The sequence below is a fragment of the Streptopelia decaocto genome (assembly GCF_964273445.1).
Source record: "Streptopelia decaocto genome assembly, chromosome: 12".
Classification (NCBI taxonomy): Eukaryota; Metazoa; Chordata; class Aves; order Columbiformes; family Columbidae; genus Streptopelia; species Streptopelia decaocto.
Genome location: NC_138667.1, coordinates 9,502,749 through 9,574,837, shown reverse-complemented (window position 1 = coordinate 9,574,837; position 72,089 = coordinate 9,502,749). Strand labels below are relative to the sequence as shown.

General features: G+C 43.7%; 2 protein-coding genes and 1 long non-coding RNA gene across 3 annotated transcripts; 2 read left to right on the top strand and 1 right to left on the bottom strand.

Annotated features, from left to right (window-relative positions):
• Positions 1 to 33,439: 33,439 nt before the first annotated feature.
• On the top strand, positions 33,440 to 45,097 carry SLC25A48 (solute carrier family 25 member 48; the record flags this gene model as incomplete). Its single annotated transcript, XM_082063530.1, has 7 exons — positions 33,440 to 33,485; positions 34,738 to 34,781; positions 38,209 to 38,280; positions 38,842 to 39,094; positions 40,403 to 40,651; positions 41,864 to 41,997; positions 44,974 to 45,097. The coding sequence occupies 7 exons, from the start codon at positions 33,440 to 33,442 to the stop codon at positions 45,094 to 45,096; spliced, it is 921 nt and encodes a 306-aa protein (XP_081919656.1). The 3' UTR covers position 45,097.
• Positions 45,098 to 55,297: 10,200 nt separating this feature from the next.
• On the top strand, positions 55,298 to 57,557 carry LOC309445294 (uncharacterized protein; the record flags this gene model as incomplete). The annotated part of the gene is made up of 5 exons (XM_082063924.1): positions 55,298 to 55,405; positions 55,499 to 55,543; positions 55,648 to 55,674; positions 56,336 to 56,464; positions 57,450 to 57,557. 5 exons carry the CDS (start codon positions 55,298 to 55,300, stop codon positions 57,555 to 57,557), a joined length of 417 nt encoding a protein of 138 aa, XP_081920050.1.
• Positions 57,558 to 58,187: 630 nt separating this feature from the next.
• On the bottom strand, positions 58,188 to 61,909 carry LOC309445094. The gene is made up of 4 exons (XR_014185234.1): positions 61,846 to 61,909; positions 60,368 to 60,541; positions 58,779 to 58,835; positions 58,188 to 58,275 (listed from the first exon to the last, which is right to left on the bottom strand). It is a non-coding gene; the product is annotated as an uncharacterized lncRNA (long non-coding RNA).
• Positions 61,910 to 72,089: the final 10,180 nt, after the last annotated feature.

Below are 72,089 nucleotides of genomic sequence, written 5' to 3'. Positions count from 1 at the left end.
CCAGGGGCTTAGAAATGTAATGTTATTAACTTTCTGTCCATGTTCAGTGCAGGCTAAATGCCCATTTAAGAGCATTAGCAAGGCATTCCCTCAGAAGAGACATTTGCAGGACCTCACCCTTCCCAATCTTCTCACCAGCTGCTCATCTCACTTTGAAAGGGTGAAAGAATGAGCAGTGGGAAGGGCTTTGAAAGGATGGGAGTGGAGGCAACATGAACAATTCCTGTCAAGTCTTCACTTTGGCTCCTTTTGCAGAGTCTGCAGCAGCCGATGCTTGGAGCAGGAAGGGGAAGAGCAGTTGGAGGAAGGGGGGGTTGTGAAGTATCTCAGCAATGAGCAGGTACTCACTTGACATCTCAAATTGTTTGTTTTGAAAAGGAAGTTAATGTCTTCCTTGGACCGTCTGCTCCTGTGACGGCAGGAATCTTGTTTGTACATCAGGGATGCAGCATCCCACAAACAGGAGTGCATATTTTGGCACAGCATACACAGAGATGGCTCACACCTGCAGTAAAAAGAGCCAGGTGGGATCAAAAAATGGTTTTAAAAGACCCGTTTGTCCCCACACAGGGACCACAGAGCAGATGTAACCCCCTAAACTCCCTTCTGCCCTGGTAAAACACCCTACTTGTGAAATACTTTTCTGACGTTCACACCCCTTCATCTGTTTATTTTTAACAGCTAAGGTTTTCTGAACATAAATGTCATCTCAGCTGTATTCCCAGAGCTTAATTCGTTCTGGTCCCATAACCATTCTTTTATGCTTACAGCATATATTTTGAATTAGCTAAATTAGATTTCACTGTGTTATCAGTGACTGTCAGTCATGATGCTTTCATTTGCGAACAGTGTGCAGGTTCAAGAGGCAGCACAGTAAGCTGATGTTTGAAGCATGAATTAGACTTTTAACAGACAAAAAAAAAGCTAGGAAGATGGGATTTATAAATGACTTTAGACATGTGGCCTTAATTATTGCATGCATTTGATTTCTGTATACATACAGAGGGATTTTTAGAAGGCTGGTTGCTATGGTAACTTCTTTACTGCATGGTCCATATGTTGCTTCTGAAATCCTTTTTCCTTAATGGAAAATTACACCCATGGACATGGATGGCATTTGTAAATCTCCTAAAAAAGCTGCAATTTTCCTTTTCTTCCTAAATGTCATCAGATGTGCCTTTGAAGTTCAATTCTCTGCCTTGTCACTTCACCAAGCAAGAGACATGAACTGCATCCAAACCTTCCCTTTTCTGCTTCAAACCTTTACCTTGCCTTGCTGGAAGCCTACCTTATAGTAAATGCCCTGACTTTTTCATGGGACAAGGTCAGAAAAAGTTGTGTTAAAAAATAGCTAGCTCTGCAGGTGACAGCTGAAAGTGTAGGGATGTTAACAGGAGAGAGGAGCTTGGACATCCACTCCAATGTGAATTCATTTCTCCGGATGTGAATGCATTTGGATTTTCTGTCCCTAAATCAAACCAGATGACTAAATGTACTTGTTTTTCCCTTGCTCTTCCTAGGGAAAATAAATAAATAAATATATATATAAATATATATTTTGCGGGTTGTAAAAGGCCTTTCATGAGTACATACATCAACGCTGCAACTGTAGCACTGAAAGCCTATTGCTTTCAACAGCACTTTCACCAGGAGGTGAAGTCCCCCTCCTTTGGGACCAGGGCTTGCAAGCTCTGCTCCATCCCACAGCAGTACGGAGGAGCTCTGGTGAGTTCCTGACTGTGAACCATTCCTGGACCATCTCCATCCCCCAAAGCAAGTGACCCGTGATGCTGGCTCAGCTGTGTGCGCATTGTGCTGCGTGGTTCCTCGGAGCAGGAAGGTTGGCCGCAGCTCCACGGCGCGGTGGTTACATCATGGCCATTGATTCAGGAGGCCCAACTTTCCCATGTTCTGCTTGAAGAAAGGTGAAAGGAAAGCAATATTTCTGAACGCAGGATGGAAACTGGTTTGAAAAATTGCCACGGAGCAGAATTTTTGAATCCATGTAGCTCAGTGTTTCACTGTTGTACAAAAGTGAGTGAGAGGCTGGAAAGCAGCATCAGCTCAGGTCCAGGTGTGCGCAGAGCTGGCAATGCTGTGTGCTTCAGCTGCCGCACCTTGCTCTGCTCTCGGGGTGGACAGGGCAACAAATTAGACCCATCCATAGGCACAGTGGCACTTTTTGGTGTGTTTTTTTCTTGTTTTCGACCCTTCAAACAGTTCTTTTAAGGTAGAGGCATTTCTCTGTTCATTCTACTGAGGCTGAGAAAAACAAGGCAAACCCAGCTATCTGCACTGTTGCAATCGATTGCTTTGCCTGGAAGTGTAAGCCAAACAATCAAAAATCCACACTGGGAAACTCCAGCAGTGGGGCCAACGGAGCAATTCCCTGAGCCGAGAGCCAGGCTGGACTCTGGCGTGTCCACACTCATGTCGCGCCTCAGTTTTTCATTACTGCCATCAGCTATGAGCACAGGCACGTCTGTAAAATATGGATTTCAGTGAGTCTGGATTAGGGGTGGATTTAACTCTGGGTATCTGAAGTTTACCAAAAACCCAGAGCCATTTAAATTTATTTTTAACCTTATTTTTTCCCAGCAATTCTTATTAACAGCTGTGGCTTGGAAGTAACTGCCTTTATATAACTAAAGAGTCTGTGAATGTTGGCTTTTCAGAAACCTTTCTCAGCGCCTTACACAGCTGCACTTCTGTTTTACATTGGAAAGGTTTGACACCTTAGCAGTATAAAGTTATAGGTTTTATCCCTAAAACTTCCCAAATGCAGTTTCTATTATTAACACAACTGTGACAGCTATAGTTTGTTTATATTGCTTCACCTGGGGCACATAAATTTAAAGGGCTGAAAATACCTCCATGTAATAAAAGAATTTTATATAATTGCTACCTCTTGCTGTAAGGGACAGCTGGCCTTTGAAAGTTGGGAACTCATTTACGTCATTGAAGTAAAATGTAAGCCTGAGGTTTAAATGACTGTAATTTATGTTTCTGAAGCTCAGAACACAAATATGGCTGTCCAAAGGGCAAATACCTTTCCAAACAAACTAATACTCATAATTCATCTCAGAGAGTATATATGCCCCCTTATAGGAGGCTGTTCAGCATTGCAGGGTTTTTTTTATATTTATTTTCTTGTTTATTATCCCCAGTGTTGAAATTTCTACAGATAGCTTCCTAATTCAGCCATTTTCAATGTTTCCTCATCTACTGTGTGAGGCTGTGCCACATCCCTCCGCAGTCACCAGGGACATCCCAAAGCTGTCACCCATTGTCACCAAGGGCTCTGACCAGTCCCGTCCTCCAGGTAGATAGAGGTAGCACTGGCATTGCCATCAAAGCCTCTCTCATCACTGAGAATGGCCAATTTATTGTGGCTAGATAAAAATCAGCGGCCTGTGAGCAGAGTAGCTAGAAATCACCCTGCAGTTCTTGCCTTGAGCATTTTCTTGCCACTGTGTCTAAGCATTTGCCTGAACACCATTTATATACTTCAGGTTTAGGGCTTGGTTGCAAACAGCTGTTGCTTGTTTAGCTTTAAAAAAAAAATAAAATATTTTTTTAAAAAAATGGTTGTTGTTGTTTGTAATTTATAATGCTGAAAATCTCTCTGGAATGCGCTGACACCAAAAATGTTTTTCTAGTCCTTGGATGAAAGCACCCACCCCTGGCCCATGCTTTTATGATTTGTAAATTCACCAACACTTATTATGGCATTGCAAAACAATAGTGACAAAAAGAAACTCAACCACAGCTCCCTCAGAGCAAATTCCAGGCTCAGAGCTCTGCTGCAAGCTTGCAAGCCCATCAACACTGGGAAGCCTGCATCGATTTAGAAGGTATATTTCCAAATCTCTGTTCTGGCATGATTGTGCTCTGCCTTGGCTCCTTCCGATGGTACATGATTCTGTCATTTGCTTTTAATATGTACTCAGATTTATCTGTGACTTAAAAATAATTTATCTCATTTTCATAATTTTCAAGAGTTTGGTTGTGCTGCTCAGTATAATTCAGTGGAGAAGAACAAATGTTACATTTTGTTAGTCTTGGATTGTATAAGTGTGAATATTAAAATCAGATTTCTAGTGCAAAAAGACCATGGAAAGTGAATTCACATCTCATGTGAACATTGTGTGGGTGAACTAATTCCCTCCCTTAAAGCACCTTTTTGGGCAAAAGTGAGCACAACTTTGGACAGAGCATATCCAGCTAAAACAAGGCTGGATATTCAGGTCCTGCTGTACCTGCCATCCTTGCAATGATGACCATGGACAGGACAGAAGGTGAGGACACATCCCCTTTGGGTGTCCTGCTGACCCACGTTGTCTCCTTTCCATCTCGTGTGGGCTGGGAGCGTGGTGAGGCTGCAGCTGGGCATACCCTCCGTGCATGTTACTGTAGCTTTATAAATGTGTTAGGCTGTTGTCTGGGAATGCCATGACTCCCTGGGGTCCCCACGTTAGCTGCTCTGGGACTAAATGTCCTTTCTCCACAGAGGTTTTCCCCAAAGCATGGGGAGGTATGGGCACACACACAAGGAAGGAGTGAGGCTGGCGGGGATTCTCGCCATGTCATGAGCCCTTGGCACTTTGCAGGTTAACCCTTACTTATGGATTATTTTTTCCTTCTGAATTATAGAGTATTGAGGAGGGAATTTGGGAAAAACACAGAAGTGGCTTTAGAAAATGTGTTTGGAGTCGTGCTCCCGAGTGAGAAGGGGAGCCTGAAAGCAAGCCCAGTCCTTCCTTTCTTCCCAGCACAAGTGCAGCCCCGGGGATGTGCCGTCATGTCCCGGGAATGTGCTTCCTGGACATGCTGCATCCACCTCCCTCCACTCACCCGTCCTGCTGGGACGAGCCTCCTTCTCTCCTCTGGCCAAGCCTGCTCTGCGGGGAGGCACAGCCTCGCGCTGAGGACCAGCAGAGTCACAGGAGGACCAGGACCAAAAGGCAAGACCTTCTTTTCACCTATATATTTTTTTTTCTGAGGAGCACAGCTGTCTGCAGCTGCTGCTGCAGCAAAATAGTGTGTGTGGATCATACACCCGTGTTAAAAACCCACAGTATGAAACTATCTTGGACTACACCAAGGGCTGTTGAGGACCTGTCTTCCAGCTGCACCATTGAAATGTTGCCAGAGGCAAAGGAGCTGAAGCTTGAGGAAATGCAAAGCTAGAGAGCTGCTGCACCCAGGATTTTTTCCCTGATAGGAAACAGTTACAGATGCCAAATTAAGGATATCTTCCCTAAAATAAATTGAATGGTTAACCAGACCATCAAGTATGAACCACTGGCTGCTGCCATGTGTGCATGGAGGTGGCAGTGGGGCTGGCAACCCAAAGAACATTTTCCTTTCTTCCTCCCCTTTCAGGGCTGAATGTCACAGCATGCAATGGAAATGTAACATGTTTCGAAGAGGGCACTATGATGAGGAGATTTGCTGCCAAGCAGGGGCTTGTCCCTTTCCAGGGACTAACTGATGGAGATGACCGTCATGTTCAGGGACTGGTCTCAGGGTCCAGGTAACTCTGTGTCACCAGTACCTTTTCTTCTTCTCTACCTGCTCAGAAATGGCTGCAGATGCTGACAGTTTAAAGCCTAGTCTGTAAGATCTATTGTGGCCAAAACGCCTATAAACACCTTGAGTCCCTTTAGAGATCTCTGTGCTTGCCAAACTGCAGCTCACTAGTATGTCTCATTATATGTGGTGCTTTTCCCCCTCCTGAAGCCCATGATTATGTGAGAACTGCAGGAAAAGTTAAGTTTAAAGGCTTCAGTACCTAACTGAAGTTAGGCTCAATGCCTAACTGAGAAAGTAGATTAAGAATTTCTAATATAATTAAAAAGTTGAAATAGCATTCAAGATGACCTCAAGACTTGGAGCCTGTCTGTAGCTTCAGCATTTGCAGTTATCAATATTGAAATATTATAAAAAAAAGTTTTTCCTGTTTTTTTGAATATATTAGAAACCCAAGACCACATATTGCTCAGCTGAAATTTGCTGAACATTAATCACCAGATTCTGTGGTTTATGGCTGAAATAAATCTGATTAGAAAACACAAAAACAATCAGTAAAACTAGTGGCATGGTTCACCATAACCTCACTGACTGAAATAGGTTGCTTATAGGAGTCAAATTTTGTTTTCAAGTAGAAACATATATTGCACACCTGACTGGGGTGAGTCTGTCCACTAAGATGGATTGAGGCTATTAATCTTCTGTGTGTGTGTGTGTGTGTGTGTGTTTGTTCTAAGAGGATGACAAGATCCTTGATCTAGAAGAGCTCCAAGGACATACATGGGGCAATATTCCCTTGAATTTTGGCTATAACAGAAATCACAGTTTTTCTTCCTTTTCAGTGTTGGGTGTCATACTGTATGGTTGGGGGTTGGAAAGCTGCATGGCATCATCCATCACAAGAATGTTCTCCTAATCAATAGGTACTGTATCCAGGTATATCTATGTAAGGGTTGTCACTAGGATCAGGAATTTTCAAGCAAATATCCCAATCATCTCCACTTACAGCAATTTGGTTTGCACCATGTAGTGGTGCTGCAGCACATGAACTGGATGCTATTTGGAGGGCATGAGACCAGACAATGTGCTCCAGCTCACCAAAATGCGTGGGTCTCTAATAGTCACCCAGTATCAGGACTGATATCCCCTGAAAACATCTAGTATGGACATTTGCTTCTCAGATCTGTTTGCTCAAGCTAATGCAGTTGTAGCCACTAATACATGTTCATGCAGCAATAAACAAGCCCCAGCTCATGGTGATCCAGTTTGCTTTCCCCGAGAGAGATTGTTCCTGTCAATATCAAACAAGAAGAGACACTTATCTTTTTAGGGACTTTGCAAGATTTATCTTTCCATCCCATCTTCCCTCCCCACAGGTGTGCACTTGATACAGTCACTTTTCTCCAGGGAAAGAACCTGATTTTGTGGTGGACAGGAATGCTGACCCACTTGCCTTCTGCTGCAAGCATCCATCAAACCCAGCTTCTGTGTCCCCTGGAGTCTTAATTTTCCTCTTGACAGCAAAGATAAATTATTCCCCCAGGGCTGTTTGCTCATGTCTACTCAAGGTTTCTGTGATGTTGCTTGAAAATAACCTGTTTTTTAAACACACAATTTCCACTGCCACCTACCAGTGGGAAAGCAGTGATAGATTTGTTATAAGAAAATGTTATGGTACCAGTCCCTGACATGTCTCCTCTCTGCTCTAGGCTTCTTCTGGTTTCTAGATGTTGCCTCGATGTTGTAATAATTTTCCCCCATTTGAGGTTGTCCTGCACAGACATGGAGATATTTTATTTGAATCATCGAATCATAGAATAGTTTGGGTTGGAAGGGACCTTCAAATGTCATCTAATCCAATCCCCCAGATCCTTGCCTGTGCACAGGCAGTTTATTCTCTCCAAAACAGCACAATGAAAACAGTTTTCCTTCTCTCCAGCCACATCAAATGAACCTGAACTCCACATGCCACAGCTCCCTGATGACCTGGGAGGGCAGGCAGACAACACAAAGAAACTGGAGCCGGTGTTGTTATTGAAAGCTGCATGATGAGGCATGCAGAGAAACATGGACAAAGCAGATTCCCAGTTCCCCAGTTTTCTAATTTTGGAGAGCTTGTCTTTGCAATATAGCTTTTTAATGTCATCCTTAGCAAAAATGTCCTTCCTTTTATTTCCCTCCTTCCAGAAAACACAAAACTGCCTTGCAGTATCATACATGGAGCAGCCTGATTTTGCACCAGGAAATACCACTCTTCTTTGTAAAGAACACTGCCAGCCCTGGCTAGAATTAAACCCCCACAAAAATGAAGAGACTATCTTGCCAGATTCATCTGGGTGTTGAAAGAGTGGAGAATGTGGTTGCCACTTTCCAGTTTCAAGGATTTTCCAATCAGCCAGGACATCTCAAGGATGGGAAATGGTGCTGGACCACCTGCATGCTGGCTCTGCTCAGTGGCCGGCAAGTCCTTCCAAGCACCAGCATTTTCAAACACAACAGAGCAACCCTAAGGTCACAAAAAGTGGTTTTGACCCACCTCTGTGACCTCAGGGATACAAATGCTGCTGTGTGACCTTCTTCTAGGGTTGCTGGGCATTAGAACAGGTTGCCCTGGGATGCAGTGGACTCACCGTCCCTGGAGGCATTTATAAGACATGTAGTTGAGGTTCTTAGGGACATGGTTTAGTGCTAGAGTTAGGTTGTGGCTGGACTTGATGATCTTAAGGGTTTCTTCCAACTGAAATGATTCTATGATTCTATGATTCTGTACTGAAGAGCTCCTTGTTCATGTGAAAGCCATGCAGCCCAGGTACAGTACAATACAAACCCTCCTTAGTTATTCAACACAATAATCACATTGTGGATAGCTATGAGTTCCCGTGCAAAGGGAAAAGGCCCCTCTTAAACCCACTGCTTTGTCCTTCTACCATTCGTGTATGTGGCTGCTTAATATATATTGAATAACTTAAACAATCCCCATGCCATAACATGCCCCCAAATGTTTAGTTGAGTGTCCCCAAATTTGTTTTGCGTGTTTATCCTTCCATTCATTAGGAATGTAAATGTTCTTTGACTTCGCCCTGTGCCTTTCAGCATTATGTTATGGAAATTCCAATTTCCTGCCCTGAAAGAAACCCTGATGATAATGAGAGGCTTGAAGCTTTTCAAACAACAAAAAAAAGCAGTTTGAGTCAATTCTGCATTTTGTTCTTAATCAAAACTAGTTGTGTGCATTTGCATCAACAATGAGCTCAGCACACAATGCTCCATATGGGCTTGGCTGCTGGCATTCAGTGAATGGCAGGAGCCACTGAAAAAGCTCCCTGGTTTTCAAAGATTTAGAGATGACCTTGCAAAAATGTCATTTGTCACTGACTTGTCCAGAATTGCTAGTAAAGTCCCTGGAAACATACTGTGGAATCACAGACCCCAACTATTGCACTGCCAAAACAGCGCAGCAGCTCTTACCTACAGAGAGACAGTGAGAAATAAGAAACTTGAAGCTTTTCATGGAGCCCCAAAAGCTTTTTTCTTGATGCTTTATCTGGATATTGGTCTTCCACTTCAGATGTTACTCATTTTTCAGTCACACTATTTCAACTCAGTTTATACCGGGTCTGCAACAAATACGAATGCAAACAAGTTACGGTCCATTAATCAGGACACCTATTTGCAATTCTAAAGCATCTAAACCACTTGGAAACAGCCCACAAACTTTTACTGTTCTCCAGCTCGGACCTGATCGCACAGAACCCCTTTCCCACTAATTCCAGTCAAGTTACACCCAGGAGGGGATATCCATGTACGTGCAATTTTAAGACCATGTCCCCATTTTTGAACACATTAATAGCACCCAGAAGGGCCATGGCGCACAGACTTCGCAGGTCTGTTCTGCAGAGCATGAACAATTAGGAGAAATAGGGACGGCAAGTCACACAGGCATCCCTGGACTTGCTGTCGTGAGCGGCTGGACAAGTTATGCTCAGAAAGGATTTATTTCCACTCATTTTGGTCTTGTGGCTGTGAGAGGCTTGCAAACCCCTTCACCTTCTTTCCCTGGAGTCATATATATTTTATGAGAAATTTAAGAATTACCTCTTATTAAAATGGGGATAGTGTAATTACCAATAAAAAGCAGATGTTATGGCATGACTAATGCTTGAAAATGTGTATGTAGCAAGCACAACATACCAGCACATCCAGGCTTTTCAGTAAGATAATAAAAGTTGTCTTTGTTGAAACTAACTGGCCAAGTCGCAGAGGGCTGAAATCGCGGGGAAGTCATTATGGAAAATGCTGAAAGGCTCCACGAAAGGGCAGCTTTGCTCCCAACGATCTCAGCAGCAAAATGTAACTCCAGAGGGTTAAAATGAAAACCCCACAGCCCTTGCCCACATCAGGACATGTCTGAAAAGGTGTCCTGCGTGATCACCCTGACTTGATTTGCTGAGAGCATCCTTCCCCTACATGCCATAATGAGCCCTAATTAGTGAGCTCCCTGACACTTCCAGCTCCTCTCAGGGGGTCCATAACCCACCTGCAACAGTCAAGATCATTCCCTTGGATCAGTCCCAAGTATTTTGGCAAGGCGTATCTGGAGGGATCCGCGTAGGCTGACTTTTGAAACAGGAATGTGCAAACATTATGTAAATGGAGTTGTTCAGCAAATTTGCTCAAGCAAGTCCTGGGGTTCACAAACTTCATCTGCACTCGCGAATTTCTCTCCCTTCCTTCCTGGAAAATTGCATTTACTTTTTTTCACCAGAAATAGTGTCTTTAAAGCAACTCTCAGTTTGCAAAAGAGCATTTGCAACTTGGAAGGAGGGTCTGGTCTTGTGGCTGTGGGTGTGAATTTGGGGGCATACGGAGGATCTGCCCCTCGGCTGGTGCTTACCTCTGCCTTCTCCTGTCTTCAAACTCATCTAACTCCTCTGGCCCAAAGCCCAGGCCTTGCCCAAAGCCCAGTGATTTGGGCTGTGTAGGAGGAAGCAGAGACTTCTCCATATTTTCCTTAAGACCCTCCCATACTCAATCATTATTACCTCTGCAAGTAAATGCCATCTTTCAATTTAAAAAAACCTACCCAAACCATCAGACTATTCTTGGCTTTGCAGGAATGTCAGCTCCCTGGAGAAACCTCCTGCAATGTGCTGGGATGTGTTGCAAGCCAGAGGGTTTTTTTACGTTGGTTTGTATCAGCATTAGCTCTGTCATTTTGTGAAATGAAACCAAGACATATGCATAAGCAGCTTTGACAGCAATTAATTCTGGCAGAATCTTTGTGGTAATGAATTTCAATGAAGCTGGGGTTTTGGGTGTCTGAACACTTCATTAGCTGCCGGTATACCATAGTGATGCAGTTGAGAAATCACATTATAATAAACCACTTTATACTGCAGGCAGCAACTAGGTTAATAAATGGGATGAATAATAATATAATCCATTCAAAATTGTTCCCATGCTTTGGAGTTCTGGAATTTTGGCAAATAGATCAAATATTAAGCAGGAATTAATCTTATTTTGAATTTCTCTATTACCCAGGTATTTATGAGCATTTTTAATGTATTGCCAGAGGAGCTGCTCCACTGTATTGCACTTGCCAGTTAAACACTGAAATACATACATGTTGATGCATTAATAAGAAAAATCATCTGTCCTTTAAAAAAGAAGAAAATTTTAAGCCTGAATGGAGAAAAATAGATGATAACTACTTCAATGTGAAATATCAGAAGTCTTTGTCTGTTTCTATGTATTTAAAGGATATATCCTTTTTTTAAAGTATGGAAATATATGGCTTTGAAAATGCCTTAAAAAGCACAACTGAGGCATTCCTTTGCTTTCTTCTATGTTTATAAACCAGAAAGAGATGCATTATTCTGTCACAGTAAAATGAAATTTATCCTTATCACTGCCTTCACAGTGATTAGTATGAATATGGAAAAAAAAAAAAAAGCACTAATTTATTTCTGTTGAAATTTATCCCTTTGAATGTGACACTTTGGCTGCTGGTTGCTTGGTTGGGAGTCCATCAAGCTCTCCTGCACCAGTGAAGATCAAGGTGGAGGAGCCTGTCCTCTCTGGGCTCAACTGAAACACCCCAACCAGGACCAACACCACAACTGGGACTCGGTGGTTTATTTGGTCTTATCTCTTTGGTTTGTTATTTCACTGACAGGGATAAAAGCAACTGATACTTGTTCAGAAGGAAGCCGGGCCATCTGTAAGCATCCCAGTAAAACCAGGATGTCGACAAGTTGGTACTGGGAAGGAGGAAGGGGACAACTTGGCCAGCAGGGAGCTGGGGGCCTGGTGGGCTGTGCCCCGTTTGTGATGCTGCCCTGGAACCCCATCACCCAGGCAGCCAGGTGGACATGAGCTGCCCTGGTTCTCCTGGTTCCGGGCTCCCCACTGGCTTTCTCTTCTTGGATACATCTTGAGTACCTGGTAACTATGAAAATATCCTTTCTCTCACCCCAGTGAACAGATGGGTTGCAGTTATGTCACCCAAATGTGTAGATTCGGGCCCATTTAAATGAGATAATTGTAAGGTATCCTTCAAATGCAAAAAACCTTAGAGATAGGTCTCTTGATCAGGAAAAAGCAGAAGAAAGTCAATGTGGATCAGGAATTAACAGCACCAGAGCAGCAAACAGCTTAGGAGTAGACAATTTTTCTAGTAGGAAGATATATATGTGTGTTTATCTACAGCAGTAAGATGACTTTTTACCTTTTTTTTTTTTTTCCCAATGATACAGTGTCTTATAATAGCAGTTTCAATAGGCTTTTCAAATAGAGAGATATAAAACTGGAGTTGAATTGAAACATCAAATCCAGACTCTTTCAAGACCTTGAACTGCATATGCCAGTTTTAGTTGCAGGGAAAAATCAAAAAGAAAATATCTGGAGGAGAGGAGGATTGTAAAGATTTTTTTCAGGCCCTACCAAAATGTTAATGTTCTTCCATATCCAAAATGCTCACAAGTGCTGAAGATCTACTAAGTTTTTCAGGAGGCCATTAATAACCCTAAATAGCTCAAGCTTGTGAGAATCCGATTTCTTTGGCCTGGAATTTTTTCGAGGAAGCTCACAAACTGAAAGATCATGTCAAATCCCTACAATCCTCAGTCTTCTAATTGGCCTCATTATCTCTTTGCAGCGGCTGATGTGCCGTGCCCTGTGTGGGCAGGCGAACTGATTAACATTGCTGATTGGTTTTGCTAATGCCTCTGGAGACAAGTGATGAAACCACCGCCCCACCATCCAGCCCAGGAGTCTTGGAGCAGTTTCTGCTGACCAGGGACAGTCCTGAAGACTTGAATTCGCAACTCTCACTTTGCAATGACCAGTCAGTTCCAGATTACCTGGTGCCTGCATTTGCGTACCTGCCCTACTACAGAACGTCTTACGTCTTTATCAGCCCATCTTCCCATGCTGCATCACACATCAGCACAGAAACAGAAGAAAGCTTCAATGAAGGCAAGGTTAACACTAAGCAGGATGAGACAGTGAGTTATTCAGCCACCTCCACAGGATATTTTCCATATTTCAGAACATACGGAGAGTTTCTTTGCGAGCCGCTCACATTTGGATTAAATGCAGACGGAAAAAAAACTGATAATGATGGGAAAGGTGAATGCGAAGGAGATATTGAGACAGTAAGTTGCAAGGGTAATTGCTAATTGCTCACTGAGATTGCACAGTCAGGGAATGCTCTGCCCACCATGAGTGGGACCACCGACCCCACCAGAATTGGTGCCTCTCCAGTGCCTTTCTGATGGCACCAGCATTGTAGGTGAATCAGATGTTGAGATGTGCTTTGCCTGAGCATTGCTATTGCGCTTTTCTTTAGTTGAGGTCATGCACAAATAAATGCAGCATTTGTGCAAGCAGTGCCTTTGCACAAACTCCTACTTCCAGAGCAGGAAGAGACATAACCAGAGGAGAAAAACAAAAAAGCCAAAGGTGAGAGTGGGAGCCCTTGCAGCTGCCTTTAGCGGGGTGTGTGGTGGGGATGTCCCCCCTGTCTAAGCAAGGCATCTCAGCTCCCTCTATCATGTAAGCTGCCCCTCAGGAGAGCTTGTCATCCTGCATAGACTGTTTCAAAGTCTATGTGGTTGAATTGGGTTAAATACCTGCAAATTAGGTGAGGTGAAACTCACTTTTAATGTTTCTGCAAAGGATGGGAAGGGAGGATGAGAGGTGGGCACATCACAAACTGTACTGTTCCCCAAAATTAGGCCATTAAGAACACAATAATGAATTGTGCTCTGAAAACACAATGCAGGAGTAGAGCTATCTGCAAGGAGGAGATCCCTGAGACAGCCCTGGCAAGGTCCCTGCTCCTTGAAACAACCTCATGGACCCCAAACCCCTGCTGTGTGGGGACACAGTTGGCTCTAGATGAGATCTGTTCCATTGCTGCAGAGGACTGCTGCATTACCAAAGCATAGTTTCCAATGGGTCAACCCTGCTTTTTCATGCATTTGAGACTTTAGCTTTTGGTCTTGCACTGTTTCTTTCAGACCATCCCACCAAGTTTGGATTTGGAAAAGAGGGCATTTTCTTCTAGGACCGATAAAGAGCCAAGAGTTCACCATCTCCTAAGAGACAGAACCTTTGGACACTGCTCATCAACAATCTCCTTCTCCAGTGGGCTGCCAGGTCTGAATCAGCCCTTTCCCTCCACTGGGTACTTTCCTTACTACAGGACAGAGGAAGAGCTCTGTCCCGGTCCAGTTCTAGGTGACAGGTTCTTCCCTGGGATAGGTGGTTTGGTGAACAAAGAGGGAGAAGAAAGGGGAGAAACAGATATTTGGAGTCTCAGCAGCAACTGCTTGTTGTGCTGAGAACAAAGCAGGGGGTTGTCTTTGTTAGCAAAAGATTGAGTCAACACAAGCGTGAATGAGAAGCTCTTGAAAACTACAACAACATGAAAATCTGCATAAAGGAAAAGAGAGGAAAATGTCTGCATTTGAGGAATCCGTATAAACTCACTCTAGAAAACATCCTGAAGGAGGAGAATGCCGCTCAGAATGTGTTTTTCTGTGGTGAATCCCAAAAGCTAGATGCTCATTTGAAGGATGTGCAGGTATGGGAAATAGTCAATGGGAAAAAAACAAACCAAGACAAAAACCGAACAATTATTTAAATCTAAGCTGCTTGGAGGAATTAAGCAGAGACATAATTTCCAGTAGGGATTGGGAAATACATTTCCTCTTCCCTCCACTACAATCCTTCTATTGTATTAATGGCATCTGTTAGACCTGGTTACTGTGCACAACAGTCATACACAGGAGAAAAAAAACCCCACATTTTTATTTAAATTCTTTATCAATAAAATATTTGAACACATTTCCATTATGTCTGTCTTCATTTCACTTGCACAGTCAGTAATGAAAATATTCCTGATTACTTTAATATGTGCAAACATGAGCTTCTATAAAACATCCGTTTTGACTCTGGAAAACTGGGAAACAGCATCCGGGAAAAACTTGGCTTTGGTAAAGCTTCACCAATTTACACCAGATGAGGATCTGACCAAAAAAACATCAGCTCAGTGTTTCCTTTGCAATTGTGAAATCTTGCAACACTCTCCTTACTGCCAACTATGTCACCTCTTTGAGTCACCACAGAAGTTAACTGAAAACGGCTCTTTCCCATTCCTCCTATGTGCGTAGATGCTCTCTGTTCAAAATAGATGCATTTACTCCAACTATTTATTGATCTTTGTGTGCTTCTGTAGTAACTGCACATTGGTATCAATGGCTTCAAATAGCTCTCTTCAGAGAGCAGCCTGAAGCTAAATGTACCTGTGTTACCTATTTTCTGTTAACAATCGAGGAAGCAAAATATTTAGCTATTTCACATCTCAATATTTAGGCGAGTTTTTCCTGTGGGTAAGTGTGACACTGAGACCAGGAAGGCTACAGTCGTGTAAGGTACATGATGACTCAGATTAACAATTTCTGCCCACACTGCACTTTGGTGTTTTTGACAGATAGGGAAGGGTTTTGGTTGGATACTGGGACCCACCAGAGGATGGGAGCTTTGACCCTGTTCTTCAGGATGAAGTGATGCATCACCCCTGTTTCAGAAAACCTGGAGTCAGCCAAACTGGTGAAAATTCATCCCAATATCCACACAGCTGCCCTGGCTGGAAACAGGAATGTGACCAGAGCAGCCGTTAGTTCCTTCTGCATCCCCGCATCCCCATGGCCACCTCAGTATCATTCTGCCAGTTTCTCACTGAAAAATAAGACAAATCAGACTCTGATGGAACTGAGTCAGGCTGTATGAAACAGCTTCTGCTTTTAAGCATGAAGGGGGCCTACATCCCTGGTATGCTGAAAGAAAGCCATGCAAAATATAGAGGGATTATCCAAACTCAAGGGATCGGGCAGAGGAGGGAGAGAAATCTGTATGAAAATCAGGTGTGGTTTGTGCTGAGAATATTAAATTCGACATTTCCATAAATTGGGCATATTAAAATACTTCAAAATACGTAACATCAAATCCGTAAATCTGCCTGACTTTCACTAGACAGAAATTAGCCGCTTTCTATTGGCTATATTTGAAAATTTATGGGAACAATGAACATCAAAAATCAAGGATTTGGAAGATGAGAATATTACAAGCTTTACCCTTCTGGATCAGAAAAACCTAATTTTCATCAAAAGCCAGCAAATATCCTATCATATGTTGCCATCTGGAAATGGGAGCTGAACAAAACTCATGATTTTAATATATTTTCCATACAGTCTTGCTCAGAGGTAAAAAGGAAAGGATGGAGTGTTGGAAGCTTCTGTGTTTCTCTCGAAGGCTTACACTGCTTTATTACTTTTCCACATAGTTAACATCCTGTATACAGACAGCAAATGGTTTTTCTCAAAGTGCTCCATGGATCAGATTGCTACCTTAGAGAGGACATCACGTACCTTTACCCCAAGAGAGGTTCTAGTCAGCTGGAAATGACAAACAGTTCAGTTCAGCCTCATGTACTGATAATGTATTTCCTTTCATCCATCTATTTGAAAAATTCATAATTATTGCTCTAAACCCTTAGTACTTATATACTAGTGGTCCTCCAGAGTTTGAAAAACAATCCACAATTACTTTGATGCATGCTGTGTAGTCTTCATTGATCCCATTTAAGCTTTTAATCTCATGAATTCACAAACTTAATTCATAAGACAAACCAAACAAACTATGGAAAAGTATGCCCTTTAATAACAAAACTGGTAATGACCATAGCTGTCTTTAGGGATTTGATACAATGCAGGTTGTTCTTTCTCAACAGCTGGTGTTAGATTTCATTTGGAAAGGGGGGAAAGGTCTTAGTCACAATATTTGTTAATCTGCATATCTCCAGGGAAAAACCTCCCCCTAAGCTGAGGAAAAGGCTCACACAGACATTGCAGGGCATGGAATTTTTTTCTGAAATCAGTTATGAGAGGTTATCTTCAGTAAAGTACTCCAGGCCTTAAGATCTAGACCCAAAGCATCCTAACATCAATGAGAAAACACCTTCAGCCTCAGCAAGGTGAGGCTTAGGGCTCCAGACTCCCCATCTGACACAGAGCAGTAGGCTGAAATGTTCCCTTGGTTGTCATCATGTCATTGTCTTATTGTCATGGTCGTCATCATCACCATGTCATCATCATCCTATCATCATAGTCGTTGTTGCCATGTCGTCATTGTTGTGTCATTGTAGCATCCTTGCCACGTCATCGCCATCATGGTTGTCTTCTCATTGTGATTGCCATTGTCACGCTATAGTCATCATGTCATCAACTTCATCATCGCATTGCCAACATCGTCATTGCATCGTCGTGTTGTCATTGTCATGTTGTCATGTCATCAGTGTCATCATCGTTGTGTCATCAGTGTTGTCAGGTCATTGTTGTTGTGGTCCTCGTGTTGTCATGGTCCTCATCATTGCTGTGGTGGTCGTGACGCTGTCATCATTGTGTTGTCATTGTCAAAGTGTCATCATTGTCGATGCATCATTATTGTTGCTTTGTCATTGACACATCATCGTGTTGTTGCTGTTGCATCATTGCATCACCGTTGTCGACTAAGGTAGTGCCAGAGGGCTGTGCTGAATGCAGGAATAAACAGGCATCAGCAGGAATAAACAGAAATATGAAGGAGTGAAGAAGTGAGGAATGCAAGCTCCAGGGATCCACATGGAAGCTGGTGCACCAGGAGGGAAAGCAGCTGGCACTCCCCATCACACCTGGACCCTCAAACTGACTTGATTAGTTTATCCTGACAGAGAATGAGAGAAAATGGCCTCAAGTTGTGGCAGGAAAGGTTCAGATTGGATATTAGGAAATTTTTTTTCATGGAAAGGGTTGTCAGGCATTGGAACAGGCTGCGCAGGGAAGTGGTGGACTCACCATACCTGTAGGGGTTTAAAAGATGTGGAGGTGAGGTTCTTAGGGAGATGGTTTAGTGCCAGAGTTAGGTTATGGCTGGACTCCATGATCTTAAGGGTCTCTTCAAACCAAAATGGTTCTATGATTCTATATCTGTATCGAGCTATATCTTCATTCTCACCAGAACAAATGTGTGTATAATCCAGGTGAGGTCTCTGCCCAGAGCAGTTTTGTTCCCCAAAACATGATGAGAAAAGTTGCGCTGAAGGCATAGGCTGGACCTGTCTGTAATCCTTGCTTGGTTAAGAGTACAGGTGGGAATGGATGGCAAAAGAGCTAATAGCCCACTGACCTACGTTATCCCCCATAAATCTCTCTGTCCTTACCCCAGTGCTACCAGTTCTCATTAACTCCCTCCAGACTTCCCAGCTGCTGGGGGCACTTTTACCTTTCCCAGGGCCACAAGCTGATGGGATTTGCAGGTGTGGGCAAGGCAGAAATGCTAGCACCTGATCCAAGTAATGCAGCCTTTACTTTTACTTTACCGACTTCTGCAGCAATCATTAGAGTCTCACATGTGGAAAACTGCATGTGCATATTTTAGTTAGCAGTCTTTTATCAAGGCTGGTGTCCTTGTGCTAGTTTTGGCTACTGGTAAAAATAAATGGAGAAACCAATTCCCCAGGACAGGCTTACAACAGGATTGCCTGAGCTCTGGGACTCCTCAGAGGAGAATTGGTTTCTCCATTTATTTATTTATACATATACCCATTGTATAGGGGAATGACTGTGCTTATGTTTTTCTGAGCACTTACCTCCTGTGCATGGTGTTCTTGTGTAACAGCTATTGCATGGTGCACAGCAACGTGTATGGCAATCTCCTGCAGTCTGGGAGGAAACTGAGGCACCTTCTTGTGTTATTAGCTGAGAAATAAATAATGCCAAAGACTAGAGGTGGCACAAAACCACTTCTGTTGCAATTACACCAAGGAGCAAACACACCCTGTGATGGCTAGTAGTGAACAAAATTATCAAATGCAAACAGCTAACATGGAAACTATTGCTGAAGCAAGATTTGAAGGCACGTGGCAATATGTGTAATGCAAAGGGAGTGGGGTGGAGAGCAAGGAGTTAAGCTTGTCTGGCTGATCAGAGGGCTGTGAAAATAGACACCAACCTGGCTGGGAATGGAGGATCAGCACGGAGGAGGAGGAGGATGGTGGGGCCTCTCTTTCCCACTTGAAAGCTTTGCAATGGCTGAGACATCAAAACCAACACAATATAAACCTGAACAATAGGAGTCTGACAGCTGCACAGTGTTTGAACAATGTGTCAGATGGGAAAGTGTGTGAAATCTTCTGTATCCCACTGGAGCATAGGAGCTGCAGCTTTTCCCAGTTTCTCTAGCTGTATTTTCCCCAGATGGCAGAGTTACCTTCAGCGCATGGGGTGAGCGCGGGTCCCATCTGCAGAGGCAACAGTAGAGGGAATCACCCCAGCAATGCGGGGACAATGGCTGCGATGCCGCTTGTTTAAACTTGAGGTTGTGCCCCAGGTCCTACCCTATCCCAGCACGTCCTCCCAGAGACCCGGCACACACCCACAGCCACCCAGCTTTGGATTTGCTCCCTAAATATATCTCATCTTGCAGCAGTGTGCTTATTGCTGCCTTTGCAGACCTCATTTTTCTTATGGCATCCTCACAAATGTGCGCGCTGGCTCAAGGTGACGGCGTCTCACTCCAAGCAGCTGCCCCGTTAGCACCTGATGCTGGTTAATAATAATGATTAATGAATCTTAATCTTTCTGTCACAATTCACTTTCATTAATATTTATATCTGGCAGATGTACCCCCAAGGGGGAACTTGAATTGCTAAGTATTAGTCTGCTAAGTACAGGTGGTATTTTCTGCAGCAACTTCGAGGACATTCTTCTAAACAGTGTATTATGTGCAATTTTAGTTTCAACTCATTGTTAATGCTGTCATGTGTCAGCATACCAAAGAATATTTATTTTAGGCCTCCCTATCTGATGAAGTAATAAACCCCCTTAAATACTAATATTTTCAGGAAAAAGCACCTGATCTAAAAGAATGATCACATGCTTAAAAAACTGGCATTATCACAGAGGTCAAGCTCAGCTATGGATACACCACTGAGCCTCCTAATTACAACAGGGTGTAATTTAAGGCATCTTTAGCAGCCAGTGATTCTAAGTGTGTGCCATTTTCCAGTTAGATGTACGTGTTCAGCTGCTAAAAAAAAAGTCTTGTGCAGCACTTTTGGAAGAATAAACATTCAATTAAATGATCTAATTGAATCCTTATAATTGGACTGAAATCTGTTCAGAACTATTTCATAATACAGCATCATTAGCCAAATGATTAATTGGTAATTACTCCATGAAAACAAATTAACCACTGTGCTTCTCAAACCATGATCCTGTCTCTACATAGTGTAGCAAACCATTTGGCTCTGGACTATACTTATCTTGATTTATTTCTAGTTATCCATCTAAGTCCTGGCTATTAAATGTAGAGGAATCTCCTCCGAGCTCTCAGCAATGCACTGTCAGCTGCAGCAACACGCAGCATGAAAAACATTTTCCATTTTTTAAATATTTTATTACCCTCCCCAGACATGCCTGAACCCTGGCTGGATGGATATGGTTTCTTTGATTGTGCTTTCACTTGAAAGTAGGAACATGAATCTTGTGATTACGTTCATGTATCAAGACTGAGAAAATCAGCAGAGGAGGATGTAAAATATGGTCAGATTTTGTGCCTACAATATTACTCAGCCAGTAAAGACTTCAACCCTAGAGCCAGACTTTGGAAAATAAGTTGTTAAACCATGTGGGCACAGAGGAAGCATGAACAGGTTGTAGGTAAAAAAAAAAAATAAATAGCTGTGTACACAGTTATGAGTTTTCTTCAGGAATTGATGGAAAATCCCCAGCATTTGTGAAAATGTGGGAAACCACATCCAGCCCAGGGAAACGGTGAGAAGATTCACCCACCTCTGGAGTCTGCAGCAGACAGCACCAAGTCAGCTATGGACAGCAATGGGCATGGAAGGAGCTTCGCAGTCGAAACAGCCTCAAAACAGAAGACTACAAATGGAAAAATAAATCTTCAAATGGCCATTAAACATCTTTATCTCTGCTTGTTCCCAGAAAGCAAACCATATATGCCTCAAGAGAAAATGGGCTGAGAGCTCTTGAGGAGTGTGCTGGTCATCTGAAGAAGAACAGGGCCATGGGGCATCAGCAGGTAGCACAAAACACCTGGAGACCACCAAAACTGAGAGTCACTCCATTTCCTGAGAAAAGATTGCAAAGGGCATGCTTAAATGACCACAGCAGGCAGATGAGGTGTAAAACCACCCATGGGAGGTGGTTGGCTCAGGAGGATCTCAGGACTCAAGTCCACTGGTCCCATGATGAGCTTGCAGCCCATGAAAAGCACCATCCTTACTTCAGATACACGACCGAGAATGACTACGGAGCACAGCTGGCAAATCACTGCTGTCCAACGGGCAATTTGCCAAATAGCCTCCAATTTACCAAAATCACATCTACCTGAAACCCCTTGGCAGCGAGTCAGATTTCCAGCACCCATTTGTTCTGGCTTTTGAGAAAACCTCAAGTGAAGGTGACTGCTATAGCAGCCAGAAAGTGGGTACAAAGCCCCACTCTCAGGATGGTGACACTACAATAGAACTTCACCAGGTAATTTTTACTACAAAGGAAGCTAACACTGCTAGGTGACACCAAAGACATCAGCTTCTTCATGCTCTAAGTATGATTCATAGCAGCTTTACTACTCCAACAGAGTAAGTAGCTTCAGTGATGTGTGAGAAATAAGGGTCGAGCCTGTTTTTCAGCTTGGATACCCCAGGGACTCTGTGCTGATTGCCAGATTGCTTCCTGGATGAGAATGTGACTCGGCCATCAAACATTTTTTTACCCTTTGTGTTCAGTTTTATGTACCCAAAGCTGCTCCTAATGGGGTGCAGATGTTTTTCAGACTGAGTTATCACAGAACATGGACAGGAGAAGCAACTACTGAAAACTCCGGAGGAGCTGAAGGGAAATCACGGTGCTCTTGAATCACCAGCAAGGAAATAGTTGGGTAGAAAAACACAAACGGCCTTTAGTTTCTTTCTTTTTTTTTTTTTTTTTTTTTAGCAATCACTGCTGTCTCATAGGGGAAACAAGGGACAGAAACTAGGATGATGCTTCTTATGGATCATCAAGGAACTCTAAAGTTTAATAAAACATAAAAAGCACATCCAAGGAAAAGGAAAGGAATAAACACAGGTAGGGAGCCCGGCTGCAGGTCTGTGCTGGAGGTGACCTGGGAGGGAGCAGCAACAGCTCGGGTGGCTCAATCCTGGCCCCAGCGTGTGCTAACAATACTAATGCTGCTAATTGCACTAATTGCATTAACTCTGCTAAAAGTGGCCTCGAGCAACTTTGGGGCTGGCAGCAAGAAGCCTCAGCAATACCTGCTGCAGCTATTTCCCTCTAGGCTCCCCGGAGCAGCTCTGCTGATGGAGCTGGGTTGTCCAAGGGGTGATGGAGACAAAGTCAAAGCACATCCAGACACAGTGCGTACAGGTGCAGCTTTGAGGTTTGGGTCACAGACACTAAAACCACCGTGCAGCAGCAAGCAGCTATGGGGAAATAAATCAAGCTGAAAGTTTCTGTTTGCTTTCATGCACAGCAGCTCCAGACTAGTTTTTGATGTGATTTTCACTGCTTTTCCACTAAGCAGTAACAGTGGGATGGTCTTGGGATACTATGGGAACTGGTCTTCTGCTGTTTCCTATAAGACCCTCACTGGGAGAATCTTTCCCCCTCCTGTCTTTTTTCTCTGCTTTTTACAATCTAAATGCCCAGGCTGGGTACCCCATGCCCTGTCTGAAGGGTGTTGAGGCTGGAAACAGGAGCTTTCTGCTTCTTCCCTGCACAGCCCCAGCCTGCCCCTGGGAGGATCTGCATTCCCCAGTGCCTATTCCTCCCCAAATCCAGCATTAAAAAAATTCAATCAGCTTTGGACTGACTCTTCTGACATTACTCTTCCTAATATGGATAGGCAGAAAGCCAGAGAAATGATGCTGAAACTATTATTTAAAACCAAACCAAAACAACAAACCAACACACACACACACAACACCACCAGAAAACCTGAGAAGGTAACAATATTCCATATGTAAAAATGTCACAGTCCCAGCTCGAAAGGCCACTCACCATCCTTGGCCCATTCAGACCAGTCTGTCGGCTGCATCTGCTAGCTGGCACCTGCGTGTACTCACTGAACGGAAAATAATTGCATAGGTGGTGAGCCAAAGGATGAAAAACACGGTCCTCGAGGTGGTCTGCATCCAAGTGGAGGCGTGCAAGAGCTGCAGCTGCCTTCGAGAGAGAGGCAGGATTAGAAGAAACCCAAGAGCAACCGGGAGTAAAATCATGGCAGGATTTTTAAGGGAAGAAACCAGCTTTTAAAATCATCGTGTAGCTGATGATGAGCAAGGCATGTGCATTGAATGCTGAAATGAAATGGATTTAAAAGCCATCATGAAAAAATGACCTCAGCTGCTGAGTCCTGTGAAAGTTCCTCCAGGATATCCATGGCCCCCATCGTCACCTGCCATCCACATCCCCATCCTTGTCCCTGTCCCGGAGCCCCCCCTGCCAGCACGCAGTGAAACCTGCAGCATGCTCTCAGCCCAGCGGCAATCTCCTCTAAATTAGGAAATATCAAAGGAAAGGGTAGAAGGCAGTGTTAGGTAGTGGTAGCATGGTGTGGTTTTATCATTACTTAGGGCAAGAAGACACCTTTGAAAACAGAAAATGAAGGTTTGAATCATAGGAAAGGACTGAAATAATTTTTACTCTCTCCTGAGACGTGATGCTGTAGGAAAGCTACAGCTCAGCCCCAAGGCCAGGACTGATGCAGCCCAACTGTGCCCAGCCCATTCCCCACAAACAAAGGGGGTATTTTTAGTTTGGCAAAATAAATAACAACTGTGTTGCCATTGGTAATGAAATTCAAATGTTGGCAAGGGACAAGGATCCTTGGGATGGCCCTGAAGAGATAAAGGAGTATTTTTACACTTCAGCACTGCAGGAGAGCCAAGCCATGCTTTCCTCATTGCCACGTTAAAAAGAAATACAGATACACATCCTTCTCCAACGGCAAAGAAAATACGATTTGTGTGAAGCTTATTCATCTTTTCTGCTCTAAGCAATTAGCCTGGTCTTATCGAACCCCCTTTGCCAGCTTGGTCCCCTTCAAACCCACCACTGCTCACTCAAGGGACACCCAGGGTGTGCCAAGACCCAGCAAGGACCTACAGGATCCTGGTATACCCGACATCAACCCAGATGACAACTTTTTTTCTGAGGTGCAACCTTAAGGCAGCTGGATGGGATGTGCCAACAGGACCCAGCCTTTCCCTGTCATATTAAAGTCTTCAGGTGGGGTTGTAGCAGACAGGTCTGTGCAGAGCCTGAATTGAGATCCTAACAGCAAAACCCCTTAACATCCCCCTCAAAGTCACACAGTGCCTGCAGCAGCCGCTGGGTCTGTCCTGCTGGTGGAGTCCACATTTGGGTGCTGGTGTACGCAGGATAACAGCACCCTCTGCAGCCACCCCGGCAGAGAAATCCAGGACAACCCAGACTCGGAGAAGCGTTTTAATCTGTCTTCCTGTATAAAAGCAGATAATTATTTTGGCTTGCCATTAATTTAGGAGAAACTTGCAGTTGTGACATCAGCTTGATGTAAAGGACGTGGGATGTGAAGTCCCTTGTCCCTGTCCGGCAGATTCAGGCTTTAGCTGGGTCTCATCTGTGGTGGGGCTGCGATGCTCCAGAGCTGTGGCCGGAGTGGGGCCATGGACCGGGACCAGGCTCAGCCTCCAAGCTGCATCCTGGGGCAAAGTCAGCTACAGTAATGGGTACTTTAAAGGCCCAGGCAAACTCTAAAATGTTTGATTTCTTACTGGTAGTGCCTGCTTTGAAAAAAAATAAATGATAAAAATATTGCAGTAATAAATAAATTGGAGTAAATAAAGTGGTTTTGTTTTTGTTTTTTTCAGGATATAGGGGAATTAATGTTATCTAAGAACCATCAAAGAATAAGATTTCTCCATGTGTTGCAATTTAGTATTCAAGCAATTTTATATGATTGTGCTGTATAGGGCTGGAAAAATCTTTAGCTGCTAGGCTATAAAGAGACTCTTCCTTAGCTGAATGACTAAAAACATTTTTCCTCAAGCCCAGAGCCTTAGGAGGCTGTGTGTGTTTCTGATAGAGACGGATGCACTTGAACATCATCTGAGGAGCTGACAGGGGAACAAAGCAGAGGTCTGTGGAGGGAGGGTAGTCATAGTAACTGCTCAAAAAGCACCAATAAAAGGTATTTTTTGGCTGGGTAGTTTATCACGTTTCCTTTTGGTGGCACTGTTTGCCCAAATATTATCAAATCATCAGCTACTGTTTCAGGTGGAAATTTCTTGCTTGGGTCTGGCTTCCTCCAAGTACCAAAATGCAGCTTTTGCTGCTGGGGGAAATACATTGCAGCAAACTGTTTCTGTTGCTTCCACAGGTTTTGGAGGAAAGGTGTTGAACCACGCAATTAGCTAATTAGTCAGCAGTGCAACAGAGATAAATATCTGCTGGGCAAACCAGAGAGCAGCTTTGAATGTTGGCCAAGGTAGGAGGTAAAGTTTTTGTGCATAAATTTCTTTAGGTAGTTTTCATGTCAATGAGTAGTCTGAAATGACAGCAAGGATGTATCGTAATGAGCCATTTGCAAAAATAACACATTTTGAAGAATAGGCATTTCCTCAAGCTTTGGATCGGTGCTGCAATGGCATCATTTGCACCACATCTGAGGTCTGAACCATGCACTTCTAGAGGGACCTTCTAGGACTCCTGATTTATAAGGTCAGATAATTTTCATAAAGAGGTTTGCAAGGGGTGAATTCCTGGTGCAGGCATGACCACTGGGATTTCTTCAGCAGATCCAAGGCTCCACTCCTCATTTTCCATTTTTCACTCGGTTGATTTTTCATATCCAAGCCCTTCTCAGCTGCTGTCTTGATTTTTCCTTTCACGAGCAGTGATGCTTCGAGTCCTTCCAACAAGGATGAACACAAAATCTTCCTATAGGCTCCACAGTGAATTAATGGAGCTTAAATAGGACATTGTGAGCATGGAATCAGCAGGACTGAACACAAACAAAAGATGCTTCTCCATTAACACAAATGAGAAACTGACTCACTGTGCTTGTTTAATCAAATAATTGCACACAAAGAACTAGTGTTTACTTCTCTCACGTAAATTTTCCTGCAGCTTTCAAAGACTCTGATTGAAATTTGCAGCTTTGGAAAACTCAGTTTAACAGTCTTGTTTGCTATTCTTCTTCCTGATGTGATTGCAGAGCTGTTTCCATGCAAATAGGAGTGTTCACCTTGTAAAATTAGCCTGCTCCTCTTCCTCTGATGATGATGAGCTTCTACTCCAGCCCAGCTGGGCTTGGCAACCTAACAAAATCCCTTTCCTGCAAGAGAATAACAGAAAAAAAGGGTGGAAGGATGCTTGGAGGGGTAAACATGGGGGAAACTCTATTAAGCTGAAGACAATCACACATGCACACACAAAACCCCATTTAAACTAGATTTTAGGACTAAACTCTTTAATTACTCCCAATTACTAAGATTTTTTCAAAGCAGTTTACAAAATTGATATTTATGTTTCTGGAGAGTTAGATATTCAGATTCCAGAAGCTGAAAAAAATGGTTTATTCTAATTTTTAGTTGCCAGTGGGTTTATGTGAGGAGCTGTGCATTCACTTGCTGCTATGACAGATGTGGTATTCAGCATATGGGCATAAGCAGAACAGGTTTGATCCCACAAAGCTGGAGCTCAAACAGAGCTCATCTCACCTGGTGACTCTCTGGTGTCTGACTTGACACAAGAACTGAAAGCCAAGAGTGGGAATCATTTTAGCTAAATGTGGATTTCTATAGTTGAAATGTGGACACCTGAGCTTCGCTTCCCACTGTATCGCAAGCCACAGCTCATCTTAGAAGCCTAATGCTGCTGAGATGACCAGCTCAGGCAGACAATGGCAGAAGGGAAATGTAAAGTTCCAAGGGACAAATCCTGTCCCAAATGTTGAGAATATTCCTCTCCACCACCGTCTCTTTGTCTAGGACCTTCTCATCTCCCAGCCCTGCAGACCTGGGCCTGCCTCTGGTGTCTAATTCATAGAATTATAGAATCATTCTGTTTGGAAGAGAACCTCAAGATCATTGAGTCCAACCATAACCTAACTAGCACTAAACCATGTCCCTAAGAACCTTGTCTAAACACGTTTTAAACACCTCCAGGGATGGTGACTAAACCACTGCCCTGGGCAGCCTGTTCCAATGCCTGACAACCCTTTCCATGAAGAATTTTTTCCTAATATCCAATCTGAACCTTCCCTGGTGCAACTTGAGGCCATTTCCTCTTGTCCTATCACTTGCTACTTGGGAGACCAACACCCTCCACACTCCAAGCTCCTTTCAGGCAGTTCAGAGATCAGAATGTCTCCCCTCAGCTCCAGTTCTCCAGGCTGAACCCCCAGGTCCCTCAGCCGCTCCAATCACACTTGTGCTCCAGCCCCTTCCCCAGCTTCGTTCCCTTCTCTGAACTCACTCCAGCACCTCAAGGTCATTCTTGTCTTGAGGGGCCCAAAACTGAACACAGTATAAGGTGGGGTCTCACTGGTGCCCAGTACAGTGGAATGATCATTTCCCTGGTCCTGTTGGCCACACTATTCTTGATACAATTCCTCTTCTACTCCCCTTTGCTTCTGCTCCTGCCCACCCACACAGGCCTTGCTTTGGCTCCAGCCCTCTCAGCTCCCCTCCGCTGTCAGAGAGGACATGACAGCCATCACAGCTGACAAATGCCTTTAGGGCAAGACACTTCCCTCACAGTTTTTTTCCATGTTTCTGCTGTAATTTTCCACTAAAAACTAGCTGAGGCTCAGTTTTTTCTTGTTCACATGTTTGAGCAAACTTGCTTGGTTTTCTGCTTGAAACATTAACCATTGTCCAAGAAATAAAAACACAAAGAGCCTGGTGAAATTCCAGAAGCATTTTAAAAGGACTTTTGCCCATCAGGAGGTCACTTTCAGGGGGATAGCATGTGATTGTCATGTTTGAAGTCTTTTGGAGTTTAGAAAGAGAGTTCGGGCATCCTGGGCATGGTTTTGCCTCTCAACCACAGGCAGGCTGGAGGGCAGCGAATGCATGATCTCTCCTGCAACTATTTGCAGTGGGAGTACTCTGGGGCAGCCGTGGCAGATGTTTGGCTGATGGAGTGTGAAGCTCCCTGAGCTTGCAACTTGTTTGTAGCCTCCAGGGACATCCCTGGCTCTAACCTTGGAGACGGTCTCCACCATTGTCTATCACTCTTTCTACATGTTCCAGTTCTCTCCACGAGAGAGTGGAGGGTCTAACACATAGGATAGCAGGTCACAGGAGTCAAGATTTCCTGGAGTCATCTGGGAAAGTATTTTTTCTGTGACTGTCACATTGCTATTGAATGTAGAACAGCCTGCGCTGTTAAGTTCTGCACCAGTTGAACACCAGCTCATCCCTTGATCTCCTCTTTGCCGGTTCTCTCTCTTCTCTGTCCATAATAAAACTAAAATAGCGGTGGTGTTGGTGAAAGTGCCCCTTTGACCATGAAGTCTGGTGGCAGCGAGCTGAGCACCACAAGCAGGCGGCTGTTGATGAAACAGTCAGAGCTTGGAAACTTGTTCATGCCTTTGAGCAAAGTGCTCCACTTAAGCTCATTAGCAGTATAAACACACGTTGGCTGGCCAGCCGCCTCCGCCAGGGAAACTTCCTGCTCTTTCAGGGTCTTATCAATAGCTGCTGTGTCAAAAATGAACCCAGGGGATGGAAGCAGGGAGTAAAAGCCACAGCTGGCTGTCTCGTCCCAAGAGGATGGAGAAAAATGCCTTTTCCATACTGTAGCTGCCTGTTGCAGCATTGCTCTGCTCTCGGCCTCAAGCATGTCCTGACCAAACTGGCTCACCTCAGCCAAAAGCTCCTTGGCTTGTGGGAGGTTAGCCTTGCCTGGATGACAGCGTGGATGTAGCTCACCAGGCTCCAGACTCTGCTGCTACTCCTGCTCTCCAGATATTGTGGCAGAGGAATACCTCAGTACATCAGAGAAGGCAGTTCATGGCCCGCAAGTGAAGATGTTGGATGATGCTACGGGGCTGCTCGTTGGACACTTGCCCTGACTGCTGGCTGGCGCTCAGCCAGGCTGTGATATGTTCGTTGGATGTAACTGGGAAATGTCCTGGTCCCTCGAGGCTGAGGGCAGCCTGTCCCACAAGGTCTGCTCCAGGATTATGCAATTACATCACCTGAGTCTTGCCTGTGGGTCTGGAAGCATATCTTCTCATGGAACATCAGCTACTTCAGGCATCTGTCAGAGGTGTTCCCTACATAAAAGCATAAGCAGATGGGTGATGAAAGAATCAGAGGATTCCCCTCACTAAGCCTTCCTGGGACACTATTCCTCCAATAAAGCCTGCTCAGGTCCTGGGCAAAGAAGGGCAGAGAAGACCTTTGTAGCCATTAACGGTGGGGCCCTCCATGCCTGTTTTTAGTGTTTTCGTTATCTGTAATCCATCCTCCGTGTACATTCCTGCAGAGAAAGTGCTCACATCTCACTGCCCACAGAAAAGAGCCTGTTTGGTAGCTCCTGGAGGAGATAGCTATTTCTGCTATGTGGTCCCTAACATGTTTTCTGCTGCCCAGATTCATCTGACTGCTGTAGCCCATGAAGTTGTCTTCTTATCGCTGCTTACACATTGCTTCGGGGTGTGTGCGTGCACTGCTTTTTAATTCACTGGCCCCTGCTCATGAGACTCAGCCCCTCAAAGGGACACCAAGTGTTAGACCCTGATGACCAGTGACTCTGGCCCCAGCAGTGAGATTTAATGTTGTTTTACTTGTATCTTGCCCAGCAGCTTAAGCCATTATGTGTTATTAATAGGTTAATATTTAAAGGGAATCTATCCCGGGACCAGCTGTATTACGAGTTAAATGCATCCTAGCCCAGAAATCTTTTACAGCTGGATAAGAAATTTATAATTCCTTTTCATCTCTAACACACTCTGTCTCTGCTGAGTTGTATCTTTAATTCCCAGAGCGGTTAACTGTGTATCTACCACAAGTAACTGAGTCCCTGCCCTGCAGTGCTCGCCCAGAAAAAATACACAGCTCCCAGTAAAATGGTGGGAAACTTCTTCCCTTTTATCCACAGCATTAAAACCTGTCATGGCAACAATGTAAGCTGGTCAAAAGAGTGTGGTACAGTGAAAAACAACGGGTTTATGGTTGAGAAGGAGGCAGAATCAGCAGTATTCAGGATGACATAGTCTCCCTGTTCTCCCTCTTGGCAGGAGGAAGAGGATTCCTCATCCCTAATAAAAACCACACTTGTCTCCCTTCGTTCAGCACTTGCTGTGAGGGGCTACAAGCCCAGGCTGGGACTCAGAGCAGAAAGGATGGAACCCTCCCCAGTGCTCCATACAGCGCTGCTGCCTGTTACCAGTAAGAGGAAATGCTCTGTCAGCTGCATGCACAGGTCTCAATGAACAGCAATATATCTGACACTGTCAGCCGAAGATAAGAACCATGAGTTTCTCAGCCCATCAGCAGGACTTGGCAGCATGCTTGGAAGTATTTTTGAGTTCAAAGATGTCCCTGCTGGTGACACTGCCCAAAGCAGAGGAGTTCTTCCTCACTTTAATGGATCCTAGTTCACTTCAGTATAACAGCAGTTCCGCAGAATCCTCAATGGACCGGCACAGGCTTACTTGTGCATAACTGCTGGGAGGTGCTGCAGTCTGTGATGAAACAGTTCATAGCTGACAGTTATAATAAATTATCTTTTTGAGTTGTTGCCCTTTCACTTTAGGGGGAAACACACCCTCACAAACCATGGAGGACCAGGATGCTGAGGGGCCAAACACATATTAACCACCGAGAGCTTGTGCACAGGTGTCTGCCCGCTCTGGGGCTGGTTTGCAGGTTTGTGGGTATTGCTAACAGCAGCCAAGAGCAAGATCTGTAAGTGTACTGCACCCCTGCATGCTGCCAGGTGAGCATGTCCACAGGCACGGCTGCAAGAGCATTCCTGTTCACCTCCTGCATCGCTCTGAGCTTCGCTGCCTTCTGCTTCTAGGCTAGGAGCTGTTTAGAACCAAGCCTCCATAACATTTGGTTTCTATCCACAGCTCATTGTCACAAAAAAAACCCCAAACATTTCCAGTGTTTTCCCTGAGTTAGCTGATGTTCTGAATGTGGCATGGAAATGTGTTACAGTTAGAGAGAATTCATATGATTAATGATTAATGCTGCTAACTGATTAATTACCTCATTTAGGCAGCTCCTATTCCAGCTTTGCAAGAAAATATGAGTGAAAAATGAGGACAATATCCTCTTTCTGTATTACCGTATATATGGAACTGCACTTCCTCTAAAAGATAAACACAAATTCATTTGAGAAAACAATAACTGACAAGTTTCCACAGTGCTTGTGCATACATGTTGTCTCCAACATTTACCCAGGACCACAGCCCCCCGAAACCTGCACTGCGCCATTGGAGACCCGGTGCTTCAGGAAAACCCTCCTCATGGAAAACGTGCTTTGTTATATACATCGAAAAATCTAAAGTTTCAGGTGTAGATTATCTGAGCTGATAACCATGTACCTAGTATCAAATTTCTGTGAGCAATTTCTAGACAAAAACTCCCTTCACCAACTTGGTGATAAGGTTTCTTATGTATATGTGCAGTCACATAAGGGGACATTGTTTAAAGGTTGGCTTGAAGAGTTGTCTCTTTTTGTAGAAAATATAAAATTTTAAGTGGAAATTCACATACTAAGTATTTAAGAAAAAATATATATATTTTCAGCCAGTATTTTGGCATTCAGGATTTTTTGTTTATGAACTATCAACGTGTTTTGTAGTTACCAGAATATGTAGCCAAATACCTTTAAACAACAACAACAACAACAAGACAATCTGGTATTCCAGGAAGGCAATGTAGCAAACCTGATCCCGATCTTTTCAGAAAGTCTCCAAAACTGCTCCAACAATCTGCTATCTGCAGAAATCTGACCTCTATAGAGAAAAAAACAATCACGTTGTGCTGTAGTAAATCACAGCCAGATGTGACAGATGTACATGCTCAGTAGCAAAGTTGTGCCCCTTAAGTCCAAGAGGAGTTTTCTGATGGAGTTGGTGAGCAGAAAGGTAACAGTGACCTGGTTAAGGACCAGAAGGATGTCCTGCTGTTGAGCGGCTGGGTGCTATTCAGGCATAAGACATTACATTTACTAACTGAAAGTACCACACAGGAGGCACAACAGCCAGGCTGGACTCAAAATCAGGTATTTACTATTTGAGAGAGTCCAGTCTTCCAACGTCAATCAGAAAGGCATGTTAAGAATTGTCAGAAAAGGGGTTGAGATCAAAACAGAAATTGTCTTTATGCTGCTCAATGCGTGTTTTGTTCCTGTCACTTGTGTATCTGTCTGCCCAGTTCAAAGACTTAACAAAAAAAAGACAAAAAAAAAAAGACTGAGGAGTGTAAAAATGAGAATCTTGCATGAGAGGGGTACTAAACAGAGCTGGGCTCTTGGCTCTGGGAAAGAAGTAAGTGAGGGAAAACCAGGTAATAGAGGTATAAGAACATGGTGAATGCTATGGAGAAGGAAGGGGATATGAAGCAATTGTTCATTGCATGCCAAAATACAGACATTTCAGACAACTCCTACAGAGATAATACAGAAATTGGGGGTGTCTCCTGAAAAGATGAGGCAGTGTGCCGCCAGTGAAGCAAATGGAGATGTTTTCCAATGGAGTAAGGCTGCATGAGATACATTCTTTATACCTGGATTTACATCTTGGAGAATTTATAGCATACCTCCCCCCAAATCCCTGTTTTTCTCCCCCATCCCCTGTTGCCTGGCTGAAGGGGTGATGCTGCTTTTCCTGCTCCCCCCAGCGTAAAGAGAAGCCTGGGATGAGCCCAGTTACCTGACGGCCGGTAAAATCAGTCCCCCGAGAAACACCCGCGTTGCCTCCACCGTCACCCTCCCGCCTGGCCGAGACACCCCCCCCCACACGCTGGGTGTCTCCCCACTGCCGGCCCCTGCGCGGCGCCTTTAAGCCCCGGTGCGTGATGTCACTGTGCTGGGAGACCGGGACGGCGGGGCTGCCACGGGAAGCGCGGTCGGTGGGACCCCCTGCCCGGCGGGTACCCCTTGCCCGGTGGGGATCCCCTGCTCGGCGGGACCCCTTGCCCGGCGGGACCGCTTGCCCGGTGGGGACCCTCTGTCCAGCTGGAGCTCCTGCCCGGTGGGACACCCTGCCCGGCGGGACCCTCTGCCCGGCTGGGACCTCCCTCCCGGCAGAACGGGCTCGGCGGCGCAGCATGAGCAGCGTCCAGCTGCAGGACTTCGTGGCGGGCTGGGTGGGCGGTAAGTGGTGCCGTGGGCTCCGGGAGTCGGGGCGGGGGCCAGGAGCGTATGTCGGAATAACATCCTCCGTGTCACCTACGGTCTGTGCCTCCGACCGGTGTGCTCATAGCAGCGGATGCGCGTTTTGCTTTGCTTTGGCCCAGAAGTGCAGTTTAATCCTGTTTCCACGGGCGGGATACTTAAAATGTGTCAATACGTGGGGTGTTGCTGTGCGCCTCGGGAGACGAGGGTCTCTGCCCGAGCCACCCCGCACGCCCCCGGCCCCGCCGGCTCTCCCGTCCTTTCTTTCAAGGCTGGAAGCACCGCCGGGCCCGGAGGGGCACAGCCGGGGCTCACAGCAGCCAACCCGGGATCCCCCATCGCACACACCCCCAGGGAAGCACCATCTGGCTTTGACCCCGCGGCCCCGACACGACAAACCGGCTGATGGCCAGGGAGGAATATTGATCCGATCTGCTGAAAATGCTGATTGCAAACATCGGGAAAACAGATGCAAGAAAGAAAACTTGAGGATCTGAAAAGGTGTCACTCACGTAGTATGTGTTACAGAACTGAAAGTTCCCACTGTGTCTAACAGCTGAAAAGGTGCACGGCTAAGCTGCCTGCTCCGGTGATGCACTGCAGCAGCAGCTGGGCAGAGGGGAAACTGAGGCACTGACCACTGCAAACCAGAGCTGTGCCCAGGCTACAGCTCACACCAGGCTTAGGAAGGGGCTGTGAGATGGCTCACAGATCCCGACTGGCCAGATGAGTGTCATAGGTTAGCTGACTCCAAAACAGTGCAGAACTTCCATCAAAAGGTTGTGCAAGCAGCTGGTTTTGGGCTCTTTGCAGCCTGTGGAGATTGTGCAGCATGCAGTCCCTCTCTCTGTCCCACTGACCTTGTGCTATGGCCGCACACCCCTGGGTTGGGACAAGATGTGTAGGGGGTGACCAGCCACCAGTGCTCAGTGTTGGTGGTAGCAGGCCAGTTTTCACACATAGTGCTGGGCCACAGGTGGTCTCAGGTTAAGGTCTAGGAGGAAAGGGGACATTTTGTAATACATTTTTGAGTAAAGTCATAATGCGTTGACCAAGGAAATGATGCTCTTTTCAGTCTTGTAAAGTTGATGGAGTTCATACTGGGCATTGCTCTGGCCCAGTATGGCTGTTCCTGTAGAAATCTCTCCTCCTCCCTTATAAACCCATCACTTCCCGTCCTGTCGCAAATACATCTTCAGTGTTTTGCATAATACTTTGCTTTCATTCCCAGGAGCTGCCAGTGTGATTGTGGGCCACCCCCTGGACACGATCAAGGTAAACCACTTTGAACCATGCTCTCACCAACAGGGAGGTGGCCTCTCTAGATGACCCTTCAAAAGGCCTTCACTTTCCTCACCACCCCAAGGGAGAATTTAGCCTAAGTAGAAATGTTTTCATAGGCTTTAGCCTTTCTTCCTCTCCAATGCCCATTTCGAATGAGAAACTAGAAGAACTGGCTGATATGTGTGAGCTCCTCCAGTGAGGTTTAATGCTGAAAATGAAACTGGCCTTACTTAATGTGTGGTTTACCAAACAGTTCTGCAATGTTTTACTGAACTGTACCACAGACAAATATTCAAAGGGCAATAGGGAAACTTATTTGCTTTGCTGCAGGCACACTTGACGTGTTTTCCTCGTGTTGTCAGGGCTGGAAGAACAGAGTGCTGAAATCATTATCCCAGGCCTATGGGGTGCAATATTTGCTATTACTGCAAGACAACTTTCTTCAGAGAGAAGGATTTATAGATGTAAGAAGACACTTGCTAGCATAACGCAGACGAACTCATGCGCACACCAGTACAGCCTGACCCAACTGAGTTGACCATTCCTACTGATGCAGAGATACAGAGGAAGACCCTGTCCTTCTTCCTTTCTGCTTTTGCAGCGTGATAGGCATCTCAGGCCATCTTTCACCATTTCAACTGTTCTGCCCACGTGCTCTGATCTGGTTTGAGCCTCATTGCTGGCACCAGGCTGGGCTGTCAGATGCAGCAGACCCAAAGCCAGTGGCCCTGTTTGCACCTTAGACACCCTTGGAGTGTGATGGGGAGGAGGCAGGGTCCAGCACAACCCACACCACATCCTTTCCCCAGCCATCACAGCCATCCCCTTGCACAAAGCTGGCTCTCCTGGGGTCACCTGCACACCCTCTCCTTTCTGACCTGCTGATATCAGCCCCAGGAGCATCGCAGTGTGAGGAGGGGTGCAGACCCCCCAGAGATGGGCAGGGCCAGGGCACAGGGAGCATAGGCAAGGCTTTGCCTGGGTTGCTAAGGCAATCCCCGTCTCAGGCTGGATTTCAGGGCCAGGTTTGGAGGATTTCGGCAACAACTAAGAGAGGATCCTGTTGGGAAGCATCCAGTTTCTGGATGCCAAGAAAGAGCAAGCCCATCCTTCAGTGCTTATAAAGACAACTGTCAGACTGACCCTTGCTTGCCCTTGGCTTTGGATATTGCCTGGGAATACCAAGTAGGCAAACTTGTTATCTTTCCAAATTTAGGGGGAGTGGAAAGGGGAGTTTTTACATAGCACTAAGCCAGCAAAGGGGCAGCTGAGCGGCATTCGCAGCATCCCGGCAATGGGGGGGTCCTTCCCTGCCCAGAGCAGGGGACAGGACTGAACGAAACCTGGATGGGGTATGTGGTATCTGCACCACAGTTCCCATCAAGCAGATCTCCTCCTTCAGCTGGCCCCTTCCCAGCATTGCAGCTTCCATCAAACTCAAGCAGCTATTTTTCCACAGCCCTGCAAAACTCTTTAGAGTTTTACATTTACTCACTTTTCACCATCCACATTGCATTTATTTCCCCAGAACTTTCTTCAGTTTCTGGGTGCCACTGAAGGGCCCTGTCTAATTAAAATGTAACAAAAAGAGGAAGTTTCCTGAGGAGTATCCATACCAGGATCAGCTGACTTTGACAGAGATGCCAGCAGGGGTTTCAGCTCCATGTGTTAACAGCTTAGCTAAGGGGCATATGCATGAGGAGCAGCTTGTGAGGACAGGCGGTTGCCCTGAGTTATTAAAAAAATATATTAACTTGTACCTCTGAATACCTGGTTACTGTGTAAAAGAATAAAAAACAAGCCCATGGAGGCAAAACGGAAATGTCTGGACTAAGTGTTCAGTTGAAGCCAGGAGGGATGCAATGCTGTGCACCCTGGTTACCCTGTCCCAGGCTCCCTGAGGTGCAGCCGGTTCCCCTGACCCCGTTACCCCCAGCATGAATCACGGCACACACAGGTCTGCACCCTGGCCTGGGCCTGCCCGCGTTGCACAATGTTTGCTGCATGAGCCACAGCCACATCTTCAAGTACCAGCTTGTTTATACGGGCTCAGTAAATATTCTGCTTTTGCTGCTGCCTTCTCTGTGGCCAGGTGTGGAGCGGTGCTGGGTGCTTGGTGCTCCGTATGGGCAGACGGCTGCACGGAGCATCCCTGGGGTGAGAGGTGAGCCTGAGGTTTGGTCCTTCCCACTCCCCAGCCAGGGTCCCGTGGCAGCTCCCACCGGCAAGGCTCTGGCAGGGCCCTGGGCAGGACTTTGGGCCAAATGATTGTATCATTAAACCTGCCATTTGCTGTACAAAAGCTCTCCCCAGGCACGAACTTGGGAGGACACTCCTTTGTGCTTTAAATTCCCAAATGAAGTTCGTGTTTCACTCTGGTGTAAGTCAGGGCTGAGCCACTGGAGGGGACTGGGCACTGTCCATCCAGGCTTCATTTTGCCATTCCTGCTAGCAGCAACTTCAATGGAAATGATTAGAAATATTGTCCCCATTCCCTAAAAATATCCTCAATAGAGCACATGTGAGTATCTTCCAATAAAAACTGAGCTCTGGCTTCAGCCAAAATTAATTGCTGAAGCCCCAGGTCCTGTGAATCAAACAAGGTTTCCATTTCCTCACACATCTCTAAGCCCAAACAATGGATCACTCGTTAGGATTCTTTTATTGTAAACTTGTGAGCAGCTTGAATGAAAGATGATCTAAATATGCCTGTGTATATGTTTATGTATGTGTGTGTGAAAACGAGAAAGTATTTTGAAGCATACAAGCTTTGTCATGGTTTACGTGCCATTTCTGCCAGCTGTCATCGGCATCTTTTTGAAGGGGTATAACCATTGCTTTCCAGAAACAAAAATATCATTTTGGAAATGATGTAAAAATGTATCTTTGAGTGAAGCATGGAGAATTTCTGAGATGGAGCTGAATTATTTTTGGCTTCATTTAGTATTTCTATGTCTTAAAATCTACCTTGGACAGGAAGGGCCCTGCAAGCATCCCAGGAGAGCTCTCCTCTCCATCCTTCAGCAATACATTCAAATGGAGGAGATCACATTGCTCTCCAATTGCCTCATAAATCAGGACCTTGCAATAACAGCACTGTACACCAGCAGTCTGCCCCAAGCACTGTGCTGGGTCAGGGTAGCTGGTCTGGACTCCAGAGCAATTTGACAGTCAGTTCCAATTGACAGACAATTCCAGATGTTGCAGAAACTTCAGACCTCTGAGGTCCCATTTAGCCCTGCTTCTGGCAATGTTCAAGGGGGATGGATGCATATATCTCTTATTTTTTTGCTGTGTTTTCTTAACAACTAAGGAAGGATTCTCTCTCAAAGCAAAGTACTTATTGTTTATGTAGCATGAGATTCCACTGGACTAGAAGCATGGGATTTTAATCCCATTTCATGAATTCCTTTTGCAGACTCGTTTGCAAGCTGGGCAAGGATATGGAAATACACTCAACTGTGTTCTCACTGTGTACCGAAATGAGTCTGTAAGTAGTTTATCTTACTTAAAATGTGCTACTAGAAAATGCAAATAAATAAATAAATACATAAAGCAATTATATAAAATCGCAGTTGACTCCAGCAGTTATACGGTGCAACCGAACCAGCAAATCCATACAGCCTCCCCTTGCTTAACTCCAAAGTAACTCTCTTGGTTACTCCTATAGGGAAAAGACAGATCCCTGGAGTGACAAATGACACTGCCCATGTCTCTGCATGAATCAGGGTGTTACATCCACAGTTACCGTTTTGCTTGTACCTGCTGGCAAAGCTGTACTGGAGGTATTTTGTTGACTTTGGTGGTGCCAGGACAGAACGTGGCCATAAGAGGGACTTGACATTGGTTTCTGTGCTTTATCCTGTATTCTGCACAATTTTTACAATTCTTTAGCAGTATGAATAAATTTTCGTTTGCTCAGTATGTGCAAGTGGTTGGTTCCAGGAGACATCTGGTCCTTGGATTTGTGTTTCTGGCCTGATGGACAAGTTGGGGTTTATTCTGCTCCATCCTATTTGCTCTCTTAACTCCTGCTCCCTTCCTTGAGTAGGTGGCTGGCTTCTTCAAAGGCATGTCCTTCCCACTGGCCAGCATCGCTGTCTACAGCTCCGTGGTGTTCGGTGTCTTCAGCAACACACAACGGTTCCTCAGCCAGCTCCGCCATGGAGACCCATCCCATACACCAGAGCTTGCTGATGTGACTCTGGCCAGCATGGTGGCAGGGTTTGTCTCCGTGGGCATTGGCACTCCTGTGGACCTGGTAAAGATACGGCTACAGATGCAAACGCAGCCTTACATTGAAGGTAGGAAGCAAGAGTTTCTTTTTGCTTTCTCTGCAAGTCCTTGGTGTTTGCCAAGAGCTTTAGGACAACTTTGCTTCAAGGCCTGGCTCTCTGATGCCTTGTGCCACTGTGATTGAGCTAAAAATGTTTCCTTCTGCCTCAGGATGGATCCCATCCTCCTCAGCTCAAGAGCAGGGGGTTTATCAATGACATTGAATTGATCTCTGCTGGCATTTCCAGCTGATCGGGACCTATAATGAACACAGGGGCAGGTCTGCTCAGGGCCAGGAGCCATTGGAGCCACCTTCCCCACGTGGCCGTGGGGCAGAAACAGTGAGTCCCCAGGCTGTGGGATCTCCTGCCAGCAGTAGCACCAGCTCCCCATTGCCTGTTGCATACTCTCAGTCCCATGTATATTTGCCCCTAAACCCCTCTATGTTACTCCACTCTCCTCTGTTCAAAAACTAAAATTTCACATGTACATTTGAAAACCACTGGCTTATTTGGTGTAGAGTTACAGGTAAGCCAGGTGCAGGCAGGATGGATGACCTGGTGGAAGATGTCCCTGCTCATCACAGGGGGGTTGGACTAGATGAGTTTTGAATGTCCCTTCCAACCCAAACTATTCTATGATTCCATGATTCTGTGGGTCAGGAGGGGACGCATGGGCAGCTGTAACCTCTTCAGAAGCTGGAGGCAGAAGGAGCTGCTTCTGCTCGTGACAGCAGCTGAATTCCACTGCAGGCTGCAAACCCCGCCAGAGCACATGCACAGCCGAAGGGAGAGACGGCACAGCTTCAGAGCTGAACACCTTGAATTTCAGCAGTTTCATTAACACCTTCCTCACAATTATCATTGTAGTGTTTAACTGTAAAATATTGACTTGTTTTGTATTGCTTCAATGAAATAATATTATGTCAATTTTTAAAAGTCTCCATGCAGCTTAGCCCTTTCCAAAACAAACTTGGTCTACACGGGAAGGGCCAGACTCTGAAGATGCCAAGGCTTTCCAAGATGCAACTTGGCACCAGATTCAGTTAAAATCCATGAAAACTGGGCACATAGCCTTAAATTCAATTGGAAATATCACAGGGCACACATTGGGAGGTATGCAATGCATCTAAGAAGAATCTGTCCCAAAGTGTCTAAATGTCTTTAAAAAATGGACCTAGGTCCTCTTTCTTAAAACATTTTTTTTTTTTCCCCACACCAGATGTTGATCCCAGCAAAAGAAAATGGATGGCAGTGATTTCTGTTGGATGGTGGTGGGCTTTTAAGAGGAGTTCTGTAGCAATATAGCTATTATAACAGTTATATCTTTATTTGCAGCAAACATTAAACTAAAGCCCACAGTTCCTGGATTTCCTGTGTACCGAGGCCCAATTCACTGCTTCAGGACAGTCCTACAGAAAGAGGGGATAGCAGGAATATACCGAGGTGCGGGAGCAATGCTTCTGAGGGATGTTCCTGGGTACTGCCTCTATTTCATCCCTTACACATTTTTCTGTGGATGGATTACCCCTGATGGATGCATTTCCCCTAATCCCTCCTCCATCTGGCTGGCAGGGGGTGTAGCAGGTAAGCACCATTTTATCCCACAATACTGGCAAAACAAGGACAGGAAAGTTCCTGAAGGAGCAACCACAGCCTCCTGGTCACAATGGGAGGACAAGGGGCTGAATGACCTTCCTTCCCCAGGGCCAGGTCCCCTGGCACCATAGCTGCACCTTATAATTTGACAAACTTTATGGAAGTCGTGTTAGCAGCTCTTCATCAAGCTCAGTGTCAGCGAGAAGGAAAACAGCCAGTGCCTCCCTCTCCCTGGCTGTCTCACGGCAGGCTGTGTATTCCCTTGCCAGGGATACCTCGCAGACAAGATGTCTCCAGAAGAGGACTTCAACCTGTTGGCTCCCTACCGGGAGGGTACGCACCCTACCCATACCCAGCACAAGCAGAATTAACTGTTATTGATCTTTTTTTCCTGGGTACACCTGCCAGTAAGACTGGCATGAGTGTCTCCTACCAAGCCTACAAGTGTAAAGTCACCCCTACACCCACTCCGCATTTCTTGGCCGTTTCTAAACTGCAGACCCCGAAATGTAGATCAATCCTTAGCTCAGGCAGTGATTACAAAACCACCTCTCCGTTTCTCCTGTAAATAACCAGACCCCTGGCCCAACTGGACAGCTTCTCTTGTTTGCCCCAACACTCATGTAGGTTCAAACTCTTGTCTGCCCAACCAGGACACGTATTGCGGTCACATGCTGACCTTTTCAGAGAGGCAGAACATCCCACCTGGCTGCACGATCAATGTAAATAGACAGTTTCTTTATAGGAATGATGATGTATCTCAGCTGCATGGAGCCTAATCCTGGCTGCATGAGATGGACCAGACTCTTATTTGCATTCTTAGGTCAAACTTTGCTTTTCAACACTGAGGACTCCAGTTTTTCTGAAACTGCCCCAAATGGCATCTCCCTCAGGCTCTTCCCATCGCATGTCCATGTTCCACCAGAAGCACGGCAGAAGACTCATTTGTACCTGGGGAAGCACCTCCTGGGCTGCCTGCATTTGATTACCAGTGTAACCCCCAAAATCTCAATCCTTCTTCCAGAAACAGGGAACTTTGCCCCCAGAAATACCATTCCTGTGCCTGAGCACGGCAAATACCTTGAAATGAAAACACAATGAATATGATGTGGTAGAGAAGAGGTGAATTTCTGAGTTCACTGACCTGCTGCCAAGGAAATACAGAGAATAAATGGTTCAAATACTTCTGCATTTTTCTAGGAGCCATTTCCTGGGGAACTGCAACTCCAATGGATGTTGTGAAAAGTCGTCTTCAGGCAGATGGAGTTTATTTAAACAAGTACAAAGGGACCTTTGACTGTATCTTGCAGAGCTACCAGAATGAGGGCTTAAAAGTAAGTGGTATTTGAAGTAAAATCTGGGTATTAGGCCTTTAATTTTCAACTGGGAAATAGAATGGCTGCTACAAACCTATCTGCAGGGTTGAGAGGCAGCTAAAGCCTGTCTGATAAATTAGAATAATGACAGTAGGTAATTATAGTGCAGACTCTTTCTAAATCATAATAGTGAGAGTGATAATGTGCGTTACAGCAATTAAGAATAAATGACTGGGGGTCACAGTCTGCTGGTGTAATTAACTTAAAAAGACACTTCATGTCAGTGCCTTTAATTGTGGATATGATTTGACTTCTTGTAAATCACAGGTAGAAAATCTTGCTTCTGTGATAGCTACTACAAAATGCAGAGGTCAAATATTTCCCATTGACACAGAAGTCAATGGGACCTGATTCCAGTGGGACCGTGCTGGCACCCAAAATGCATTTGGTCACTTTGGGCAATGCTCTGGTGGAACTGATGGTGCGCTTTGCACTGCCCACCCTCATTTTCCGCCAAGACAGAGCTGGTTGAAAATGCTCTTAAATCAAAATTGCTTCAGCTTCAACCATGAAGAAGGGCTGTGTGCCAAAAAAAAACTTATCTCCTTTTTCTGACTTTGTATACTAGTGTAATAAAATTAGTTTGTTCTACCTGCAAACTTTGCCTCCGTTAAATGTGAATGGCAGAGAATTGGGATTTGCAGCTTTATTGCACTGCCAATGCATGGTTATGAGAAGAGATATCTTCTGATATTGAAGTAAATCTGTAATTAAGCTGTCATCGCAACATCACATGGACTCTTAGCTCCAAAGTGTTAATTTTCACCTTCTGAGGGAAGAGTAATAAATTACAAAAAATAAGCTGCAAAATCACAAGTCAGTGTGACTTAAATATTTGTCAATATGCCACTATATTATGCCAGCTGTCTCAGGAGCCTGCAGCCTCCTTTGTGTTTTGCCATTATGTGAAGAATGTCACAGTCATATGAAGCGCAGGCACCTGGAGAGATGCTGAAGACCAAGTTCAGATGGTCAGACATAGCAGGGTAGCTGAAAAGGGAATTTCCATGTGTTTTTCCTCTGTCTCCATCCTCATCCTCACCCCCTACCCTCCTTGCCCTGCCTCACAATTAAAAACTAATTCAGGCACTTAGGGGTTTTTGTGTTAGAGGTCTGAGCTGCTTACAGTTTTTCTGCTCTCACGCCTGGCACCCAGACCAAAACTGGCAATAGGGCTGAGTAATCGTTGATGATAATACTAGATCTTTCTCTCTTGAGGAAAATCTTTTTATGTGTTGGGAGAGACACAACTGATAAACGGCAAACCCAGCTCTGGATGTTTTCATTTGGAGACGAAGGAACAGGATTTGCAGTGCTGAAAATAACTGCCTGTTGTACACACAAAAAAAATGCAATGTAGCCTTCTTCTTTCTCCATAGTCAGGTGTGTACATTCTGATGAGGAAAACTGATGCCTCTGGGCTTTTAATCACAAATCTTCATTATTATTTAATCTGGCGCTCTCATGTTATTTTATGGGTACTGCAAAAATGTGAATTGCCTCCCAGAAAATTATACGTTTCCTAGAAAAACAAAACACCCTAATAAATCAAGAAATATCTGAAATATCCTAATATTGCAATTTCTCATAGCAAACATCATCCTAAATGATGTGAAGATGTCTTGATTTTCTTGTACAAGTCAGTGACATGAACTGGATTTATTGGATACAAGATATGGTCGTGTTCAGCAGAGCTCAGTATTTCAGGGAAAATACTGGTTAGACACTTAAATCTATGGACTTCTGGTCTTGTAGCTGAGATCTTCCCTGCTTTCCCTCAGCAGCCATGGGAGCTTTGCCTTTGTAAACCCTGGAAGGGAACTTGCTTTGCTGATGCTACTTTTCATGTCTGTTCTGAACTTCTGGTGTTTAGATAAGTGACCACAGTGATTAGCCTGGGTGGTTAATGGAGTGGTTTGGTGAGAAACAGGCCGGCAGAGATACTCCCTGCAATCATCATTTTGTAAACGGGCTCAGTCCAGAGTGAGTGGTTTGTGCACGGCCTTGCATGTACCAGGCAGTGGAGTCTGGAGCAAGGTGAGGTTTGAAGGGGGACAAGCCAATGCCAGGAGCGACAACAGCCCCTTCTCCACTTTCCCAAAAGCACTTTACTGTTCAAGCACTTAACAACCACAGGGTCTTTCACACTTGCAAGTGCCAAAGTCTTTAAAAAAAACACGTATTGAGCAGAACGGGAACTCTGGCTGTATAAATTTATATTCATTATCTTAATGAAAGAAAACTCTGGGATATATATGAGCACCAAAGCTTGACCTTAGGAACCCACATGTGACAATATCAGCTTCTATCGAATACTTTTTCCAAAGCTGGTGGCAGGAGCTAGTTCTCAGCAATATACAGAATACATCTCATTTTCTGCTGATTGAAAAATAGTTTCTATGCCCAAAGGTGAAACCTGCAAAATAGCCCATGTGGCACAGTGCCCACATCAGCTGGGCTGGCTCCAGCCACACCGCTCCCTCTCCCCTTCCCAAACACCCACAGACCCAACCCCCAGAGTCAGAGTATTTGCTGCATGAAAGCAACAGCCTTCCTACTGCACCCAGGAGTTTGTATGATCCTTGCACACTTTTGTATGCAAAGGGAAGGAGGACCCATAGACAGGTTTTCTTGCTTTCTGCTCTACTCCAGTGGCATGAGGCCATTTTTTACTCTTTATCTCTTGTAGCTAATGCTGGCAAGCACAGAGGGGGGTCCATAGGGAGCGTGGAGCACAATGACACCAAACCAGTGACTTCTGCCATTGAGTTTCTATTCTCCAACACAGACTTCAGCAAAAACTGGCAGTGAGAGCACATCTCCTGAGCAAAGCAAGATTTGGTTCTTCAGAATCCCACTATAGCTTTAGTCAATGTTTTCTTCTTGAAACAGCCAGTATATTCCTATGCTCTAACCTTTCTCCATCCCCAACAGGTCTTTTTTAGGGGCATCACGGTCAATGCAGTGCGAGGATTCCCAGTGAGTTCAGCCATGTTTCTTGGCTATGAACTTTCCCTCACAGCAATGAAAAGAGACCAAACTGAGACCAATCCTTAACTTCCAGGTCAGCACATAAAGACCCTCTAGCTTTATTAAAATTAGACAATTAATCTTTGAATCAAATGGAGTTGCAATCGTACAGATCCTCTAAAAGTCAGATAACTTACATGGGTATCTACATCTGGATAATCAAACACTTTTCAAATTTGGGTCTGTGGGATGTGGAGCAGACAACAGATGAGCTAACAGATTTTGGTTTCATTCCAGATCTCCTGGAATTTCATTGGAATCCATCCTGATTGTTGTGATTGTTTTGATTAGTGTGAATCAGAAAAGAAAATCTGAAGGGAGAATATTCTCTAACATTTTTATAAGTTTTGAAATATCAATCTCACTAAACTCCTTCACAGTATCCTTTCCTCCCCTGATCCATCCCCAAAGACCTGAAATTAAGCCCTTTCAAAGTGCCTTGACTATCAGCTTGCAGTTTTATTATTTCCCTCATAAACTCAGGGTTGCATCAAGGAGCAGCAATAAAAATACCTGATTACAGAAACTCTTTTAGCAGTTACATACTCAGACTTATTCTTGGAAATCCTTTCTGTTTTCTGCAGTACTTCATAAACCTCCTTCTTTCTTATTTCAAAAGTGTAGTCAAGATGACCTGAAAGTCTCCTGCTTTCCTGAGCCAAATCAGCAGCGTGGTGTTGGGGCTGCTCTGATCGAAGTCTCCCGTTCTGCAACTACAGCATCTGCTTTCTCTTCTGCCATGGCCTTTGTCCCTGGAGGACTCCGAAAACTGCACCAGCTCAATGAAATCAAAAGACCCTTTTTTATAAAATCTTTTGCTCTTTTGTCTAAAAGCACCTTAATAATTCCTGCGTTGATGTTGGGTTTTTTCACTAATGTCATTTTTCCCACTGAGTGGACAGAACCACTTCCCTTACCCACATGAGTGAGACAGATATACCCAAACCCAGCCCAACTGACATCAACCAAGGGAGTGTCTTTTGTACAACACTGGGTACAACTTGTCTTTTTTGTGAACAAAGACAGGAGGAGGTTTGATGGGTGTGCTGGTGCTTTTCGTGTAGGAAGGTATGGATTCTCACCAAATCCCAGCTTGCTTTCAGGATCCATATGAATACTCATGTTTTGCAGCATAAAACTCTCCAGTTTCCACAATTCAGACAAGTTTATAACGAAAAGATGTGATGGGCTTCAACAACTTCAGTTTGTTATCTAAGGTATAAATTAAATTGGGAAAAGGGAGGATATTAATTTCAGAGACGAAGCTGCTCTTTTTCATCAGAAAACAATAAAACCAGTCTGTGTTTCACATTGATGGGTGACTATCAATTTACGTAACTCACCTTGTGTATAGCTCCAGGGACCTGTTAGAGGCATCTCGTTGGACCATCTGATTTCCCTGATGTGACAGTCTAGCTTTGCCAATTGCCAAATCCTGCAGACACCACTTTTCGGTCTTGAGATACTACCAGCAAAGGAAGTCTCCTTAAAGGATGCAGAGTTTATCCCAAACTATTCTCTAAAATACACAGGTCAGCTTCAGACCTCCAGTTCTTTGCTACAATCCTGCTGAGACAACTGGGGCAGACCCAGGTCTCTTTTTGCTCTACCTCAACCCTTCAATTATTCCAAGATCTTTTACATCATTATTATTGCTGTTAAATACCTCCATGCTTTATTTTCTAAGCATGGAATTTCTGATGCCAAAAACCAAGAAGAACTGGCTCTACTGGGACAAGAGGGCTCTGGTGGCACTGGCAGGAGATGCTGAGAGGTAACAGCCTTGCACGCAGAGGAACATGTGGCACGGGGGAACAGTCTGGGCCAACACTGTCCTCTGGTAAATGTATGGTTCCCCTCATCTTCCTCTGGAGAAGAATTCTGTGGAAAAAGCCCAGCAATGGCAGTTTTAGCAGGTGCCCTCATAAAGGTTTTTGAAGACAACCTGGAGTAGGGATCCAGCTTTCCTCCAAAAAAGCTGGAGAAGGAAACTCCTACGTCCTCTTCCCTGGATGAATGGAGGAACTGGTGACAAGACTCAAAGACCTCAGTAGAAAGTGCCTAAAAACTCGAGTCTGGAGCAGTATTCAGAAATGGGGTACCCAACCTTGGACTCCACTGGGGCCCAAACTAAAACCAGAAGTGTGGTTTCCCTCAAAACTGGCCTTAAAAAGTGGGAGAAACAGCTGGTGTTGTTTCATCTCAGGACTTGCAGGTGAGGAGGCTCACGGTGCCTCTGAGCTTGGCAAGAACACAGGGAACTGGTTTTGATAAACAATATAGATAAAACTGATGAGTCTTGACACAAGTATTTGTTTCTGCATTTAAGGATTCATCCTTTCCATGTTACCTGTTTTAATGCATATACATAAAATGTTCTCTAGATGTGTAATACCATATGTCTCCAGGGATAATACCTGGGAAGACTGTTTTTTCAGTGCAAATAAAGGGTGTCGCTCATCTGTCTGCATTATGTAAAATGAACCACTAATTAATTAAACCTATGACGTTTGCAACCAGCTGTGTGTCTGAATGATCCTGCCCTCATGGTGCCCAGGTTTGGTGTGGTCAGTGCCCCCCTGTGTCTAAAGCCCTGAGAACCACGTTGGAGTCACACTGATTTTTTTCAGATATTCTGCATCCAGTTAAACCAATGTTGAGATGGATGCCCAGGATTTACTTGGACAAAACTCTTCTATAACACACGCCCTCCAGGAGCTGTCAGGGAGAGCTGTGCGCTACCCGGTATTGAAAAGGAGCAGAGGGCAGAAAGCTTTTAACACAAAAATATGCAAAACAAGAGGGAAGTGAATAAAAGGCTTTGGCCACATGATGGCATCCTCGCCTGTGTCAGGCATGGCCATGTGCCACTTGCTGCACCGTTTTTGAGCTGCCAAGCAACCTCTTTCTGCCTTGCTCTATTCAACCCCGAGTCCAGGTTTGCTGCCAGACCACCATACCCTCCTTTCTCAACAGGCAGCCCCACGCCGGGCAGCGTGCAGGTGATTTTGGGTGACCTTGCCCTGCAAAAGGCTGCCCTAGCCTGGTAGCACGAGAGGCAAACCCTGGATGCACTGGTTCATGATTATATCACCCCATTAGCATTCACACACAAAACACGAGTGAGGCAAAGTAACACCAGGCTGGACCTCGAGGGTTTTGAGGGTGACAGCAACCCTGGCCACCACACAGGAGGCTGGGCTGACGCTGGGTCAGGTGTGGCAGGGTTGGGACAAGCAGCATTTGATGTACAGCACTTTGTGGTACTGTGGTATCCACTGCTGCGATGGATCACTGCAGATTCCTGCAAACAGAGCCTGATAAATAATTTCATCTTGCTTTTGATGTAGTTGTGTCACCAAGGAAAGAGGTCTGGTGGTGGGACTCAGTGATGCTGCATGGGGTCAGCCCCATGTCTCGAAAATGAGGGATGGCAATTACAGTTTACACACACAGAAACCTCAAAGGTCTGTGTCTTGTGAATGTTTTTCTTTACGATATATCAAATGCCTAATTTTTAGAGATAATACCAACATCATTATCCATTTATAGAAATTAGTATCTCTAAGGAATCTTTTTCGGGGACCTGCTGATGGCAGTGTAAAACAGCGCCTTGCCTGGCAGGCAAACAGCCATACATACAGCTGATGCAAATGTCTTGTATGGGGCACTGATTGCATATGTTGGTGGTTTTGCCCTGAATTACACAAAAGAAAAATCCCCTGTGTCAACGTAATCCAGGATACCTGCTCCTCTGTCAGTGCTATGGCCATGGTGACCTGGTGTCGGTGGCACGTTCCCCACACCACACACGCTGGAGCTTCATAGTTTGTTCACAGATGCTCACAAAGCCCCACATTTCTAAGACAAATGCAGTAAATCCTGACATTGGTAAAAAATCAGACCAGAGACCAGAATGATCAGGGATACCTACTTCTATGCTTTTCTTGCCTGGGATGTGAAAGCATACTCAGACCTGTCATGCCTTAAATGAGCCTGTAATTGCCAAATTTTCATGTCACTGGTGGTGTTCCAGCTCTTACAACACCCCACATTACTTAATGAGAGGCTGGCTGTGTAGCTGGTTTTCCCAGTTTATACACTATGTAGTGCTATGGAAGGAAAAAAAAGGTAACAGCAGCTTATTCCCCCAGTTTAAAATAAAAAATAAATAAATAAATAAGAACCAATTTCCCAATGAAAAGCTGTATTTCTGGAAAAGAGCCCTGACTCGGGGGAAGGTCTTTAGTGCTGTGAAAAGCTGTGTGATGCCCATGTGATGTGTGAGGTGGAGCAGGCTGGGGCTGATCTCAGGCCAGGGGACAAGGAAGGGGCCATCTCACCACCCTGTTTCTGTATCCCCACTGCTGCTGGGCACCTGTAATGTCCTTGAGTCCTTCTCCCACGCAGGGCGCAGCTGACATCCCATGCAGGAGCTCATCCTCTGTGGTTTTAGTGCCTACTGAAGTCCTGTCTGTGATGGCTCTGGGCCAGGCTGAGATCTTCTAACACCTCAGGAATTCCTGCCTGGTGTGTCCACACCTCAAGGGAAAGCAAGATCACAGTCCCCACCTCAGATTCTCTTTTTCTCTTGTGCTCTGAGACAGAAGAGTAGGTGACATCTTTGCAGGCATTAAGATATATGTCCTTGATTTATTTGAAGTTCGTTCTTATGTTGTACAGGTTGTTACAGTAGAGATTTCTCTCCTAGAGATGGCATTCACGTAAGCCAAGAAGGTTCTCTTGCATTTGCGAAGAAAAAGGCAGAGTCATAAAAAATGGTGAGATTCAAGGAGACGAGCGGGAAGAAGTACAAGTTGCTAAATCGGATATAAAAGGCCCAAGAACAGCTTCCCTTCTCTAAAGCCTTCTTCTTCCTATATATGCTCCCACAGTGATGCACAGACTGATCACTGCCAACTTAGAGTAGTATGTAAAGTATCATTCCAGAGATAGGTTCCAAAAGGAATTAAGCCACTTAGTGAGGGGAAATTTAATCATTTACACCAATTTTCAAAGCAGTTTTCACAAACTGTAGATCCTGTGACAGCTCCAGAATCAGACACCAGTGGAACAACCAACCTGTTAAGAGCCATACGTGCAGCAGAAGGAGAGTATCTTTTTAAGAGGGTCTCAGAGGTCCCATATGAGGTTTCACTGTGGGATACAAAATGCTGATACATCAAGAAATACTTTCTTAGTACAGGTGAAATACCAAGGCTACTGGACTGCAGATCACCAAATTTCTGCAAAGAATGCGAAAATCCTGATGAGTGATGGAGAAAGTAATGGATTGGATCACAAAGAGAAAGATTTGGAGGAATGACAAACTTGCAACTTGGGACGCACGGGCTGAGATTGCCCCATCGCCAACACCAGGTCCTTCAAGACTGGCACCTACATAGCTCATCTTCATGGATGGGACTGGCTCACCGTCTAGTCCGTTGTTTCAAAACATTTAGCACCAAGGTAGCCTACTTGACAGGTAGTACAGAAAATCCTGCCAACTCTTAGGGAGGAGGGCCAGGCTATTCTTACTCATACAGCTAGGTATGAACCAATATCGGTGCTTATTTCATTATTAAATTGTGATTGCTGTGTTTCAGTCAAGCAGTCTGCAGATGACTTTTCAATGCTTCCAGCATGGAAAGCAAGCTGCAGTGCGGGAACGGCAGGTGGAGGGCTCTAACGCAGCCACGGAGTGAAAGCCTTGCACTGCCCGTCTATCTGATGTGTCCAACCTCCCTCTGCACGCTGCACTGAGAGGGAAATCCAGCACCCAGGGGCATCTCACAGTGGGACAAAAAAAGGAAGGGTGAGTGGACTTATGATCTGTCAGGTCTGCAACGTTTCTCTTTCCTGTTGTGAAAGCAGTCAGGCCCACAAAACAGATGCTGAAGTGAGAACTGGTGACCTTTCTGGACAATTCCTGCTTTCCTCTGCTTACTTATGGAGACTGTTGGTTGTGAGATGCAATATGTCCGATGCTCAGCAAGGCTGGCATGTTGCTGTCATGGCTTTTTGCTTTTAGATGCCTCAGCTCTTACTAAATATCACTGCAGCAGGGAAAGCTTGGTTCCACTGCTAGAAAACCCAGGAAAGCTCTGGTGACTGTATTTTGCATGAAACAAGAATGAAGGTTCCTTTCAGGTCTGCTCCACTGTCTCACAGCTCCTGAGCACCACAAGTTTTGATTAGTTAGCTTAAATGGTTTAAAATTAAATAACACTCTTCTGAAAGGAATGAGGGCTCTATTACTTGCAGAAGCTAATGTAAGTCCTGAGGACATCCCATGGTCCATATGCCAGAGCAGAGCATGTGGCTGCCAGGAGATGCCACTGCCCACTTCAAGCTGGTATGTGAAGTTTCCTGAGTTCATCTGGATTTTACACCTTTCTGTCGCAGGCAATCTTGCTATTACTATGCTATGGTTTACCATTTCGTGAAGGAATTAGAATGACCCTATTTTCCTTTATTTCTACACTAGCATGTGTCATCCTTATCTAAAAGAAAGGAAAGAAAAGTAGTCCAACCCACCTTATCTCTAGAAAATGAAACTATCTATAGCATCTTTTAATTTGTGGCCTTTGCAAGCTCTTACATCTTGATCAGTGTACACAGTAAATGTAAAACAAACCAGCTTGTCATCTTGGTATTTTTTTTCTCCAAGAAATCTTTTTTCTACCTTAAAAAAAGAAAAGGAAAAAAATAAAAATAAAAATTAAAAAAAAAAAAAACAAACCACAAACTATACAGTTTCTCGAAAACACTACAGTGGGATACAAATTCTTTCATGAGAAGTCAGAAGATCTGGAGGTTCACGCTGACCAGGCTAAGACAGTTGTTTGGAAATTGGACATTTGTGCGGCATTTTTGGTCTATCAATCTCTCATCAAAAGAAGTGCATTACAAGATAATGTATCTCCAAATATTTACACATTAAACCAAAAATGTACAAAACATCAGATGCAGACTTCCAAACGAGCCAGAAGCAACTGCCTGTAAGACACCACAGAAAGATATTGGGAGGGTTCTGGTAGTGCCGTGGTGCCGGCAGCAGTCCTGGCTGAAGGAGCTCTCTATCTCCTGCCTTACCCGGCTCACCAACTCCATCCTTTAGTATGTGGGCAAGTGAGGTGGAGTATGGGGATACAGAGTCTGCTGGGGATATATGATCTGCTGCAGATACACAATCTGCTAACGCACAGTCCTGCCCCAGGCTGACCACAACCAGTTTCCCCGCTCGGGTTTCCCAATGGCAATGTAGGGGACATTTCTAGAGGCTAATGCACCCACTGCCTTTAAGCTTGGTGACCTTTATTAAAAATTATGAGTTTCAATTATTCATTTTGTTTCTATTTTTTCCAGCCAGAAAGCTTAAAAGGGAAGAAAAAGCTTCAGAAAGCCTGGACTTGGCCTTGGTAGCTCCCCACTTTGGTAACCAGCTCATGGGTTTATGGCCTCGGAGGGAAGTGGACTCACACTGTCACCTTCCCACCTACCACAATTTGGCTACTGAATTTAACATGAAATTATTTCATTTTTTTTTGAGCAATGGCTGAAAAACCTTTATTTCCTCTCTACAATTTTGGCCTGTGTTCCTGAAAGAGAGATTAAGGGAGAGGAACAGAGGGAGACCAGATACCTAGACATGAGGACAGAAAATAAACTGCTGATCATATTTAACATACAAGTTAAAACATATTTTTGAAAATACATTGCTGCAACTGGTCATCAAAATGAAGACTTCTAAAACACCAAAACTAAGTGTTTAAAGATTATATTAAAAAGCTAGACTTTTTGCTGGGATTGCAGCAAGTATTAGTTTCCATGGCCTTTGGATCAGCCTCTCCATGCTGGAATAGAGCCTAAACTCTCCAAAGAGAAGCCATAACTGGTGGCACTCGCTCTGTGCCCAAGCCACTGCCGGTCTGACCAATAATGGGAAGTTCTTTCTCTGCTGGTTGGACTTTTGGTGATTTCTGTTTCACTGTAAATTTAATACAGCTTGTTTGGTGACCTATTTGCCCTGGAGCAACAACAGCATGAAACAGATCTCACTAAGCAATCGAATAGAAATGAAAAGATGTAGAGATAGCACTGTCATCACTGGCAGATAAGAGACTGCAAGGAGGAACCCGCAGGCTAAGGGAGCAGATCAGGGGCAGGTTTGGAAGCTCTGCCATTCTGATTTTCAGCTAGTAACAAAAACAGAGATCTTGTCCTTTTGGCTATAGGCCTGGGAAGAAGTTGTCTGATCTGCTCACTGTCCAGTAAACATAATTACATCTTATGTATGGAAAGGTCCTAATTATGTATCTTGCATACAATTTATGCCACCAATCACTTTCACTTAGAGAGCAAGGCAGCTGCATTGAGACATCATTCCTTAGATGAAAAGGCCATAGAGACTCTGCTATGTATATTAGATTTTGTAAAATCTGTAGCAGCTACTGGGAAAAATGGGATTTCTAAAGAATATGTTTTCCTTAAAAACAAGAAGCAGCAGAAACTTCTGTCATAAAAAGCCCCTCTCCACCCATGGCTTGTTACCGTATTCCTTGCACAACCTTGGCTAAATCAAAGATGCTTGTGAGTTCCTCCCTTTAAAACCACATAAATCTGTTTCTTCAGCCATCTGAGAAACCAAGTGTCCCCAAAATGTTACAAATCATTTATTTCCTTCAGGGGTTTCTGATTAAACTCATTGTTCCAGCTCTTGCTACGGGGCTTTACTGAATGAAGAAACAGAGCAGCATACCCATTGAAGCAAAAAGCTGTTTCCTCAAGGGACTCTACCCATCATAGACATCTCTTTACTTCTGTTCAGGGAATTACAGCCTCTTGGTCACAAATCTGTGATTTTACCCCTTCTCTAACAGCCCAGTGCCCTGAAAGATGCCGCTGCCTGGCTCACGAATGCCACCCCTGCCCGCGACATACTGTTGTGTGTCTGATCGCAATGTAGCCCACTGCCAAGTGAGGGTCTCTGGCTTTTTCTAGGTATTTCCCGGAGCCTGTGTGAAAGCTGTAGCTGCCAAATGGGAGGTACACTTCCCACACTGAATCACCCAAGGATGAACTTCAGAGAAAAGACAGGGAGCATCCACGCCAGGCTGGAGCCACGCTCGGGGTGCAGGCAGCAGAGGGGCCACGCTCGGCCAGATAAATTCCTTCCCAGTAGGCAAATGCCAGAGAAAAGACAACAAATTGCAAACTGAGGTTTTCTCTTTCCAGGACAGTTTCCAGAGATCATGCTCCTCTTTCAGCCAGACTGACCAGCAGGAGGCTCAAGCTTTTGAAGATCTTTGAGGCATAATGGGATTTAAGGCATAACAGAAGAGAAGCTTGAAGGTCAACATTGGGGATCTAAAATAAATCTGAAGGGCTACCACGTGATCTGCTGAAAAAAAAGGAAACTACTGTGGCCACACAAAGCTCTAGCAGACATTCACCCTGATTTGAAGACTCCATCTGAGAGAATTTCTAACAATACCATTTTGGCCACCTAGGACTATTTTTGCATTGTATCCTTTCTGCTTAAAAAGAGAAGGGTTGGGATGCGACATTGCAATCAGTGTTGGCAGTCTGAGGCCTGCATCCTTACCCGCACGCCAGTGCACCTGCACTTGGCAGAGGTGGGATCACAGCCAGGGACTATGGGGTCACTCCCCAACTGCAGAAGCTGTAATTCAGAGTGACAACTCCACAACTCCATCCACTTGTCTGTCTGCTCCACAGACCCATGCCGTATTATCAGCTTTCTTTGAAAAATGTCCTGCTTTGAATCCAGGGGGCAGCGAGCTTGCAGCCTCTCAGTTTGTCTTCTCAGGAACTTTGGAAATGCTGAACATTATTGTCTCTTTGCTTTCATGGAACCATAATTTACATAAACACAGGAGACAAAACCCACATTTGAAAAAAAAAATGCTTTCGTAGATTTTTAACCATTGTTTCCTGTTGGAGTGTGATATCATAATGTTCAAATTAATCACTTCTGAGGTGCATTTGTGAATTTCCGCAGTACTAAAGAAAAGTCACAACAGTAGGTGACTCAATTCCACATTTGATGTCTCTAAAATGCTGTCCAAGCTAGTGGGAAAAAATAGTGGGCACCAGGTATCAGTTTTATAATTGGGTTTTTCCATATTAGAATGGGAATTTTGTGAAGACTCAATTAAAAGGAGTGTCCTCCTATTCTTCTGTCACCCATCAGACTGAGTTGCACATGGACGCCAGCATGCTGTCATACCTACTCTTCTCTTCTTTGCTGCTCTCTGTGCAAGCACAGAATTGCAGTGTCCGGGAAATTATCCGGTATACAAAACGCCTGCTTGTAAGTGGCTGTTTAGCACCTTAATTCTGTAAAAATGCACGCTTGTAAAGTAGATGATAATAAATACTGATTTCTCCCTTGTTACTTTTTCAGGAGGAAAGTTTTGTAAGTTGTCCGTGTAGGGAGACAGCTGTCAGTGTGAGTAAATTACTCTTGAGAATATGATGAAACTATTAAAAAATGTACTTGTGTGTTGAATGCTAGCAATGCTGAATTTTAATGTTCACTCTTTTCATTTTCAGTCATGTTCATGCCTTCCCATTGCTGAGGTAAGTCTACTTTTTTTAAGCTACTGCTGCAGTATTAACTGAGTTTAAGTTTCATCACTTTTATCCTTACATAACTTTTGTTTTCGGTTACGAGGAAGATTTTCTTACACTGGTAGCCGCAAAATTGAGCTTGATGAATAGTGGTGGGGAGGGAAGCAGAAGTCCTCCCATTATCAGTGCAATCAGAACCAAGCCCAGAATCAGCCAAAAGTCCTCTGGGGGCTTGACTTACAAATCAGGAGATACAGGTTCTTGCTTTGTAAATCTCCCCAAGGCCTTGGTTTATGGTTCAGTGCCTAAATACTGAGTAAACCTGGGCCAGAAATGTCAAGCCTCAGATACTCAGTTCTAGATGCATCCAAAACCCATTTCATTTTTGTAAACCTCCTCAGACATGGTGAAACCCAGCATTAGCCGAAACTACACTTCAAAGAGGTTACTTTTACGGTTTGAGGTTTTCTGAGAGATGTGACAGGTGTTACTTACAGTGTACATGACGATCCAGTGTTGTACAACCCCCCAGAGTTCATGTACCAGTTTTCAATAGAATGTTATATTTAATTGTGACATGCTGCTGCATTTAGCAATACATACTTCTTTGTTTCTGTAGATAAACAAAAAACACATTCTAGCTTTTCCTAATGCCTTCTTTGTTTAACAGCCTGGCCATGAATTGGCATGCTTTGTGGAAGGAACCGAACACATGCTGAAAAACAACATCTCTTCAAAAGCAATAATTACAAGGCTTAATCTAACCTTTCAGACTCAACTGGATAGAAAACTCTGTGAAGTAAGACTTTTCTTACCTTTCTGTAGATCTTTGTCTACCTTTTACAAAAGAATTGATTTTTTTTATAATTTAAGCATCTCTAGCTAAGCATTTGATTAATTTCAAATGTGTTTTAAATAGCTGTTTGATGCAGGAGGCAGGTGCAATTGCTGCAATATGCATGAGGCAATCGAAAGCTATTAAAATTGGCAGAGGAAGCAGGGAGCTGAGTTCTGCCCCTGTGTGCCCTTTGCCTTCTGCAAAGCATGAGGACCTTTAAACTCTCTGGGAGAGGAGCTTAATTTAAATTGTTTTTCTATTCTCCTTTCTCAAAACTTGTTTCTATGCTGAATAGTAATAATAATAATAATAATAGTAATAAAACTGGAGAGAAGTGGCACAGCTAGGAAGAGGTGGGCAGAGACATCCTTCTCTTCTGGAGCACTAATCCTACCTAAGCTACAGTTTCTTCAAGGATACTTGGGCATGAAATAGTGCTGTGACCTGCAGCATCTTCAAACTTGCGATGATGCTCAGGATGACTCCTGGATCTGCCTTTTCTGAGGCAGTGAAACATTCTTTAGTTACATACTGAGCAAACCCATTGTGTAGTTCTGTGACACACGGAAGATGGTGATGCTGCAGTGTCTCGAGCTCCTTTAAGTCAGCCTCAAACTTGCAAGGGGGAAGATTGGTCAGATGGCACCGCAACAGCGAGCAGACCCATTGTTCTGGTCTTACCCAGCTTCTCATGTGGCTCTATCTGCCCTGTTTGCTGGGTTGAAACAGCTCAGTCTAAATACTTCAGCTGTAACTATAGGATAGTCCAGCTGCCACTTTGTTAGTCACCATGGAAAGTCATTCTTACACTCACTGCTGAAGGAACAGTTGTTTAGGAATTGTTTTTGAAAACCTTGCTTAGCTCCAAAGACGACACATTTTAACTGTTTAATCTAAATCCTCTACTTTTTTGGTAACCTGAACTTTGTTCTTTCTTTCGTCACAGAGCCTGGCACGTGGAGATCAGTGCCAGTACAACACCAAGGGAAATGTGAAGGAATTTTTGAATAAAATTCTGAGAACCTATCAAGCAATCAATAAACCTAGAGCTTAAAAAAAAAAACCCTAAAAAATCTTTAATAAAATCCAAAACTCTTTGATAAGAAGGGGGAACAGAAAACTTATTTATTGTATTTATTGTTCACCTGAAATATAAAAATAGATATAAGAACTGCTAAGCCAATAAAATTATAATTTACATGAGCACTAAAAGTATTCAAGAGTCTTCATTTTACATTTTGTACTTGGTGAAAGGTTTGAACATCCTGTTTTCGTACCAGTGGGTGTCAAAGCGCTTCTGCAAAGCTCCAGTCCAGCAATTCTACTAATGTGCAAAATGCACACTCTGACCCCTGCATCACGCCAGGAATATTTGTGGGTACAAGACTCAAACAGAAATTCTGTGTTTTCTTTCTGCATCACTTTTATTTTTTGATAGTATCTACACAGCACTAATAAGTCGCTTATCTACTTTCTCGTAAGGCTGAAGATTTTCCTGCCCAGAGCCACTTTTTCTTTTTCTTCTAAATATTTGGTAGTAGAGAACTCATGAACATCTTAACACACAAAAGCAAGACCCTACTCAAGGTTCATTACAAATTCTTAACAGGCTTGTGTATTTAGAATGTGTCATGGACAACTGTTTCTTTCTCAGGACATATTTAACACTGGGTTTTAAGAAAATCTTTCTATAGCGCCATGAGCTCAGATGTGCTTCTCCATCACCTCTCCACACAGCACAACAGAAACCAAAGAGGCAAGAGGGAGCTCTGCTGGAAAAAAAACAAAAAACCCAAACAAAGCCAACAACAAACAAACAAACAAAAACACATAAGGGGAGACACTTAACTCAGATGCCTATTCCAGCCTTACTAGTAGTTTCTTTGCTCTCTTCACACAAGCGAAAATCCCAAACAGGTGACAGAAGGTCAGATTCCATCTCCTTTGTGCCTCGGAGAGGAACAAAAAAGATGAGGCATTTTAACAGGATCTTAAAAGACCTCGATGAACAGGATTTCTTCATCACCTCCATTGGAGTATGATGGATTTTTCAGACTTCAAGGAACAGACACAGGTATATACTTTCCTTTCTTTTTTCAGCATAAAGTGTGATATTGGTGGGATAAGCATGTTTCTAGGGTCAAAAGCATGATGGAAACGCTCATGAACTACATTATTATTCTTAAGGTTTGCATTAATAAGGGCTTAGGGGAAAAGACAGTACTAGTTTACGGAAAATGCGTCTGACAGAGCAATATAAAGGAGTTAAACTTACATAATACATAACAGACGCAATGCATTTCCGGATGTGTTTCTGCCACCTGCTTCAAATCTGACAAGTAGATAATAAATATTAAAACACAAAAGACTACTTCTGTGATTATGCTGATGCAGATAAACCCCAAGAAATAAAACAACTATTTCACCTTTCTTACATTTTCGTATCTTCCTATATTTTCTACTCTAAGTTCAGCTCAGCTTTCTCCTAAATAACCATTTCTTTTGATTCTAGTGCAAATAGAAGTCATCCACATTTTTGACAAACCAGCAGAAAGCTTACGAATCCTCTGGGCCTTGAACAGAAGAAAAAGGCTCACTAGTATCCAAATTATCCAAATATCACCGCATCAAATACTGATATTCAGTCTTGTTTTCTAAGTGCAAGTCCAAGCTATTTCAGTGTTTCCACGATGTGTTGCTTTTCATATCTTTGTCTGTGCCCAGTCATAATCTGTAGCAAGCATAAAATCTGAAAAATGTTGATTCATTTTTATAGCTGAGCAAAAGACTTTGCAGGTCATAGGACTGCAGGTAGGTGCTCTGCACTGGGTTTTCAGCAACTGCAAGGAAAATAAAAATTATTTTGTCTAATACTTTTACTCCCAAAACAGCTTAATTAGATTTATGAAATCGATACAGTAATTGTGAAATTGTGGCACAAGCAAACAACATCATAAATTCAGTTCTACCCAACATAATCTGGCAAAAGTCAAATGTAGTCAGTCAGCTTCCAGTCAAATCACTTCTGCAAGACAGTAATAGGAAACTCTTGCACAGAATTCGAAAAAACAACCAAACCTACTAAACTGCAGAAGATATATCTGCAAAATACCTACTCATCTGATGCCTTGGTTTGCAATCTGCGTGAGAGAAATGATCATTGTGTGCTTAAAGCATGCAGTGCAGAACTGTGCAACCTGAACTATGCATCTCCACTGCCGTCTGTCATTGTACCTGTACGCCTTGCATTCGGGAGCTGAGGCCAAGTGTTTGCACTGGTGCTGCCCTCCAAACCCCTGTGATCCAGAGTCCAGGAAACATGGTAGTCCTCTATCCTTGAGTATTTTAGCCCTTTGCCTCCCCATGGGAATGTTCAGATCTTCTCCACGGGACTCTAATGCCCTGCAAGGCTTTGCAAACCCGGGGCAGCCCTGCGGGAAGGGCTGGATGTCTCTTGGCAGGACTCACCACCCCTGAGCCAGCCCTTGAGCAGATGTGGGACCTGCCGATGTTTGTGGGCCTCTTTTCTCTCTCGAGTTTGGTTCACAATAGGATTGTGAAACTGCCAGATGAAAACAAAAGAAAACTAATCCATTGAGCTACTTAATTACTGTAACAAGTACTTTTTTCTGTTATCTCGATTATCTTTCTCTAGCAGCTCTCTAGCAGGAGGTGTCAAGCTATGCTCTGATGGAGAGGATGTGGCATAGGGCAGGGGGGACAGAGAACGTGAAGAAGGTCAGACATTTGGGATACAAGATTACTTGTCTGCACAAGTCAGTTACATTGTGGAATAGATCTACAAGGGGGAATTGAAAATCAACCATGAATTTAGGAAAGAGCCCTTCTTCCAACCATTCTAACCTGTGCAGGCGTCCATGGCAAGGTGTGTGCTTGTTTTCAAATATGGACAGTTCCACACTTGTCTTGCTTCTATGACCCACACCACGAAGAGAAGGCTCTGAACACTATTCACTTTATGATTTCTGAGACAGAAATCCTCAATATCTGAGGATGCAGGGCAGGAGTAGCTATTTTCTGCAAAGTGGAAAGTAACACCATTATCTCCGTACACAGCACTGCATTCTTCAGGAATGTCTGTCTCATGAGAGTTAAGTCTTGGGAATGTGTAGGCCAATTTCATATCACATATCACCACAGCTATATCTATATAGGCACTTGAGAAGCTACTTTACCCTTCAGCAATGAAGAATTCTCCCAGTCCCGCAACACCAGCCAGCACACAACACTTCTTCGGAAGGTGTTGCTGCTGAGAGCAGACAGAAACCCATTCATGGGATCTGCAGTTTGGCAGCAGTACTTTATGTCTTATTTTGGGCATCCAGTTCGTAGCACACAGCTATTACAAAACTTCTAGTGTTGCCTTCAGAAACCTGGCTAGGACAGCTTTATATGCTTGACTCTCTGCTATGATACTTATCAAGGCAGAAGTACAGCAGCAGAGCCAAAGGTCTTGTGCCCCAGTCCACTACCCTTGATTTTACTCCATAACCTGATGCAGGACAAGCCCAAGCCCTGAGCAGTGTCAAAGACCTAGTAAGAACCTTTCTCCAGTGACAGATAGGCAAACACTGGTTTAGAAGATGCTTTTGGAGGGACTATAATAACTGCCCCAGTGCACCTGGTATGTTGTTTTTCCAAGCCTCTTTCACCCCATAAGAACAAGTCTGGCATATGCCATGCTATGGGAAAGGGAGGCACTGGGCTGCCATTCAAACGTTTCCCGGTCTTAAACCACACTTGGTATTTAAAAGCAGTTATACACATTTATATAAGAAAGCTGATCTTATCTCACTAAATGTCACAACACCCTCCTGAGGCACGTGGACAAGCCTCAGCCTTCTAGTTTTACAGAAAGGTATTGAAACGAGAGTTTGGTGAGACAGAGAACTCATTTCTCCCCAAAACTCTGCAGTTTACAATTGCCTGAAGACTGAGAGCATTTGCTTGCAGAGCTCACCACACACCGGGGTTTAACATTGCCCAGACACAAATGACAGCACACATGACATCAGGTGATGCTATGGGGAAGACTAAAGCCAAAGGAACCAAAGTAACCATTTCCAGGCTGTTTTTCCCCCAGATAAGCCTGTACCTGCCCACAGCTCCCTTCTCATCTTTATTGCTCTCCCACATTTGATTCAATCAACTAAAAAATATCCAGAGTTAGAACTAAAAATTCCTGGGACTTTTATGTGCATCTGTCATGGAAGCAGCCACAGTGATCTATAAATTACAGCATCTTCATGACACACACTGTGTAGCATAAGCTGCACACCAAGCTCCAGATCAAACAGTAATCTTTTGTCATATGAACTTACGTAAATAATCCTGAATGTTCCTGCTACTGTCATGAGATACAAGATAAGTGCTGTCTTCTTCCTGTTGAGACACAGAATGGATTGTAGCTCATCATTAGCATGGCTCGGGCAAACAAAGGAGTGAAAACACTGGAAAGAGAAGGCAAAATGCTTAATTGACACAACACCTAGATTGCCAGAATGGTCTTTTTTCCTGAATCACATACAGACTTCAAAAATCAGATATGCTTACAAATGAGCAATGTGTCTGAATTCTTTCTGCTATCTTAAATCTAGTAGTATAGTAACACATGAAACAATCCTTAGCTTATATGAAGTCATAATATAGAAAAAGTGAGAGCATGAAACTACATTAAAGATGTTTTTCCATGTAAAATATCAATGAGATTTATTTTTACTCATGTCAGAAACAGCATCATCAAGACGCTTCACATGAAAAGAGATGCCCTTGATTTGTTTATTGTGTTCATATTGCTAGTTTTTAATTTGATAACTTTCAGACTAAATAAATTTTCCAGGGGTAATAGGTCAACAAAAAGTCCAGGAGTGAGGGGACTTTCCCCCAACTCCCCACAAAATTGGAATTGTAAAAGAGCAAAATAAGAGGGAAATCATGACTTGAGAGATGCAGATAATGATCAGTCTGCTTCTGACTTTGTAAGCAGCCTGTGGGAGAGAAGAGAGATGTTCTGTCTGACTTCAGGCAGGATATCAATCAGCCATTGAGATATAAGATTGTTCCATGGTGACAGAAAAAGTTTCTCACTCTCATGTTGCCATGTTCCCATACACCTGACATCGTATTATTAAGTAAAATGCAACAGAAAGGAGAGCATGAAGACTTAAAGATCCCCATTGACTACAAGGTATTTTCAGCAACGTAGGCCATTAGAAATAAAGGCTAAGGTTGTTCACAAGGGAGGAAAAGTGCAAAAATGCATTTAATAGTTATCACCTTTTAGAGGCCAGCACCCCTAAGGACTAGTCACTTTAGCTCATCTCATAATGGTTTAAGAAAACTGGCATTTAGGACTCAATGATCCCCTTCATCAGTGGCTGACTGAGGCAGGAGAAGTTGTGGAACTGTTCTGGGGAACAGGGAAGGGAAATATAGGTGTTTTAAAGTATGGCCTCCCTGCTTTTTGCAGACTCTGTGATATTGATAGGCTGTGGAGGACAACACGGGCAGGTGAAGGAAAATTTTACACAGCTTTCACTGTTCCAATGATTTTCTTACTGGTCTATGTGCCATTAAGAAAAACTATGTGTGTAGAGCGTATATTTTGCATATTTCAATATAATGCTCCCATTTACATGGGGCATGAAGATGAGAAAAAGTGTCAAGAATCTAGTAGACTTCTTTGCACCAAACTTTGGGACAGGCTGGAAGACCAGGAGATCCCAGTGACTGCTGAAAATGTTATTCCCTACTAATTGCCTCCTGGGCATTGGAACAACTTCATTATGGGGAACCAGAGATTTCCAGGCAGTGAACTGAGAAATCCCCTTGCAGGAGGGGAAACCTCCATGGAAGTGGAGTGGTGTGGGTGAAGCAGGGGCAAGAGGAGCGCATTGCAGGAATGTTCTGCTGCCAGCCCCAAGACTGTAGAGAGCAAGGCAATACCAGCTACACAAATGAACAGAGAACCTTAACCTTACTCTTACTTTATACTTATTTGATATAAGGAAGAGGAACTATGAAAAAATAGAAGAGGAAAAACTTTGTCTGAATGTATATGTGAGAGATGCATCGGGCAGTAGTCAGTAGAGGCACATGGAAGCCTAGTCTCATACTTGTTTCATTCCAGGGATATTTTGTCAAAATGACATGTCCTAGCACAGGCCATTCTCTTTGATAGAAATACCTCATGAAGACATTTAAAATGTACTGAGTCAAAATACAAACAGAATTACTCGCATAAACAAAGTAACTGAACTTATTGTCAAATAGACTGACTATAGTATCAACAGAATGTCCAAAAATTCTCCAGGGATGTGATGGTGAGAAGATCGTGACCAGTGCTGACAGCTCTGCTACCTGCTGTCCCCAGGAGGTGATCCAGTGACTAGAAATTGCCTGGGGCTTTGGAACAACCTGGCCCTACTAAACAGTGCACTGGGATCACAGGGCTGTGCAGGATGGAAAACTGTCCAACCTAAAAATAATCCTTCATTTTCCACCCTACTCTTCATACATCTGGGAGAGGGCAAAGAACAGGACTGTACCTGCACTGAGTGCTGTCAATTAAGTAAGTTTAGGCATATCACGAAATCATACTTGAACAAGTTGTCAATTTTTCTGTTCAAAAGGGCCAACTCTCTAAGTGCGTTCATTAAAGGTACTTTTTCAGTCAACACCCCGGTAAGTACTTACGGTAACATGATTCATCGTCTCTGGATCTATCAATAATGAAAGGAAACCTGGCATAACTACGACTCCTTACAAGTCCTGTTTGACGTGGAAAAGATAATGGATGGATCTATAACGAATTCTTACAAGATCTAACTGAATCTTTTTCATACTAAATGTAACATCTGAATGCCTGTGCCCTCAAAATATAAATATTTTCAAGCAGTATCTACCTATTCATATTCTCACTGGAAAACTTACGGAAATGGTATTCATTTTCAACAACTGAAAACTAAGGACTTGACTTAGGTGTTCTGAGAAAACCTTCGGAGAACTAATAATGAAAACTAAAAGTTTTTTGTTCCCATTCAATTTTTCCTCAAAGTTTCTTGGAATCAACTAAACACTGCCACATGGTTCTACAGCTGGCACTCTTCTGGCTCCATCATGAAATGAAGTTCTGTTTTCACCATGGTTTGGTTTTACTTCACATTTTGATAAATATATTTGTTGGCATCCCTATCAAAATTCAAGGTGGAAGACCAGTTATTGCAGATTAATCCACGAAGATGAGAGTGCCTGGAGCCTAGACTCACAGAATAGCAACAGTATCCCATCACATACTTTTTTCTCCAGGAGGACCGTCCAGTCCAGTAATTTGGCTATATTTATTACAAAAAGACATATAGACACTAGTATAGGGCATCTACAAGTATATCCAGACATGAACCAAACCCAAAATGAGCAACAGCACACAAAAATATGACAGCAACTAAAAGATAACAGCCTTGAGAGGGTCTTCACCTTTCTGACAGTGTGCTTGTGCTTCCACCCAGGTTGCGGTGCCACGTGAAAAGTCCCAACAGCACAAGACATGTTCGTGACTGTGCAACTGGCTTGAGGTCTAACCTTACTGTCTGTAATTTTCTTGGACTAGTCCCAGTCTTTGAAGATCTTCAAAATTAGATTGTGCAAACTTTCTTATCCCACCAAGTTAAACAAACAGACTAATGGTATGCAGGTGTGGTGCAATTAAAATGATAATTAGACCATTTAATAAATCAGATGTGCAGATTACAGATAATGATGAGTTATGCCTAACCTTCTCTTAGAAGTTTCAAGACCAGCAGCCTTACCATCTATCAAACCTGACAGATAGCCGACATGATCTGTAGTTCAGCGAGCTCAGGTTAGGAAAGCTGCCTTCTCCCGTCTACAGCGGCTTTGCATAAGCAAGAATCAGCTTCACAAAACCCACCCTGTGCTTCTTGAAACTTGCACATTGCTCCAAACATGTCCACCCAGATCCCAAACAAAATATCTAACAGTTCTCCTAGGAACCAGCCCTATGGTGCAGGATGCTACAATTTGTGCTCGAGACAGCAGCACTTAACGAATCTGTGTAAGGGACAGGCCACGTCCCAGGGGTGAGATAAAGTCGTTCTCATTCACACTGGGAGGTTGCTGCCAGTTCCTGTGGAACCAAACACCCTGAACAGCTACAAATCAAAAATTGGCAAATCCAGCTTCAAATCAGCTATGGCACTGTCGGGGGTTATCTCGTAAGCTGTGTGCGCCCTGTCTTCTCCAGCAGCTGGACCGAAACAGCAGCGAGGTTTCCAAGAAAAGCTCCCATACTCTGCTCTTGTTATTAGGGGCATTTATTATGTGTTTTCTTGAAGGAACCTGCAAATACATCAGCAGGATTGCTGGCCAATTGCTTGAGCAGTGGGAACATCCATGTAGGAGGATGTGCGACATCAAGTTCTGAGGGCAACGTTAATTCTCAGCTTAGAAAGCTCTGGATTTATAAGTTTATTTATTTTAGAAAAATAAGCCTTGAGCAGATTGGATACAATCCATGCTGCTGCTACTGGCATCTGGCAGAAATCAATAATTAACTGGTATTTAAGTTTCTTCCTTTAATGAACACATTTAACAATCAAACAATATGCATGTACACTCAATCCTCTGAATTCTGGGACAGATTCCAAATACAGTCAAGTTTTGGGCTGGCAAAGGACTCTTCGCAAGGCTGAAAGGCAACCCTGGGCTCAAAACAGAAAGTTAAAACCAAGGGCTCCTCAAAACTATTGGTAAGAACAATCCCTGCCGTCAGGCTCTGCTGGAAGGGAGCTTGTTCTGCTCCGCCTGTGTCCTGATACCGTAAGTTAGTATTAGTTTTGAGATTTACAGAACTGCAGTATGGGAACAGAGATGAGCCACAACCCACGAGCATATATCCATGAGTGTAAGATACACACCGATGAGTAAAATAAAGTTATTTCTGGGCCATTCTAAGGCTCTTTTCTGCTCTCATGCCTGCCAGGGTTATTGTTCCTTATTGCTATGAATGGTCTCCCTTCTCTGGTAACTAAAAGGCACAGGTATATAAATATATATAGATTTATATATGCACAGTTACATGTCACACACATGCATATCCTAATGCATCCCATTTATTAGCCTGCAGAGTCCTCAGAGTTTTAATATAAAAAAATAAAACAGACTGATATGTGAGTTCCCTCTTGTGACCAAGCAATGCTATAGCAACACCTGAAAGTAAACGCAAAGTACGTGTTTAAGAAAGCAGACCTTCAGAAAGCAAAGAAGCAATTCCAATTCCAGAGAACACGTCAGTCCTGCATTTTTCTTTTGTTCACTGGCCATTGATCTAATATTTTTTTTTAAATTACACTATCTCTGTGTAGTACAGAAGAGAATTAGCAGAAACGTGTCTCTGGAAAAGTGTGTCACAAATATGAATTAAAAAGGAAGATGAGGTTGCTGAAGCTAAAATATTATTTTATCTATGCAAGAATCCTAAGCCCTACAGACAGGATTGAGACAGGGTGGAGGAAACTGGTCCAAATCCCCTTTATAAACTTTATCATTATAGCTTTCCTTTCCGGCTGAGGAACTGTCACAAACTCACTTCCTCCTCCTGCCAACTGGGTGAACTGGTTTTCTTAAATACATGAAAAAAAATGGGCACTTGCCAGTAGCACAAATAGGAGATATGGACATCAAGCGAGCATGGATAATCAAAATATAGGAATGATGGGGAATTTTAATGGCCACTGAATCCCTTTCCCTGCTCTAAAGCAGCGTTCTGTACATCCAGACTAAAATTTTGCTTGCCTGCTCTGAAACCTTCCAAAGCAGGCTCTGCAGCCTCCATAGCTCTGAGCTGTAACTCAGCTACAAAACTACAATGATTTTTCTAGTTTTAAAACTTTAAATGTTTGCTGTTACTTCAGCTGCTAGTGTATTATTAGTTTGGGTTTTTTTTATTATCAGCTATTTTTCTGATCAAATCAAATCTTCAACTGCCTAATGCAGACAGCCTTAGTTAGGTTGGTGTTTTATTTAGTGTGGAGGGCATCTATTTGTTAAAGCAGGCAATCAGAGCTGCAGTTACTGCAGATGACATCTTAAAAGACAATTCATTGTGTGTTCAACTCCAAGACATTATTAGTAAAGTTGTTTTAATTTTCCAACCCATAAGTCTCTCTTCCTTTTCCCTTTCCCTCGTGGGGAGGGCGGAGGGTAATAGAGAGCATCTGTCACTCTGTCTATTGCTGTCCTGCCCTAAACGGTGACACATTTATCAGAACGTAAGTGGATACAACCACTTCTGAAGATCTAATTACTGGTATTTACCAAATAGGTAATACGAAAAAAAAATCTGGAGAATCTTTCTTTTTTTTTTTTTCCCCAAAATGACAATCCATATCTCATCACCAATAAACAGAAGCCGAATTAGCTGGCAATTTACTTTTAACACTGAGCAGATCATACTCAAGCAGAGGACCAAATAACCTATTTTATGGATTAGTGGGCAGAGTTATCTGTCAAAAAGTGCATTAATACTCTAATGGGCATTAATGAGCCTGAGCACCCTCACCTCGGGCCTCACCCACAACCTCGGCTCAGCTGCTCATTTAAGCTCAGCCTTGGCAGTTTAGTCCCTCCATGAGTGATGCTGGAGTGTGAGTTTGCAGGTACTGTCACCCTGTGTCTGGCCAGGGACCCCCGCTGGCCTTGACCTTGGACCTGTCTCATCACCAGGTACTTAACAAAAAAGTTAATAGTAAAAATCTGGTCTCTGCAATTTAGAGATGGTACGATACTTTTTTTTTTTTTTTAAATAGTTTTTAAATAGTTTTAAATAGGGTTTTTTTTAATAGTTAAGATATTAGAATGCAATAGGATTTTAATAACATTCCCACAGTATACCAAGGGAATAGAGCATTTCAATTCTACAAAATTCACTTTCAGACAAGTTATAAGTCTTTGTGGTAGCTTTTTGCACAGAAAATACAAACAGCTTCTGTTTAAATAATTTTCTTACACTTGTTTTGCAGTTTAATGGACACCATTGATCTTACTTATCATCAGTTTTGTCTGAAAGCCATAGATCTGGCATACACACATACATAAAAAAGGCATTAAAGGATAGGATTACAACATACTTGGAGTTATTCCCTTTAGTGATTTGTCCTTACTTCTGGAGAGATAATATTAGACTGTTACTACATTTCTAAAAGCTTAATATTGTCTCATAAAGATTAGTCCATAAAACCATGTTTAAAGTGATTCTTATAAGGGAACGAGTTCGTGAACAAGCATGTAAATAAGTTATTGTTTTCACTGATTTTATTTCAGATTCAGTGTGGGTTATAGAAACTTTTACAAAAGAACTGGAGAGATTTCTGTTCCTGAAACAGGCTGTTTTCTGTTGCCTGTGCAGCAGCTGGTGTCTGGCAGAGCAGCTCACCAGCCTCCAGCAAACACGACACACTAACCTACTTTCTGGGCACAATCGTCATTTGCTATTCGGATCTGCTCAGTGAAATTTTAAATTATTAGAGTTGCAGTGTTCAAGCACAAAGTTTGAGTATTTGGGTTTAAAATTAAGAATGACATCGTGTTTTTGATACTGTTTGTGAAATACACGGTTCTTTCTAAAATAAAGCAGGAGCTACAACATGATACTTCTTTGGCGTAGCACACTGACATAAATGCAGCCACTTTCACAGAAAAGCCAGACTGGCTCTGACCATCATACAGCACAGCAGTGATGGTGCCTGTGCCAAACTCCAGTCCAAGCCCTGTACCACGGTATCTTCCAAGAGTTCAAGGCAGCAAGCGTACAACTACAAGCATTCTTTGGTTATGGGGATTTGTCAGAATCGTGGTCATGATGGAAACTAAGCAAGGCTTGCATTAGTATGTAGAAGTCCTGCTGTGAAATTCAGTTATGCTGAAGTTAGCGTATCAAAAAAGCTGGTAGTTATTTCTTTTTGTGAGAACTATCTGTGTGAGCTATTGTTGTACAGCACAATATATTGCATGGTTATCTACTTGATCTGACAATAAATATCCTTTACTTTTTCTTTTTCTTTCCTCACTTCTGTCCTCTCTTGGAGTCCTTCTATTAAAAACTAGTTAAGAAATGGCTGATAATTTCAAGAGACTTGTCTTTAACTTTTCACACAGTTCTTGTAGATCTTCTAAGCGCATGGTGCACCGATTCTGAATTGACATATGTTCATCCTTCAGTTTCAGGAAACTTTTGATTTCCCGAAAACTTTTTTTATATTAATCAACTCATGGGTTTACTCAATTTTTTTTTTTCATAACTACTCTCAAAGCCCAATGATAAAAACAATGTGGATATCACTGTTGATCAAAGTACAAAGTGTATTATGAAACCTGTGTGAAATATTATGCAAAATATTCCTGTAGCCGCCACAACCATGAGAGCTGAGTAGCATATCTCTTTCTGTAAATCTGTCTCCAGGAGAGACAACCACAGGTTAAGCTTGACTTGGAGTGGCCTTATGTCATGGGCAGCTCACAGTAACGGGTTAGATAAGGAGACCATATATCCAGCAGTGCAGTTTGCCTTCAGCTCTCCGTATCTTGTATATGAGATAAAGGATCTGGAGATACAAGCAGCAGCTCTGTGCCAGGCCCATGTTTGATACCTGGAAGATGAGCAGAAGATGGAAGCTCTTGGTGTGTGCCTATGTTTGTGCACATTCCTCCCAGCAGTGACAAATCCGTAGATTTGTTTTTTTTCCATATATTCGTGCAAGTGTTTTAGATCAATAATGAGTATAGCTATAAAGTGCAGAGAATTCTTCTACACTATTCTATATTTCTCCATTTGAAGTTAGGTATACATTATGCCTCTGCTAGACTAGATTGAAAGAGGAAACTCTTCTATACAGAAAGCCTCAGAGATTAGTTGACGTGAATCTTTCTAAAGTACATTTGAAGCTGTTCCTGTACAGCAGGTTATTGGCAATGCACCAAAGAAACCCATGACTGGTGGATTTAGATACTAGCTGCAAATCTCTGTTAATCTCTGTTTACAATCTATCCTCTATTACTGTCTACAGATAGGAGTTCTCAAGTTAAAGGTGCTTTTCTTTTTTTTGGTAGCAGTATTCACTGAAAAATCCATTTTAAAACCTGTATCAGGAACAAAAGACTTGAAAAGATTACCTGGAGTTTAATCTCCTACTTCCTTTAAGGTCTAAATAAAACAGTCAAGAACCATACAGGTAAGAGCAGTTTTGGTCAATTGTCTACACTAAATTGCTTTTTAAATATGCAGTGTGTTTCTTCATTCTATTTGAAGAAATTGTGTACTTGGTAGACATCACAGTCTTTATGATAACTATTCCTTTCAGTTTGTTTCATTAGCCCTTTAGCATGCTCATTTTCTATTTTTTTCAATCTGCTTGAAGAAACTGTGTTTCGATGTCACACAAATACTCAGTAGGATTTTGACAGCTCTGTTTTTATACAGAGCAGGTATAATCTACCCTTGAAATGCTTCATATGTTTAGTATTATCTCTTCATAAAAAGACGTTATAAAGACTTGTTATTGGTTAATTTTTGTTATATGACAGAGCCAGGAAATCTGTGGTTACAAGTGTTTTGTAGCACCTGGTTATAAAAGCTGTTCAGATATAAGAACAATTGTAAGGGAGCACTGAGTAGTGATGAACTCTTATGCAGTATATCTGCAGAAATAAAATGTTGTGTGTTGGGTTTGTATGTTTGCTTGTTTGGGTAAAGCTGTGCCTGGATGAAACAGCCTCCTGAAGAAGTTCATGGGGCAGCTTCCAAAGCCCAGGACTGCCTCAGCTCAAGGAACATACGGGGTTACAGATGCTTCACGTCAGGAAAAGATGGAAGATTCACAAGGCAGAAAAATAACTGGGAAACAGCGGTATGGGCTGCATGAGGCCTGGGCAGGAGGAACAACCACCCTTGTTGCACTGGGGAGGGAAAGAATGTAGGAAACAATCATCTTGCCAATACAATAGGCCCAGGCAGGATCTCTCTGAGCAAAGCGTATTTTATTAACTATTTTGCAAGACCGGGTGTTCTATCTAACGGCAGGCACACAGAATAGGGCAAAAAAGCCCCCGTGTATATATCCCGCTAATCCTGGCGCAATGTCCCTCCCCTGTTCCCCACGGGTTGGTGCTGCAGGTTTACAGACCACCCTCATCTACCTGTCTCATCTAACCCCCTTCCCCGTATCCATCGATGCAGAATATGGATTGCTGGCTCTTTGGCTCATCTTCCCCCTAAATGTTTTTTTTTTTTTTTTTACAATACAGGTATCAGGAAGCATTCCGGGATTAGTTCAAAGAGACTGTGGTTTACATTAAAGATTCATAGTCTGATGTCTCTCATCCTTTCACCCCTGCTGGGGTTAGGCGCCAGGTCCCCAGTTTCGTAAAAACAACGTTCCTTACAAGAAGAGGGCAAGTGCCCGGCGGCGGGATGGCTGGAAATGGGGCACGGCCGCCTCCGAACCATCAACCACCGCCCGCCCGCCCCATTTTGGCCGCGGGGCGACACTCC